The sequence below is a fragment of the Arachis hypogaea genome, chromosome 20 (assembly GCF_003086295.3).
Source record: "Arachis hypogaea cultivar Tifrunner chromosome 20, arahy.Tifrunner.gnm2.J5K5, whole genome shotgun sequence".
Taxonomy (NCBI): Eukaryota; Viridiplantae; Streptophyta; class Magnoliopsida; order Fabales; family Fabaceae; genus Arachis; species Arachis hypogaea.
Window position 1 is genome coordinate 24494510 of NC_092055.1, and position 65729 is coordinate 24560238.

Sequence of the window (65729 nt, forward strand, 5' to 3'; positions counted from 1 at the left end):
AGTTAGTGTGTATCAGTTGGCAACTTGAGTGACGTTGAAGTTTGTCCTTGTGGCATTTATATTTTTTAATCAGTTGATGATTGCCTTACAACTATTAAATAATTAATTAAGCAGGGGATTAGTGCTGGTAAATAAGTTCACAAATAGTTGTTTGGTCCCCGAAAATGGTGAATAAGTTGATGATTCGGTTTGTTTCATGTTGCATCATAAGTTGCTGGCTTTTTGGTTATGGCTTATTCTGCCAGTTAGAGATTAAAGAATTATGGTAATGTAATCTGAAAACTTGAATATTGTTGGAGCTACCAGCTGGGGATGGAGTAGAAGTAAAATGGAGGTAGTGAGAAGATTTTAGCGTTTGTTTGAATGAAGGTTGTTACGGAGTTGTATACTGACCGGAGTTAAAGCAAGATTATTTTGTTGTTTTTGAGTACAACGGGGAATTTAAATTTAAATTCCCGGTGATTCATTTGAGTGACTCCGATATTGATGATTCAAGTTTCATAAGTTTTCATGAAGATGACCGCCGTATGAGAAATAATTTTCCTATTCATATGATGGTGATCAGTATGGAAACCTTTGAAACTCGAGTAATCAATTTCGGAAGCAGTCGAACGAATTTCCGCGGTTTTAACTTTGGATTCTCCTTTGTACTTAAATGCCACCAGAAACTCTTTCTTTAGTTCCGATAACTATACAACTCTGTCTCAGGCTTCGTTTATTCAAACACTATCATTTTTTTTCTTGCTCCATTTTACTTCTATTTCATCCCGGCTGGTAGGCCTAACAATATTTGTTCCCGCAGTCTATTCGAAAATTTATGTTTTAAGAAATTCGATTGGTACCTCGTGATGTTGGCAACACTGTCTATAATGATTGTTGTTAGCACGATATCCAATAGGAATGCAGGAAATCGAAACTGATATGATTTATAACCTCTTTTTTCGTCGAATAATTACGCAATAGAAATAAAAAATGCAGTAGTTTTTTGTTAATGTGCACGTCTTTGTTGCTGACTTCCTGAGGACAAGGCCCACAAGGGGGGATAAGAAAAGGATGCGAGCGCACATTGGAACAGACGCGGAAGAACACAAAGGTTATGCCGACATGTACCTTGGTCTTTGGCTAGAAATCATGTTTTCGTCGGGAGGGAGGGACACGTGAAGCAACCTAAAGTGACCAAATTTGACAAACGGGAGACACATTCTGCGCAACATGAAAAGGGTATTTTGTTGGAGAGGTACATATATGTTGTTGACATCTTGTTTCAGTTTTGCTAGCTTATGAATTTAAAAGCATGACATGCCGTACACGTGATTGTGTTTTGTGATTTTAACGTTACTCTTCATTTCTTTAGATTGTGTATCTTGTTGTGGCGCAATTTTTTGTTCTGTTCTTCTATGTTATTTGCAGTGAAAGCTTTATTAGCATAAGACTAATGTTGCATCTTTCTGCATTGTTTTGGCTGGGTTCTTCAGTTTTAGTATGTAACATAGGTTCGGTGGTTTCTGTTCTTTTACATTGTTGGTAGGTGCAGGTTCGGTTCTTTCCGTTTTGCTATGTAAAACAACACATGTGTTTTGTGCTTTGTTTAGTGGAACGAAAAGACACGGTTTGCTCTCTTGGCTGGAACCCATGTTTGTCTGCTAAGCTTACCCGGTTCAGTTATGCTTCTGTTTTGTTCTTGTTTTTGTTTGTTGTTTTTCCCATTGTTCTGACACTGTTTCTTCTTCCATTGTATTGAAATTTGAAATATTTTTTTTAATCGTTTAAAGAGGCTCGCTTGACTTTTTATTGTCCCTTTAAATATTTTTGTTCTCATTTGATGAAGAAAATAGAAAAGACGATGAACCACTTTAGATGTTTTGTACTTTGTTTTTGCCAACTTTATGTTATGTATTGTTCTGTTGGGTTGATATTTTTTTAGATTTCCAAACTTGACTTAATTTTTAACACTTCCAACTCAAATTTGTCACTTGCATGACAGGTGGTGGCTGAAAGTAGTTCTCCAATTCATCACAGAATGTTGAATACATAAAAGAAGCCGCTGTTTCCTATAAATGTAACAACCGGGTTGTAAAGAATTTATATGTATTTAGAATTTGCTTCAAGGAAGAAATACAGTCTCAATCGGATGCATGAATGTCAATAATCTAACCATCATTGAAGTGCACTAGTATTCTAAGTTGGACAAATCTTGTCATGCGTTTACTTTTCCTCATGTCCATTTCATCAAGTCTCGTTTTGTACTTCCTAGTAGGGCTGAAAGATGAATTAAACTTCTTAATGTACTCTGTGCTATACATTTTCATGTCTGGTTTAGCAAGTGAATCAATTATGTTTGCCACGTTAGTTGTTTATCGTTTTGCTGTGTTCATTTTATTATGCAGATAATAATCTCTGCTTATTATTTGTAGGGCTTAGAGAGTCGGTACAGAATTTAGTAGTTTTTTTGGCTTACTTGCATCGCTGCATTGTACAATTGCATTATTTTGTATGCATTTTGCATTTCCTATATCAGTTTTCAGTTTATAATGAATTTTTGTAGCTGTATGTGTTTCGTCAAATTATTATCGTTAATTAAATGTGTGTCATTCTCAATCCCCAAAGGAAGTAGATCTTAAGATCGTTGTGGTTTTTGCTTGTGACTTACATTGGGGTAGTTATTTTGTTTAGGGTAAAAACAAATGTTTTTTTTTTACAAAACGTGTATGACGTTTTGTCCCTTTATAATAAAAAAAATTAATTATTCAAATACGTCTTGTCTTTTTATATTATAAAAAATTACCTCAGTAACGTGATGAAGTATCATAACAGGAATGTAAAATATCAAAATGAACAAAAATTATTGCATTTCGCATTAAAATTGTCTTTATCCAAATATCTTATCCTGTATGTACCGTATGTGTTAAGATGTCGTAAACAGAGGAGGAGGGTAAATGGATTCACGGATTAAAGTGCTAAAATCACGTATGAATAATTATACTTCGCTGAGTTAATAACAGTTATGCTGGAATAATAAGCTGATGTTATTCGTGAAGTGAACATTAGACTAATTAATATCTAATACAATAGAATATACGTTAAAAAGTAAAACACGGAAGACAGTGAAAAGTTAGACTGCTACAAAGCAGGTAACACATGGTGGTAGGTGCTGTTATAAGTAAGGTTAAGAGGAGCCTACTTCCTAACCAGAGTTAAGTATAGGACGAAGATGGTAACGAAGATAAACAGGATACACGGGTAGGGATTTTGTTGCCGGCGCCCTTGGTTGGATCGGTTGGTTTGACGGACAGTTGAGTGGCTGTCCCCTCGTTCAATTTGACGTTGCTCCTGTATTCCTTCGTCGAAAGGGATTAGTTGGTCAGGATTCGGTGATGGGTTGAGTTGAATGGATGTTGCATGAATTTGATGCACTCGAGGACCATTGTTGGTGAGCTGAGTCTGTAATCTTCTGGCAGATATGAATTGTTCGAAGGCCATACGAGCTTCATCGAAGGTTTCGTAAGACTTATGGAGGTTGCCGCTAAATTTGTTAACTTGGCTATGACAGGCCGGCCAGGAACTATAGATACCAGGGACCCTCCCTATGAAAACAACATAGTATTTCTTCTTGGCACGGACCATGTTGAGATTCCAAGGGAGACTTGTGTTCAGTATGTTTACGATGGGATGTTGGTTTTGGTGGTTTTTAAAGGTAGCGAGGATGGCTCCTGTGATTTGAGCATCAAATTGAAATTCTGCAACTGTTACTATGTTTACAACGGTTGGAAATTTAACGGCTGTGGGGCTAACATGTGTCGTCTTGCAAGGAGCATAAAGTGGCCTAACTTTTGGTTTGGCGAAGGACAGGGTTCCGGTTAAAATAAAAAATTATTAAATTAGAAATAAAATTCAAAATTTAATTATAAGAAATGAAATATAAAAGAAGTATGTAATTCAATTGTGTCGACTCATTCATTTAACGTTTAATAAACAGGTTGTAATTAAATTGTATTAATCATGGAAGGTTGACGAAGGCTTGCAGGTCGTAGTCTGCGCAACATTGGATGCAGGGGATATGAGCGGCCCCTCCGAAAGCATGGACGGAGTTTCGCTCTGCTGCACGTCTGCGATAGTCATAGAGAAGAGGCATGTGGCCCCTGGTGGAGCACCTAGGTGAGGAACATAGGGTGTGTTGTTCTTCTATACGGGGCATTTGGACCTCACCCGACCACGACATTGTCAGAATTGAAAAGCACTTTGCCTTACCCTCAGCGAGTGAACCAGTTGCATCAAGCTTGCGATACAGTTCCAGCCCTTTTTGTTTTTCGTCGTTGTCGTCCGTTCGAAGCAGCAAGGTCATGGTCAGTGCGTATTTGGCTGCTGCATGGCCTGTACTTGCTGCACTATTCAGCATCTGGAGGCCAATGTTTTCGTTACGTCTGATGAAGAGTTCCCGAAGTGCCTCCCGAAACAGAAGCTCTGGATGGCCAGCTACGATGCATCGATCAAAGAATCTCTTGGCCTCCGGGCTGAGGCACCACCACCACGGCGTGGCATGCGGTGGTGGGATGGAAACACTCCGGTGAACAATATCGGCCTCTCCTGCATCGCGTGCAGCCTTACAGGTCATTCTGAGACTGCACAGGTCGCGAATGGAGGCTGACGCAACCTTACTGGTAATTGCTACCCAGATGTCGTTGGGAATGAAAGCGATTTTTGAGGAACAGTCGATTGTCATTTTTAGTTTGTTCCTGTTGGTTCCTATTTCGATGGGGATGGGGATACGTGTTTAGAGTATGGGGTTTGGAGTGAGGCATAGGAGTGTAGCCTCCATATTTATAAGTCCACCGACCCTGTTGGAAACCTTAACTTGAGTGTAGCAGATATGCTCTCAATAATGCATGCGTATCCAAACAGGAGAGTTAACGTAACTATATTATGGTGAACAATGAAAAACTGTATGGGGAATGGTATTAATTATTGGAAAAGAATAGATGACTAAGAAGAGTTTTCAACAATGTTCCCCTAGCACTCTCCTAATTAAATTTACTCTATTAATGTTATTATAATACATTGTTCAGACGTTGTGACACAAAATATTGTAACTTAGGTATATTTTTCTAGACCTCTAGTAGTATACATTATTCCACGTGGAGTCAGGAGAATGTGAATGGTTCTGGGAGATACTTAGCCGTTTTAAGTATATGAATAGTTAAAATAATCATTTTTTATGTAATCTGCATAGTTTAGGGTCTTTTAATATCATGGATGTGAAGTTTGTGTTTTTGAATTTTGTTTAGTATGTCCCATAGAGAGAAGATTATGTGACGCGTAAAATGTGAAAATGAAAAAGCATTGAACATACGATGGAGGGTGGAAAAAACGGATAGGTTAGGTGAATGCATTTAGTATCGAATTTAAAGCCCTGGGGAAGCGGTGTGACTGTCCAGTGAGATAAGTGCGCATACATAATTGGATTGGAGAATGTGATAAGGCATGTCATATATAAATATAAATAACTTTGATGTTTGAGATTACTTCGCTGAGGATTTTGTTAATAAGTTTGAAGGTTGTTACATCCATTTGTGACCGATTCGCTGTTCATTGGGTTGGAACAATGTCGAGCCTACGCGTTGGCGATGGAAGTGGTTCTTCCAGAGGAGGTCGCCCTGGCTCCCCTCTCCGCGACGACGGTAGGCGGTTTCACACTTTCTTTTTTCCCGGTTATCCTTTACGTTTACTCATTGTTTTTGTTTTTCCTGGGTTTGAAAGTCTAGAGGTTGTCCCCACGGTGAATCCTGACCGGTTTCTCATCATGGAGGACCTTGAACAGATGCTGCGCAAGGCATGTGACGCCCTTAAGACAGAGCCTCCAGTGTTTGAGCCCCGCGAATGCGTATACGTCCAGGGCGACCGCTACTATGGGTTTGTGGTGCATGTGGGGGGCCGACCGGACGGAGTCAACTTTGTTGCCTACGGCAGGTTCTCAGCCGACGAACGCCTGGCCAGGCAAGATGCTGCTTTATCATCCCTGCATGCTGTTGTTGGAGAGTCTGGAAAGGAGATCCTCGACTACAATTTCTACGTGGCTCAGAGTTGCAGGAAACGTCTTCTGGAGTTTGAGCGGATATCTGGTCTGTCCGTTGACTCTCGTGTCGCTAAACTTGAGGCCGAGAACGCTCGGCTTAGGGCGCGGCTGGCATCTTGGGACACGTTGCACGGCCGTGGATAATGTTTCCTCTTAGGTCTTGGGCGGACGGTTTGCTGTTTCTGGGGTTTTCGGGTTTGTTGGTTAGGGTTCATGGTTGACGGTTTCAGGGTTTGTGGTGTAGGGTTTATTAGGCATCTTTTTGGCTCGTCATGCTAACGTTTATCTTCTTATTACTTTATTATGCAATACTTACAGTCTATTTCTGTATGCGTGGTTTACAAGGCTTGGCACAAACAAATTTTTGCAAAATATCGTTACACGCAGCTTCGAATATGAGATGTGATTTTCATTGCATAAATAGTCATAAAGCTTGGCGTTAATTTGTTCCAAATCACAGTGCATTGCATGCAATTGAAGTTAAATTTAGTGTCTTTCCATGTGTGGTTGCAACCTTTTTTTGAAGACATAAGTGTAACATTTAATACGGAGTAAATCGAGGAGCACAGAAGTTTCTATCGTTAATGTGGTAGCCGAAAGGGTAGAAAATGGAGAAGGTGCGGACATGGTCGATGTGTCATTCTTCATGCGGTTTGGTGTTTGGTGTTTGGCGTTTATGTTGTCAAAGGACAGTAATTTTTCTGTTTGTCCTTTTCTAGAGTTATTATTAGGGTTGATAATAAGAAGAAAATCGGTTTAAAAATTTCCTCCACCAGACAGTATTGTCAACAGTTCAAATGGAACATAAATTTTTTAACATTCTTGGTTAGGGATCACGGCTACGCAGTGTGTAAAGAGAGGGCTACAGCTGCTGCAGAAAATTTCATCACAGGTTAAGATAATGTGCCTGTTTGATATTTAATAATCTAGAATGTGTTAGCATAATGAACATGATTAGGTTTTTGTGCTTTCTTGATATATGATTTATAATTAATACTAGAAAAAACAAGGATAGCATCGTTTGTTGATATTTAGCATACATGAAACAAACAAACAAATAATTAATATTTTTTTTTAACGTCTTCGCAGCTATAGTTATAATAATAACAATAACAATTGTATTTGTAATATTAATCATAATAATCATAACAATGATAAATTTAATTATCATAACAGGTTATTCAAAGCATGTTAATCTAGGACCAAGTTTTTCCGAAAATCTAAAATTTATCCTCTTTTTAATAATAGAGTAATATTATTGTAACAAGAATAAAATATAACTACGATTTCAATTTTGGAAAACTAGCAATTGAAATAGATACTTTTAAATTAAATGTTTAAATTAGGTAAACAACCTTCAAAATTAAATATCGAACATAGTTACAAAGTGTTTTTTAAATTTTAAAAAGTAACGGTTTATTTAGATCACTCATAATTTAAAATATACCATCTTAACAAAATAACTAAAAATTTAAAATTAAGAAGCTAAAAAAAATGTTGATAATTTATTATATTAACTTGCAAATAAATAAAAATTAACAAAATTACAACCTGCGGAACTAACGCAAACTAATATTAACATTTTGTGTCCCATAAGTATGAAAAAAAAAATACGATATAACAAAATTTATGACTGAAGTTATTTTCTCTAAATAGTAAAAACAATAAACATACAAGCCAAATAGGTGTAAACCAAACCCACGAGTATTGTGAGTGTCAGAGCTCAAGAAGTTAAATCTATTCTGTCGGACACGTAATGATTCCGAATATATGAGCATATTGGTACGAAGAGTTAAATCTATAGTAGTAATTTCCCGAATTTTATTTCTTAGATAAGTATGATTTATTTGTCTTTTCTTCAAATAAAAGGTTATTTATTATATAATGAGAGTTAAATGTTGTTATAATTTAAAAATTAAAAAATTACCAACATAATCAAATAACTTATAAATACGTTTTTTAATTATTTCACTAATGCAACAATATTAAATTCCTTATCTATCGCAATACATAAAGCCAATACATATAGTTGACCATGACTAAATCTGCATCATTTTTTTTTTGTATATTAACCCAACGATAACCTATTAAGTAAAGCAAACTATATGGACAAAACATAGATAAAATTTGTTTTAAAAAATCAAATAAATTCCCACTTAAATGAAAACAGTGTTGTTAATTCTATTAACTTTCCACTAAAATGCAAAACCGCTTTGTAACTTCTATAACCATAATAACACATCTTCCATTATCTCCATACACAGCAGTTTCGAATTTACTTTTCTATGTTTTTCTTGCTGTTCTGTTCTTCTCGTATCTTCAATTCTCTCGCATGCCTCCTCTTCCATTGGAATCATCCATTGCATTTGCAAATTTCTAATAGTAACTAATTTTACGCATATCATTCAAGTATATCTCTTCTTCTCTTTACTTTACTTGTCTAAAATAAAAGGAAATTAATTAGAAGCTAACATATGTTTAACTGGTGATGATAAATAATTTTCCTAATAGATCTTATTAGGATATGATGTATTCATTTACTATATACTTTGTTTAATTTTAGTTTTGGTCTCTGTTTGTATGTTGTTGTTTTGCGTATGTCTGTTAATACTGTACTTAGGTGGTCTGTCAAGCAGCCTAGCCTTATTTTAATCATTCATTTTAACAAATTTCATTGTGTTTAACTGCAGTTGCTACATCCACGTATATATGAAACCTACGCTTTTTCCTCTTTAATTAACTTACCCAATTAATAGTTTCATCATTATTTTTAGCTTTTTAATTTTTTCCCCACTATTTCACGTAGAAAGATAATGTTCTATATTTTTCTCTTACCAAGGATGACCTTATTTTCTAATCTCGAATGTATTATTTATTTTCTTAAATATCTAAGTACCTATCAACTAGTAATTTATTAAAAATGTTCGATATAAGATTAAAAAAAATCATTTTATATTTATTAGCATTGTGTATCTTCCAAAAGGGGGTTTTGAATATGAAAATAAATTTATAAATTTATTCCAAATTAAAAATTATTGCAAATATAAGTACACTTATTATATAAATAACTAATTTAATAATAAATATTAGTACGTCTTTATCTTGATTGTGTTACACATAATAACGACGTAATTATTTAATTTTTTTATGTTAATTTCTTTATTTCATATTTTTTACATATATTCAATCACCTAAAATTTTGTTTTTTTTTATAACCTATTCCTTAATTATTAATATTAAATTTAGACTTTAAAAAATATAAATTTATAAGTATTATTTAAACCGCATTTCAAAATTCAGAAAAAATTGTTACCATATGCAAATAATAATTTGAAATTGATCAATTACACTTAAAAAATCTGACTTGCAACACCTGGATAAAGATTTGTGGCCCATGAGGCACGAAACCGATTGGCTTCTAATAGAAGACTTCAATGAAGGCTGAAGGCACATTCTTCCAGGCACTGCATCTCGTAGTACGTTACCTCACTTAATGAATTAGATAAGATTCACAGAAGACATCCGCCGGTTTCGCACGCTATCCACTCTGTACGGGTTCTTGTTCCTCAGAATATCCCCTTCTTCGTCTGTGTTGGTGCCCTGACGAACAAATAGCCGAAGCTTCCGCCAAAGGTGATTGCCTTAGGGTTATCAAAGTGGCAGGAGAGCCGTCGCGGCCCATGGTAGGTTAACGATTCCGATTCTTTTATTGCGATTATTTGTCACTCTACTCTCCCCATCTTGTTTTAACTCTTACGCCGGCGGCTCCTGTGCCCTTATTTGCAGCGTTTGCCATTACCCAATGGGCTCCTCCCCAAAGATAGCAACCATCTGTATGTCACGGTCGCCGATGGGTCAAACCATACTTACAAGATTGCATGCAGCCCCAGGGGGTGGAAAGAGATCACTCTCGGTAGGGGATGGCAAAGGTTCTACCATGAAAACAAGCTACAACCATCTAACATTCTTCTGTTCAAGCACAAGGGTAGAGACGACTTCAGCGTTCGGATATTTCAGTCACCCGGTGTGGAAAGGACGTATGATATGTCCTGTGATGACTCCGGCGCCGTCACACCCCCCAGAGTGCCAAGGAAACGTAAACCCGCTACTCAAGCGCCCCGGCGTCGATCCGGCTGTATCAATGTCCCTAGGAGCGCAGCTGCAGCTGAGGTGGAGCAGACATTTCAGTCCGACCACCCCTTATTCATCATGCACATCACAAAAAGGCTCTTGGGCATCCACTTCCTGGTAATGGCTTTCCCCCTCCATGATATATACACCTGTTTCATTGTCGAGCCTTTGGGACCACATTATCTGTTTTGTTCCCCTGCTGTTCCCTCAATTGAAAGTGAATTGGCGGCCAACCAGGTCCGCATCAAATGTGTCTCTTTCGTGAGTACTTACTTTGTTTGCCAATGTCGCTTTTTACGTGGGCCATAGGTTGTGTCTTGTGCTGTGTGTTTGTTGTCAATGGTTGGCTATCTGCTGGGGCAGTTTTTGTCTTCAAATTCATTACTAAAATATGCTAATAAATGTCTGTTTTTGTCAAATAGTTATATTCATTACAGAAATTTGTGGGTAATGTATGTTGTTGTTAAAATCGTAAATTGCATTGTTTAGGGATATAGGCAGCGCAATGCATACTAATTGTTCATAATGCCATCTTCAGTAGTTGTGTTTGAATTGTGTTTGACATCATGCACATTGCAACAAATTGTGACACATCCCCTTAACCCCGTATCATTCTCCATTTTGGTTTGCGCAGCCGAATGTGCCGCACTTTGGAGACGACGTCAACGACGATGTCATGGTCACTCTGAGATTGGGGGAGATATCTGTCTGGGCCGTCTACGGAAGATACGTTGGCCAAAGAAGGCGCAATTGTGGCAGCATTAGCCAAGGGTGGGCGGAATTTTTGAGAAAGTGCAACATAACTGTGCCCAAGCTGGCCGTGTTTGAGATCTCCAGTACCCAGCCAGACGTGGAGCTGTTAGTCCAATTTGTTGATTTTGAATGAATCCCGCTGGGTCGAATGACATGCTTCATTTGTTACTTTGGATTGGCTATTTCGATTTGTCAAAAACTTTATGTCCTGTGTTGTGAATGCTGATCTGTTGCTACAGCTACACTTAACCCATTTTGTTCATGATCCAATGTTCTGTCCGTTAAGTAGGTAGTTTTGACACAGTCTATGTTCCGTAGATTAGTTTACAATTTCAATTCGCAAAGCACCACTGTTTAATCTCTACAGTTATTTGCCTTTTCAATTCACATAGCACCATGCATGGTCTCCAGACTCATTGAATTTAACGTCGCTGTCCTTTTCACTAGATTGTGTAGATTGTTGTTGCCCTTTTTATTTTTTAATCTTTTTCTGTTTTGTTAATTTGCACTGCAACCTTTAGTTGCGTTCCAGGAATGTTGTATCTGTCTGCATTGTTTTTTGTTTGGTCCTTCGCTTTGCGTATGTCAACTACGTCAAAGAGGAAAGTTTTAACTTTTTTACACTGGGACCTTGTCCTTTATCGTTACTCGAAGGTGCAAATTCGGATATTTCGTGTGATTCTGTCACCACTTTTTCACTAGAGAACAGAACATGTGTTTTGCGAGTTGTTTACTAGAAGAGAAACAGATGGTTTGCTAGGTTGGCTGGAAGCAATGCTTCTCTTCAAGTATTTGTTGTTAATCGTTTTTTTTTTATTTCATTTTATTATGCAGAAAATCATCTCTGCTTGTTAGTTGTATGGTTTCAAATAGTAGGTTCCCCTATCGAGTTGTTGAGAAACCATAGATGCATCGCTGCATTTAGTTGTTTATTGGTTGATTATCATACATCGCCACAACTTGCTTCCTCTATCAACGTAAAACTGCACTGTGCTATAAATTAATTAGATTTTCTGCGAAAGAAAGAAACTTACCTGTAAATAAGGTTTCAAAGAATGATCGTCTCGCCATTGCATCACACGATATCATTATCGAATTAACCATCTCTTTTGGCTGTTTCCCACGTATATTTGATCAGGGCATAGATGATATATACGTTTAGGTGTGGGTAGTTGTCATGATCTTTACTTCAAACCATGGGGGACTGCAATCAATCAAGCCTAATGTCGCAAATGGATTCAAGCATGTGTAACTTCGAGTCCAGCCTAGTTATCTCTTCCAGAAGATGCGCGCTTTTCCATCTGCAAAGCCTTAGCACGAAGGAAACAAGGGGTGGGTATTTAGGTGGGTATTTGGACGCTCCAACTTAGGTCGCATTAATTGAACGATTTCCTTTCTTTGGTGTGTAATGAGGTGTAGTTTTGTTCGAATTTCCCAGTAAGTGGTTTTGATTTCATTGTTTTTGAATTTTTTCATTTCTTGTGCTTTTGTTATTTTACGTTGTTTCGAATATCTGATAATTTGTGATTATCAGTGACATGTCCATGTTTCAGGTTGCAGCGGATAAAACGTTCGGAGTGGCCAAGTTTGTGTCTGGGCCAAGTTGTGGGTTATTTCAAGTTTGGGCCAGACTGGTGTTATTGGATTATGCCAATGCTCAGTCTCCCTTTTTTTAGGATATGGTCTTATTGCTTTATGAGGCAATGTGAAGCTCAACACATGAAATCCACTGGGAGGTTGTGGTTCGTGTTCACAGTGGTGTGATTGGGTGGCTAGGGTTGTGATTCAGGATAAGATTGCGTTATCTTATCCGAAGACAGAAAGATCCTAATGGGTGAATGTAGAAGGTTCCAAGCCACGATCAGGAATAATAAATAGCCTAACCCCAATTCAAGACAATTCAGAATCAATGGCGTCCTCTGCATCTGTTGTATCATCCGTTGGGGTTTGCTACCTAAGTCGTGGGGCCTATCTTCTGTCTACAATCAGGTGTGTGATATTTATGTTTGTTGCTGTCAAACTTCGTTTAAATTTGGTTATTCCGAAATCTTTTTGATAGAGGCTGAGACAGATGCAGTCCGACACCTTAAAAGAAAGATAGTTACTTTGTCAGACCTGGTTCTTGAAGATGATTGTAACTTGTTGTGAATGTCTTAGAGAAAGCTAGCAACACAATTTGAGAACCTCAAGTGAAGTATAGGATATATGTAAGTATTCATTTTTTTGACATCAAAGTGAGGAACCTGATTATATTTAGGCGCATTTGGATTGGTCGATGCAAAACCAAATAAAAAAAAATCTAATTCTTTTACCAACTTTTAATCAAGGCATGCATTTTAATTGTGTTCCTGTACTGTGTATGTCTGTTAGGTTGTTAAAAAAACAAAAAAACAAAAGTCGTTTCTATACAGCTATGTCATGTTGACTGTTGTTTTTGACATTCATACATCAATATAATCACTTATACATTCATTACATCATCAGGCACTTTCTGCTGCATGCCTTACCAGTTCAAAGCCTTATTTGAAGGGAAGGATAAATTAGTAGCTTGGTGGGAGTAAATAGAGCTTTATCTATAAGCAGGTGATGTTACACTTTGTATTCTACCTACTACATTGGTTATAATATGTTGGCATGGGTTTTGTTCCTGTCGCGGTCTCCTTTCTGAGAGTTTAAGTCGAAGCAAACAATTCAAACTTGTTGCATCTGGGATTTGTAAACTTGAATATTATTGGACCTACCATCCGGGGATAAAATAGAAGTAAAATGGAGGAAGAGAAAAGATTTTAGCGTTTGTTTGAATGAAGGACGATACGGAGCTGTATTGTTATCGGAGTGAAAGCAAGACTATTTCGTTGTTTTTGAGTACAACGGGGAATTTAAATTTAAATTCACGGTGATTCATTTGATTGACTCCGAACTTGATTATCCAAGTTTGATAAGTTTCCATGAAGATCACCACCGTGTGGGATATAATTTTCCAATTCATATGATGGTGATCATAATGGAAACCTTTGAAACTCGAGTAATCAATTTCGGAAGCAGTCGAACGGATCTCAGCGGCTTTAAATTTGGATTCTCCTGTGTACTTAAAAACCACGAGAAACTCTTGCTTTGGTTCCGATAACTCTACAGCTTTGTCTCAGGTCTCGTTCATTCAAACACTATAATTTTCGTTCTTGCTCCATTTTACTTCTATTTTATCCCAGTTGGTAGCTCCAATAATATTCGTTTCCGCATGCTTTTCGTAAGTCTCTGTTTATAAACTTTCGATGCAACCTCGTGATGTGGCCAACACGGTCTAACACGATTGTTGTTTGCACGATATCCAAGTCGACTGCATGAAATTAGAAGTTATATGATTTATAACCTTTTATCCCGTCGACCGGTTACGCCATAGATATTAACAACGCAGTAACTCTTTTTAACGTGAACGTCTTTGTTACTGCCTTTATGAGGAGGAGGCATATAGGTGGGTCCAACAAACCGCTGCGTGCGCACCAAACGTATATGGAACGGACCAGGAAGAATATGAATGTCATGCCTCCATGTCGGTTGGTATTTGGGTTGGAATCTTGTTTTCGTCAGGCATGAACGACACGTTTTGCAATTTGATGTGGCCAAATTTCACATTCTGGAGAAACATTCTGCGCAACATGAAAAAGAGGATTTTGTTGTAGAGGTACATATTTTCGCTGACCACAGGAGGCTACCCATATACAGCTTTTTTCCTCTAGTCTGTTGTGTTATTTGCACCTCTTTGCACAGTGGTCTTCCGTTTATACAATTTTTATCTCAAATGTGTGACTTGCATGACAGGTTGCCGTTGAACGAATTTCTCCATTCATCAGAGAATGGTGGATCTATAGAGGAAATGTGGGTCTGCTACATATGTAACAACCCTGTTGAACTGAATTTATCTCATCCCCAGTGTTCGCTCCAAGGAAGAAATACATTCTCCATCGGATGCATGAATGTTGGCAATCTATCCAGCAATCAACTATGCTTGGAATTTTACTTGTACATTTCGTGTCAAGTTGTCAACCATGCCATTCCTTTTCATCATCACGATTTCATCTAGTCTCGTTTTCGAGTTCCTAGCAGGGCTGAGAGATGAATTCAACTACTTATTGTACTACGTCCTCCACATTTGCACGTCTCGTTTAGCATCTGAAGCAATTATGCCTCTCCTTGTAGTTGTTTATCATTTCCCTGTTTGCATTTAATTATGTAGAAAATCTTCTCTGCTTGTCGCTTGTAGTTCTCAACCAGAGGGAACCAAATTTAGTGATTGATTTGGCTGACGTGCTTCATTGCATTTTGAAGTTAAATCCTTGTTGATGCCTTTTGCATTTCATATATCCGTTTTGAGGTCATCGTGTATTTTTTAGGTGGCAGGGTATTTGTTGTCAAAATCTTCGTCATTTTTTGAAGTTTGGCTCATTCACAGTCCACGATTGCACCACATCTTAAGGTGCTGGTGGTTATCTTTTGTTAATTTCTATGACCTTCCCACATCATCTTAGGTAATGATATCACGATAAAGGCTACAGTGGAGTTCCCACACACTTACACATCTAATTATTGGATGCTTTTCGTTTCAACGATCAGTTAGTACGCATTACCCTGTTTACTTCAGGCTGAAGGTGAGTAAAAATCAAATACGTGGTAGCAGCTGAAATTTGGGAGCATTTCTCGCACATTTCTGTCATATTCTTAGGATATCAGACATCAGCAAAAATAGGTCTTTTTTGCTGCCCTGACAATTTAATTTTCGAGCTTTTAATAGATTATTAGGCCGAACTACAAAAGATGTCAGTTAATCATGCTTGACAACACAATCGTTTGATTATTAAAGCTCACGAGAGTATTTTCAAACCAACCACCCCTCTGAGCAGTTTCCCAGACTCATTTTATCAGGACAAGTTAAGATGTTGGCTGAGGGACAAAATACTTCAAACATAGCATTGACCTTCTTTACTAGGACCAAGACACACATACTACCAAGGGACAAAGAGTAGTGAACCTTACTAAGTTGCAACCACGAAACTCGTACGCCTGGGTAGTTGCCATGCTTTTACGTTCAATCTACGGGGTGATGCATTCAAGGCTATTGTCGCAGATAGATTCCAGCATGTGAATCTTAGACTCCAGCCTTGCTATCTCGTCGTGAAGATGCGCGTTTTCCCGCTGCAAGGACTTAGCAAGAAGGTAGTTGAAGTCTCTGATCTCATTATCACTATTTGCCAAAAGGACCCTCAACATGCTGAAAGCAGCGTCCTCCCGCGCGTCATTCTCCAGGAACGTGTACCGACCCTTCGCCTGGACGTCTGGCCCAAAGGGGTTTCCAGGGATTATAACATTGACTGCATAAATGGGTCCCAGCTGGCGGTGAAATTTTTCCTCACGGAAGAAAGAAGGGCTTGGGATTTTAGCGTCGTAGCAATACATCAATAGCCAGAGCTCCATGCTGTTGCTAAGGGCGAAGTGATGCGACGCACACTCATCTGCTGGAATCAATGGTGCTCCTGGTGATCAAAACAAAACACGAAGAAGCTAAGGTGGTGTTTGATCCCTCATAAATCTATGGGAACGTTGTTACGAAGCTGTTAAATGGTTATTATGTATACATTCATGGAAAGGTATATCAGAGACTTACCACCAACAACAGATGCAACGCGTCCGTCGGACGTTGGGATCGTTTGGGGTTGCAGCGGGGGCGATTCCGCTGTGCCTGTCTCCGCCATAATTTCCATAGTTACCTCATCGTCCGCCCGCAGCGCTTCCATCCTTGCTTCATAGGCGTGAAGTGCGAGGACGTAACTATTGAACCCGGTGTACTCCGGTTCGGGGTGGTTGACGATCTGCCTGTTGGCTTCTTCAAAGGAGACGTATACCCCCGTGTTGTGTCCCTTCGTTACAACGAAATATGTGAACTGCTGCATGCTCCGCTCCATTGGGGCCGGACAAGCGTTGCTCAGTTAGTCTTTCTGGTGTTTTGGGGGTAGGATGATGTAGGGAATGAAATTTTGAGCGTTTTTTCCTACTCTCCCACTCAGAACAAATAATGCCCTTGTATGGTTATCGAGACTTCCTGAGGAAGCTTTGAAAGTGCTATTTTCGATAACAACACCCAAAAAGGCAGGAAGACAGCGTAATGTCTCTTCAAACGCGTCACATCAAATTTTTGGGGATGAATGATACGTCTGCCGTTATTCGACAAGCTTGCCCTTTCCGGATCATCTAGGATTAGGCGAGGAAATACTTGTGTACCCACGCAGTTTGCTTGCAAAGACATGAGCATTGGTGGCCCACGGAGTCTAGCTAGGGGGAAAGGGGATGTGGGTTCAAGTCCCGTTAATGGAAAGACGTCAGGAACCACCTCATCGTTGGTAATATAAGGATGTGACATCAGGTGATCGCACTCGTGTGTTCACTTGAACACGAATACAGTAAAACCTTTGACCAACGATTTTCCTATAGTGCATAAAGAAAACCTGTGTGCAAGCATGTTGGTGTCGACCGATTTTTTTTGTAGGAGTTGTTTGTTATAGAGTTTTTTATAGCCTTTTATCTTATTACATAGAAGATTCATATTTATTTTGAGTGAGACTATTAGGAGGGTTAGGTGTAATTTAATTGAATCAGACTTTATATTAATTATTCGAATGTAAGCAAATTTAAAGTGTTACCACTTTAGGCTGAAATGTAAAATCTTAATCATATTTGAGCATTTAAAAAATAAATAAATAGTTGTCGTATCGAAATTAACATCATTTAAAGTAAATTGAGTGGATAATCTACAGGGCAATAGAGAAAATATTTTTTCTAGGGAAGAAAGTTAATATACCATGTTAACAACAACGACAAAAATGATTTTTTTAATATTAACATTTTTAATGTGCGCCTAACAATCTTAGTTAGCTTATGGCGGAAAGTAAAAGTAATCACGGACAATATAACTTCCCATCATTCACGCTGTTCTATAAAGATTACTTTTATGCAGCACTTGAAAGCACTTTATTTAACCACGCTATATGAACTCTATTATGTAATGGGAAATACTCCAAACTTAAAAAACTAATTTTTTTCCTTCTTTCTTCACTGTTGTATTTTTTGGCTTTTTTAGCGGAATTTGTTGAAGCGACACCGTTTGATCAGAACTACCGGAACAACATAATATCAACAACAATGAAGAATTTGCAGGAGTTATAGACGACATCGTTCATTCTTTAACGTGCCGTAGCAAAGACTATTATAATGGCCCCTTAATTATAAAATTCAACGGTATTTGAATTTTAATTTTTACTGCTTGATTTTCTTACGTCAGAGATATTGTTTATTTCTTATATCCAATTTTGTATTCAATTGTGACGACTTCTACGAGATAAAGCGGAAGGGGTGAAAGGACAACAATTTAAGTTTGACATTTGTAAAGTTATGAAGAGGATGCAAAAAGTTTGTTTTTTTTTTATTAGTGTTATATATATATAAATAATTTTTTTTGAATAAAAACATTTGATTATAACAATTTAGGACAAATTAGGCACTGGTTGTATGCGAAATACCGACCAAGTTAGCCAAGAAACTTGTGCGGTTAAATTACCCATAAAGGTTCAATTAATGAGCATACTCCGACATCGCTCACATGCCCGTCGAACTCCTTAGTCGGGAATCGTGTTTTATTTTAATTTGGCATTGCTACCGTTGTTCCCGTGACCATATCGGGTATCCAACCGGTCAGGTAACTGGGTTACTGGGTCCCTGATTCAACTAGTTGTGTTATGTAATATATACATTGATGAGCATATAGAATGACAGGTGAATACCCCCCAGCTTGGAGGCGATGCGTGTTCGAACCTCCCAACGAGAGCTGGGTTCCACAACCCCTGAATTCATTTGTTGGATTTTAGGAAGTACCACAGGATCCTGCCGGCTTTGTTCAGTTTGTATGCCAGGGATTGCGCGGGTTGAATGATTCTTCTATTAAAAGAGTTTGCCGAATTAGTCAGTCTTAAGGGTCGGCGTTTTATTTTTCCAAACTGGCATCGCCGGTTCGGTCATTACAACTACGGTTATAGTTAAGCCTTCTCCGTTATCCATGTAACTTTAGTTAACGGTAATTAGTGAAGCAATCCTATCTAGATTGCAGAATCTAAGCTGTTCTATTGAAATAAACAGTTAATTTTTAATCAGAAATATCTAGATGGAAAAACTTGAGCTGTTATACATGAAAGTATCGGAGGGTCATGCATAGAATTTGCAATATCCAATTAAGTTTACATAATTTAGAGGGCAGGTCCAACCGGTTTGCGCCATCTGTCTTCACGTCCCCGCCGTTAATGGATCGGTGAGGGAGGGCGGGCCCACTATGTCACTAAGTGTTAGAAGGCTACTTATTCTTCTACTGCCTCTTGTAAGCGAGATGGACGGAAATCGTGGGAAGAGCCTAAGAATAAGAAACTAAGTCAATATGTTTTTAACAAACGTTTATCTTTCTCCAAAAATGCATTATTTAAGATGTAGAATATAGTTTTCATGTGTTCAACTCACTTTATTGCAACTCCAATGTTCCATGGCAGATTAAGTTGCATTTCGAATTTTTTTTATAGTTATTCAGCAAAAAACGAAAATAGCCCTTCAATCATAATAAGATTTGGAATAATACTAGTTATAACTGCTTTTTGTGATGTTATGACACTACTAGAAATAGGGTTTTTTTGGACAAAAATTTCAAACGAAATTTATTCCGTCTAAATGACTTTTTAATTTCGGACAAATTTAAGACAAATGTTGAACAATTTTTAGTGGAGGTTTTGGAATAATATATTCTGTCCTAAATTTGTCTAAATTTTGTCCCAAATTTTGGCGCCAATTTTTTTTTGATGGCGCCAAAATTTTCATACAGATTAACAACACATTTTGGACAAAAACTATATTTTGTCCATATTTCATCTGAATATGCTTGATAATTTCATACGGATTTGGGACGCATTTTAAAAAATGTTAATTTTATCCCAAATTTGTCTATAATTAGTTTTAAATTCTTTTACTATAACTAATCCTTCGAAGTAGCTAAAATTTTTTCCTATAAATTTAGGACAAAAATAACATTTTGTAAATTGTATTTGAAATTGCATCAATTTTCAAACGAATTTCAAATGTTTACTAAAAAATTTTAACATTTAATATAAAAATATTGTTTATATTTTAAGTTTGTCTATAATTTATTCCAAATATTTTTATTATATTAATTTTTTTTAATAATTTTAATTATATATATCTTATAAAAAAGTATAATTTTTTGTTTTAGCAGTCAATTCCAATTTTCTTTTTTACTTTGAGCCAAAATTCTAAACTTCATTCAAAACCGCCCTTTTTTTTCAGTGATCCTGCTCCCGCCTCCTATCACAGCTAGGTTAGAGCCAAAAACCCAACCTTTATTCAGAAGTCAGAATTGCCTTTTGGTTTCAGGGGTTCTTGATCTCCTTCATCCCCTCCTACTGCGTACTCTACCTCCTGCCTGTGGCCGCCGCTGATCTTCCGAGTTGAACTCTAACGCCTTCGACCTCACACCTCAGGCAACCTCCACGCTCGTGCTTCGCGCTCAAACCTACAACCCTCACTCGCTCACACTGCTCTGCCTGGCCACCTTCGAACCTCCGGTCTCAGACCTCGACTACTCCAACCTCCAATCTCGTACCTCAGATGACCTCTACCATCGTGATTCACACTCCAAGGCAACAACTCTCACTGGCTCACACTGCTCTGCCTCTTGCATGTGCACCGTCTCCTCTGGTTTCAGAATTCGCACCCCCGCCAGCCCCAGACACCGCACCTGAGGCGACCTCCACCCTTGTGCTTCGCTAGATTTTCCTTGCCTCCTTCTCTTTGTGCGTCCTCTGTCAGGTTCTAATTTTTATGAGTAGTGATTGTTTATCAGCTTTGTTCATTGTTAATTTGTTTGTTAATGATGGTTCTCTTTCTAAGGATAAGATTAGGGGCTTATTAAAAAGTTAGGGTTTGTTATTAACTCTTTAGATGGTAGATCTACTGTCTTTTGTTTTTTATATACGATAAAGCAAGAGAATTATATAAAAAAGACAACTTCTAAAAAAATTCTAGTAACTTCAATTCTTTAAATAAGAACTGAGACTGACCCTTTAATGAAAATTGCATCAATAAGAATTGATTGGTTTGCTCTAATGAAAATTCCTTGCATCACTAATTAATCAAACACCCTTTACTTTGCACTTTGCTGATTGCTCATTAGTGTTAATATAGCTATATATGTATATATGGGACAAGTGTACCTTTTTAATGTTTCTAACTTTGGATAGAATGAATTTGTAGCAACCTTCATTGTTAGGTGAAGTGGTGGTTAACGTGGGGAGTCTACAAAATTAGCCACATTCAGTGTATTGTGCACGTTTTTATCCAATTCCGAAGCAAAATGATGTTCAAGGCTAAGGCCAAATTCCCCATTTTCTGAATCAATTATTATTACTTCTTATCACTACTTATGAGTTTTTACTTACATAGCCGATTTCCAAGAATAGTGTTTGGTTTTGGAGAAATTCTGTCCGGTGAGTTCGAAATTATGTCTCCTTCTTCTGATCATTTGTAGAATATTCAAATATGATTGATTCTAATTATATTATTCTCTCTTTTCTGGATAAATCATGTTTTGTATGTTGAACATTTATGTTGATGATGATAATTCTATATTTGTCATCCAAAGTTTTTTGCTAACATAATAACATTAAGTAAATTCAATAGGTCAAAAGGGGGGTTTCTTATCCATTTAATGAATAAGTTAATTGTGAAAATTATAAGTTGAAGCTTAAACTTGCACGACTGTCAATCTTGGAAATTTCTTTTGATACAATATGTCAAACATTGCTTATATCAGGCAAATATTCTCTCAAACATACAAAATAGATTCAATTGGTGGATACTGGATTTTATAATCTGTTTATAAAATAAGTTCAACAATCTGTGATTAGTTTTTGTGACTGGTTATTTTGTTCTGAGTAATGATGCAATAGACCAGGGTTCATAATGAATTGTACACATGGCATGAGATCATCTATTGCTTTTTATAGCATTTACATATTTATAATTATAAGCGTTTCCAGTTGATAATAGAATGCTGTGTGTAGGGTTTATCGTGAACATAGGTCTATAGTGTCATTATTCATTTGATTTTAATTTCCTAGAGGAATTTTACAAGTTTAGTGAAATACTGTGTGACTTGTTCCCCCGGCAATAGTCCTGGCAAAACAAGTTATTGGATGAAAGTTCAGTCTTAGCTGTTGTATAAAAGCTGCATCAGTCTCATTCTATCCTCACTTGGCTATTCATTAATATTATATGAGCTTCTTTTATGGCCTAAAATGGTAATCTCTGGCCTGCCCACAAAATATAGGATGGCATTTGAAAATTTTTTTCCCCATTTTATGAAATGAAACAGTTTGCTTCATGTTTATGACAGAGCCAATCATATGAACAATAAGGCCTTAATTAATTAGTTGAAAAACAACATAATTCAATTTTTGTTTGAAGCTAATTAATTAACCAACAAAGGTGGTTGCTGATTGGTGATCTACTATGGACATTGCTGATTGGTCATCTACTATGTAATAGCCTTAACTTGCGAGAACTGTATGGTGAAGTCTAGATATTTGTATGCTTTTTTACCTTAATTTAGTTTTCAGGACATATTGAAGAAAGCTCAGCTTCTTTCCCCTCGTGCTATGGTTGTTGATTCAATACAAACTCTTGATTCTATTAACACTGTTAGTAGTTTTCCTTCAACTCTATTAACACTTTTCTTTTTCTATCATTTGCCAATGTCTTTGAATTTAATATTTTGTTTTGATTTATGTATTCTCCAGTGGTCAGAGCAAAAGGTTAAGTTGAATGATGGCGAGCACAAGTTAAAAGATCAAGGATGTCAACTAAAGGTTCAACAGAAAAGAATTGGTTCTACTAAAAAGACAATTCATGTTTTGTATAAAAAGTTGAATCTCCCACTTCCTTCAACCTTGTCTGATCCTGCAGAAGATGAGCTTGAGACAGGCTCTAGTGATGATGAGGATGATAACATAAGTGATTGAAGTCAGGAGTATATGTTTTTTCTGATTTAGATTAAGGAATTTTTAGGTGAATTAGTTAGTACATTTTATTTTATTCATGATATTTGACCTTTTTAAAGGCTTTCTTTGTTTTAGTTTAAGTATTTTTTTTATTTTAGTTTGATTACATTTATGGATAAAAGTATTTTAATAATAAATATTCTTTTAACTCTTTTATGGTAATCAACTTTTTCATGACTTTATTATGTGTTTATAATTTCGATAATGTAATATGAAAAAATTGAATATGATGGTCTTAATATAGAAAGCAGATCAAATACAATTTATTTTCTAAAATATTTATATATTAAATAGCAAATTTTGTTTGAAAACTGTTTGAAATATTATATTAAATTTGTAAAAAATTTGTGCGAAAATAATTTTGTTTTGTATGAAATTTGTTTCAAATACGTCAATTCTTTTAAATTAAATTTGTCCGAAATTTAATTGAAAAGAGATATTTGATTTGTCTAAATTTTGTTCGAAAAAAATTTGTTATATTTGACTAAATTCGTTAGAAATTTGTCTGGAATAAAATATATTTTTTGTTTGAAATTTGTCTGAAATACATTGTTTTTATGTTGGCTAATCTGTCTAAAATTCGTTTAAAATACATCATAATAGTTAGAAATGTAGCAGATAAATGCCTATTCGAAATCTGTCACAAAATCGTCTGAAAAAAATTTCGGACGAAATTTCAGACAAAATGTAAATTAGCAACAAGGCTTTTTGGGACAAAAAAAATTCGTCCAAATTTTGTTTGAAAAATTTTTTTTGTCTCTAATTTGTTCGAAATTTATTTCAATTTCGTCTCAAAATTCGTCCGAAAAAACCCTATTTCTAGTAGTGTGAGTAATTTTTGCTATACTTGGTATACAAAAATACTTAGATGTATAGCATTATAAATTTTTTATTAGGTTATCCAATGTATTTAATATTAATATTATTTCTCTTTAATAAGTTGAACTAAAAAGACAATCATATTTGCTTGCATATAATGATTTTATTATTAATATAATATAGACACTTCGATTTAAATATATTTATATAATATATTATTGAAATTTGTCTTTTTTATATATTAATATAAATAAGGAATACAAAGATAAATAGAAAAAAAACAGGTGATAAATATTAAATAGATCTCTACAATGAAAAAATAAATTTTTTTTTCATTCCTTTAAAATTTTCTATTTCTTTGCTTTTGTTTAGCTACTTATTTATGATATATTGAAGGTGAAATTAAATATTGTTATCTTCAAAAACAAACACATAATATAAGTAAAAAATATTACACATACATCTTAATAATAATGTTGATAAATTTTTTCTTTTTAATAATTTTTGCGTCCATCTTTAATGTACTAATATTAAGATCTTTTCTCTTCGTAAACTTTTATTAACTATCAAAGCGTAAGAAAAAAAATATTAACAACAATACTAATTAAATTCTAAATTAAAAGATGATTATTCTAAATAGATTCTAAAAAATCACAACCAAAAACTTCTTGAGTGGTCATTTATTTTTTGAATCGAATTGTCAAGATTTTTTAAAATATTAGACTAAATTTTATCGTAGAATAAAATAGTATAAAAGACTCAAAGAAAAGAATATTAATTTAGGGTAATTATGATTCTAAAATTTTTCTTTTAATCAATTATAAGTAGCATAAGTAATGACCATTAACTTACAAGTGTAAGCAATTAGTTAATCAAACTTATCGAAGATAGATTTATGATTAATTTTAAAGTTATTTACTAAAATGATTTTTTATATACAAAAAATTTATTCATTATGACTTTACAAAATTTGTGATTTTATAAATTAAATTTTTTTTTATTTATATAGGGTTTGGTTTAGTATCGTTTTATTGAAGAGGTGTTTGTGCTGTTTAAAAGTACAAATTCTTCACTCTGTGTTTGAATTTGCCGTTTAAATATCTGTCTTTGATAGTTTTTTTAAATATTAAAAGCAATTTTGCGTAACATAAATATTTTTTTTTGTGTTTATTATAAATTATTTTTAATTTTATTTAACAAAGATAAATGATACACTTTTTAAGAAGTAGGACCGAACGGATCTACTGGCATCGACGTCGAGGAGCAGTTGCGAGGACCGAACGACGAGAAGCAGGTGAGATATAGCGACCGAACGCCAAAGAGCTGTGGCGTTGGCGAGGAACAGCGGCAGCAGATGCCCGTCCCCTTTTCTTTTTCATATTCCCTCTTACCTCTTATTCTATTAAAAACCCGCCTCCCGAGCATGATTAACTATCCCCCTGTTCCCTAACCTTGAAACTGTTTTTCTTTTTTTTATATTTTTTAAATAATGTTAATATAATAATAAAAATGAAAGTTTTCGTCAAAATGAAGATTTTACAATTAAGATAGACGTTTGAAACCATTTTATAGCGAAAAAATACCAAAGATAAAATAAATTTTCAGTTTCTGTGTTAGATGCGAAAATAGTAAACCCTTTTACCAAATTAAGCCTCCATATATCTTTCCCTTATAGATGTTAATTAATGACTTAAAATTTAATTGTTTTTAATAAAAATTTTTCACAAATACTATTAATAATGCACAAAATTTATTTTTTTTTTCAAAAAAAAACTTTATTATTTATCTAGTGTCAAATTCTAAGTAATTCTTGATAAGTCCCGCTCATGAAACTATCCTATATAGTAATTTAGTTAACAAGAATGATGAAATTAAATTATCTTTTTTCCTAAGATTTATCATTAATCCCGTTTTATTGAAAATTATTTGACTACATTTATTTCATTAATTATTAAATATCATAAAAAAATAATTTATTGTGAAATTCTATTTTATCCTTATAAATTTAGCACATTAAATTTAATACTTATATTTTGAAATGAGTATAGTTGATAGAAGTAAAATACCCGTAATATTATTTTTGTACAATTCTTTATTAATACTATTATAGTGGTGCTTATTTGAACAATTAAATTTAGCTAATGCTAGTCTTAAAATTGTCATATTTATTGTTCTAGTTATTTAAAAAATGTATATATTTTAAACTAATTTTACATTCAATTAATTAGATTAAAAATATATTTAGTGACAAGTCCAGTTAATATATCAATAGTCTGTTTTTAGCATGAATAGCTTCAAAATTAGGTATTTTTGTATAATTAACACACATATGAGTTTCGTTATTTAATTTACAGGGATGGTTATGCTAAATAATGGTAGAGGGAAAAAAAAAAGGAATTTTTATCTATCATCACGGAAAGTTGAGCAAATTATTGATGTGGTATATTAAATTTATCAAATTTAGTATTGTATCGGAAGGCTTTAATGTATTATCGTAACCAAACAGGAAGTGTTAATTTTGATCCACTTGTTTTTTTTATTAAACCGCATTGTAACGAATGCTTAAAACATTAAATTTGTTCCAAATTTCGTTCAAAGGGAAAAACTTTTGTATGGGACTTATTGTTGTCATAAATGATGAAAAACGATTTCATTATTCTGTTAAAAGTTTATGCGTATTTATAGTGAACCATTCTAATTGGAATTACATGAATATTATTGTATGCCTATAGGTTTATGTAGATTAAATTCCTTTCTTTAGTTTCAGCTCCATTATTTATTCAGTTTTCGCGAACCAAGGGAATCGCTTGGTTGCATCCATGGACCTCAGGAGGGGTTTTATGTGTGTCATCCACTCGTTGGAAATGCAAACATATGAAAGGCATAACTTTTGGTTTTCTTAACAATAGAAAGGGAAACAAGGAGTATAGAGTGACGAAACAGTAAGGAGTATTTCCACTAGGGCATTGGGTTTGGTAGCACAGAACTAGCTGGGTCAACCTGATAGAGTCACATCAATCATTTTGCCCTTCCCACGCTTCACCCCAGGGATCTCTATAAAATCAAATCTTTGTTGAGCCAAGTTGGAAACACAGAAGCTAAAAGACGCCTAACCCCGGTACAGTAACCAATTAGGAAAGACATACAATAGTCTCAAACAGCAGATGGCTGGCATGGACGACTATGAGAATCAGCTAGAAGACTCCAACGATCCTCACACCAATGATGCGTAAGTAGCGTCTTGCTTTCCTGTATATTGCTTCTTCGATGTTGGCATTCAGAAGCAACCATGTTCTTCGCCCCATTCGGGATGTCAAAATATAATCTTTCTTCCGTCCTAACTGGGTTGTGGCATTTACTAACAATCTACACCTTCTCTTCCAGTGTTGTTCCTGTGATAGATATGGGAACCGTCCAAAGCGTCGCGGTCGGAGATGGAAGCTCCACGCTTAATCTCGAGCTGACGATGAACATGGTACTAATGACGATTTCCTTTAGTGATGTCTCCTCTTAACTGTTGTTTAGAAACGCTAGGTGGTTAACCTTGTTTTGTAATCTCGCTTTTGGGTATAGAGCGCTATTGGTGGTCAGGGAGAAAACCAAACCGAAGAGCCGAAGTCCCAACACGATGGATTACTTCTCCTCGCAGTGAAGCTGCTCGAGGTACGTATGTCAAATAAAATTTCCAAGAATCTTTATCCACACTAGCTACGAGGAGATACTCATGAAATGTGCCTGGGTTTGGAACAAAGGGAGAACCTTTATCAATAACTATAGGGCGTGCCCTGTGTTGGTGAACATGTGGTGATCCCGTTTTCATGAACAAAATTTTGTTTCAAGTGATTGACCCAATGGACAATGTTTAGCCACGTCAACTTGTCTTATCAAACCCAAGTTTGACCCATAATATCATGAAGGATAGATTAATAACTAGGATTGGATTGTGATATTATATTTTTTTTTGTGTTTTGTGGTTTGTTGACTGAGTCCACAGAAGATCGATGCTCGGACAGTGGCTTTGGAGGAGCGCATGTCGGCACTGGAGCGACCCATGTGCCAAACGGGTAAGTCCGTCACTGAGATCCAGTCAATACTGGCGACCCATGGGGGGAGCCCTACTGCAGCGGCCACTTTTTCATCCACACCTGCCGTGTATACAGCCAGTGTTGATAACCTCCTGGCCGAAACCAACATACCAGCTCAAAGACAAAATAGAGCACCAGTGACTAACGACATTGGATCCTTAGCAGACACAAAGAAGATCTTGGAAAAAGGAAAGGGTTTGGGCCCGTCGAATGTTATGTCGTCGCTAGACATAATAATCCCAAACTCTCCTGGTTTCGACGACGACGTCATCATAGACGAGTCACTCTCAACTCCTCGCCCTACTAAGGGCAGGAACAATTCAGGCTTGCCTAAGCGAACCCTTGCGCAGTACTGGTGCTCTGGTGTGGCTAAGAGGACTACAACCTCTGGGGACACGACACATGACTCAGTTGACCGTGTTTGTGAAAAAGTAAGTTACATACTTCAGAGCTCCACTATCAGCCTTCTTTAATCATTTATATAAATTGCTAATGCATGAAACCTGTGCGGTTCAGATTTTCAGGGACCTACCCAGCATGTCTACGCTTGATAGTACAACAAAGGTGTGTGAGATGTTCTCGATGCAGGAAACATGCCGCATTCCACTGAAAATTCCGAAACTGGAAAAAATTGACTCTAACCATATGACCAGAGAGGAAGAGATGGACAGCTGGAAGAGCGCAACTAATGAGCATAATTGCAACGCGAATGTTAATGGCTCGTCTTTAGGGGATGGGAGTGCATTCAAACCTTATGGAAGGGTGAATGTAATGTAGTCTCCCGTGCTATTAATTCCTCTGGTAAGGATTCGAACCACTAAATGCTTAGTGTATAAACCATCACGCATTTGATTTCTTAGTACCATTTTTAAAGTGAAGAGATGACATTGACTGGGTTTTGGTTCAGGGATTCCAAATGGTTTTTAGGCCAACAGTCCACATGGACCTGACAGTTGAAGAATGCAAGATGGCAGCTTACATTTACGGAAAAAATGACCAATATTTGTAGGCACAAATACTGGTTATTCATAAATTTAGAATGTGTAGTATATTTTTTCGAACATAATCTTCGGTAATGATTCTGATTTTTTGTTTCACACATTCCAGGGAAATTATGTTCAAGTTCTCAACACTGGAAGTCCCAAGAGTAGGATTCCACTCCTTATCGCCGGTTTATATGCCCAATGTTGACGTGAGTTGCATCCAACGGTGCCTCCCAAATAAGAAAAATAAAACAGATGGGAATGCTAACACCTTTGTTTTGCCTGGTTCAACAGCTTATGAACATAATCCTTATGAGCGCGTCCATGAGAGCATGCCAGTATTTGCCTCCTCGTGTTTGGTACACACCTTCCGTGTTTGCTGAGGACGTCCTTGCTATGAGGCCATTCGATATCATTAGAAGAAAATACATGAACAGATGGATGCCGGCAACTAGTCGTCTAGAACATGTTGTTAACCATCTCATTCACTCCACATTTTAAATTTTTCACTCAAGTTATAACCTATGATTGATCCTTCTTTACTGACAGGTCTTGGTCCCAGTGTGCGAGCCAACATACACATGGTATCTGATGGTCGTGGACGTTAAGCATGGAAGGGTGTACTGTCTAGATGTGACGAGAGCTCCGGAGCACACGGAGCGGAGGGAACGCAACATGAAAACCATTGTGAGTGTTATCGAATTTGCCCAACATTTTGCCTCCATGAAAAATGCCACAAGTTTTACAGTTGTGAGTGCGACTAACATTCGGTTACGTGTGACCATTCTGACTTTCTTGGATGCAGCTGCTAATGCTCAGCCAGTTCTTCAAACTGGAATGTAACATGCTGAGCTTTTCCCATGTTAGTTCTGATCCAACCACTTGGGGACCAATTAAGTACCCCGATGGAGTCCCAAGTTACCCTGAATGGTAATAATTTTGTTTCTTAACGTGTCACCTCACAAGCCCCAGTGCAAATATGATTGAAATGTGATTGTCCGATTTTGCAGCAACGATTCATGTTTGTGGATTCTGAACTGGATTCAAACAGAGGGAAAATTCAAAGTTTCCAACCTTCCTTGGCAGGTATGTTCTGCCTTATGTTACCATGTGCCTCTTTTAAGGATTAGATGAATTTTTACCGTCTCCCTTTGTTACAAGCAGATGGACCGGCTCAAATTAAGGATGAAGACCGCAACCAAGATTGTGCTTTTGGATTGTAACGAGACCAGGGCAACAGTGGTCTCGAAGGCAGACGCAGCGTGGAAGAAGCTAGTTTGCATAAAGGAGTGAAACAATTTCCACATGACGCCAAACAATGCAAATCTGGAGCTTTTTGTTAAAGATAACCCTTTCATTACGCAGCCTGGAAACTGAATTTCGTAGTAGTAAACTTTTTTACTGGTGTCGTTAAAGTATTTTGATTTAGTGTAGTATATCTACGTCCGCTTCTATATGTGTAGGATGGCCACTTTTGTGTGTGGATGCTAGTGGTCCTGTCGACAGACTAGAGCACAATATCCACACCCCCCAAGTTACGGCAACTGTTATTGAAAGGGGGTTTATGGCCAAAACGAGTTTGTACTCAGCTTGTGCCATTTTGCTTTGCCTTCATGGCATACATGTTTGGCTTATTTTGCTTCAAAACTATGTTGACCATAACTAATTATATTAAGTAATGAAGTTATTGCTAGTTTAAGATTAATAGCAGTACTTATCCCCACTCTCCATATGTTACCCCGTGAATGAACAAGAAAATGGATAAAAACTGTCAGCTGACTTTGGTCATGTTAGTTAGGAAAAGCTATAAGACTGATATCCAATTGTTGGGAAAGAACATGTGCAGCATGACCATGGTATGAAATGAAAATCATCATAACACTCTGGGCATACAAGTAAGTTGTAGTTGTAACTTTTAAATAACTTGGTTGGCACAAATCAGGATTTGTTTATTGTAATGGAACCCTAAAACCTGTTTGAACAAATTTCAAAAATAGTTATGCGTTCGTTTTTAGAACACAGAATAATTACCAATTATAAGTATAACAACGAAACTGAGGAAACAAGCAAGATTAGTTGACTTCTTAATAACGCTAGCTAATTTTGTTTAGTCTTTATTGTTTATTACTAAACTAACAATATAATCAAAATATATTCATTAACATTAATTGTTTATTACTAAACTAATAATATACACTGAATAGAACGAATATTTATTTAGGTTTGCGTCATTAAATTATTCTTTAAATTCAAGATCTCTAAGATTAAAGATTTTTTGTGCTCATGAAGAGATTCCAAATTGTTAAATTTTGATTAAAAGCGTTTGAGGGGGCTTGATTATTTCTGAATCTTACATTTATAAATGTTGCAAAGCAATCAAACTAAAACTCAGGACTATTTGTGATTTACGGAAAGACAAACTTTTTCTTATAGGAAAAGTTCCATTTAAATGAATTGCTATAATACACATGTACAAAAAACTCTAAGGGTTTACATTAGCAAAATCAGAAGTTTCATGCATTGACACTGACCGCAGAGGGACAAAATCATTGTGAAAGTGTAGTGAAAATCCCACTCAGCAGAAAAATCCCGTTGGATAATGGAATTTATAATTCGAATCCACAAGGCAGCATTGGTTATTACCAATAAAAGGGAGTGAGGCCAGAGTGTAACATTGTAGCCATTAAATAACATATAAATTAGAGTTTGCAGTTTATGATTAACAATATCCACATATGCATACATAAGTTCTCAGAATAAAATGCAGTTTCAGCATAACATGTTCTTGGTTACAGCATAGTTGGAACAACAGCTCACAAGTCAGTCGACCGTTGTCACACTTCTCCATTCGAAAAATGTTCCCAAATGTAGCCAACGGGTTGACATGGATTTTCAGGCTGCGTTTTTTCTCCGACAACGACGGGTGCCTGTTGCATTGACAAGAACGTCAAACCACAGAACTGTTAACACCAACATAATGAAGTGATAACGGTTGGTAATGAAGCATGAACAATGCAATGGCTAAATAATGAGTGTGCACTCGGTAATAAGCAAGAACAAATTGGTAAGAAAGCAATTTAAGAAAAGCCCAGAAGGCAATTTAGACTTTAATTTTATTACGACGATGACTGCTCCTTCCCCATCATCGTTACCATATCATATGCCTGCAAAACTGGTTACTTGTTAACCCACAACTCAATGGTAAACCAAAAAATAACACATCAACAATCCCCTGCGTGCATTAATTAGTATGTTGATTTTATTTACCAACAGACTTATTTTTCTGAATATTGGAGATAAAAAACATTGAGACACAAATTAATGAAATAACTACTGCTGCTCCTGATACAGTATTAATTTAGTTACAGGAAATAAATTGCATTGGTATTGAAACTTTTTATGGAGTTAGTGTTATTGGTAACGTGTCATAGTAAATAGTCCATGCACGAAATAAGTAAGGCGGTAACCTTTGATCGCTTGCGTTTATTTATCCCAGCAGGTGATTTATCATTCCTTGGTGAAGGTTGCGCGCCTCCGTTGGGGCATCTAGTCCTCCGGTGCCCTAGCTTCCCGCATGTGCTGCACTTTCTTTTGGTTTTCGGTGCAGACCCACATGCTTGACTCATCCGACCCGTGCCTTTTGTTCTAACACGAATCGGGTCCTTCACCCCGCAATCTTGTGCTGCTGTGAGATCATCCGTTGAAGGTCTTAGGCCGTTCTTTATTTCAAGGAAGAGAGCATCACTCAGAAGCTTCTTTGAGTAAAGCTTGAAGTCTTCATCACTCATGCACGCAACACGCCCTAAACGCTTACAAAGCTGGGAGAAAGCACCCACTCGTGTCCTATAGGTCACACTTCGGTCAGCAGTGTGTTGCTCACCACATTGGTTATGGACCTCCATTTTGGCTGCCTTAGACCACCTGCGCAGCACAAGGCTTTCAGGGATTTCCACTAAGTCAAGCCTAACACACACGGAAAGGATATGCACACAAGGAATACCAAACGACTCCATACGCATGCAGGTGCAAGTAAATATGTTCGCGACAGGGTCCCTATAAACCTTCCAATTCATCTCAGGCCTTCGATACTTCTGGAGAGTGTATGCATGAGGGTTCTCAGTTTCATTAAATTCACAAATTCTAACACGAACACACCGTTTCAGGCTATCCCGGAATCTGAGAAACATTTCGCGGGTGAACATCGTCCACCCGGACTTTTCCAGCTCAACAAACTCTGTTTGTAGCACAGGTGTTCCGTACCATGAATGAAAGTCTAGCTCGTCCTCGGTGTCACGCAGAAAATCCACACACCTTTGAAAATTTCTGACAAATTCTAACACCCCGTACCTGCTCTCGACAAACCTCCCTAGTTTGGCATGTAGTGACTCGCACCTAGAGGTAGTCCGGACTCCAGCAAAAAATCTACCGCGGATGTATGCGGTGGCCCAAGCGTGCTTTTTGGTGTACAAGTCCTTAACCCACTCAACCTCCCTAACACCGCACTCGTTGAGCATTGCCTCCCAATGCGCTTCGAACTCATCGATTTCCATATCTGCCAACATGCAGTGTCTAAACATTTGTGTGAATCTCGGGTCGCTTACGTTAGCAGTCGCGTTCCTCAGCAGATGCCAGGCACACAACCGATGATGTGCATCAGGAAATACAGACTGGATTGCTATCCGCATGGCCGGGTCGCCATCCGTGATGACCGATTGCGGTGCCTTACCTTGCATGCATTCCAGAAACTGGCGAAGAACCCAAATATATGACTCCTGCGATTCGCATGAGACCATTGCTGTTCCAAATACGCATGTCTGGTTGTGGTGGTTTACTCCGGAAAATACTACAACGGGTAGGTTGTACTTGTTGCGGCCATACGTAGCGTCGAATGCTAGCACATCGCCGAAAATCCCATAATCTTCCTGGCAACGACCGTCGCTCCAAAACAAGTTGCATAGGTGTTGCCCTGCCCCTAACTTGTAACGCCAAAACATTTTCGCATCCATGCGTGCCAGACCTTCCAAGTACCTAATAGCCGCACTTACATCTCCGCCTTGCAGACCTCTCTGTTTCCGTATCTCATTATACATATCTTGCTTTGTGAATGTTACCAGATTAAAGCCCCCCAGTTGTGCTGCGAAAGACTCATAAATCTTAGGTATGCTAATCCCAATCTCCCTCATGCTTGTTAGCTGAGCAACTTCTACCTCAGATATCTTCCTGTGTGACCGCAGATAATCAACAAGCTTCCCATATGCAAGTTCGTGGTTATGCTCCTCGACAAAACGCGAAACATACCACCTCCCACTACCGTCTTTCCTCTTTATCCTCATCTCCGCCATGCATCCGCATCGGGTAACGACCTTATGCTCCCTTTTGCGATCAACCTTTTCCAACCATTTCTTCTCTCGAAATCCTTGCCTATTACAAACAAAAGTGTACCGCACGATCTCTCCGGCAGTGTTTCTAACCGTCTTGCCTCGCCGTGATGCAAAGCCCTTTAGTCGGCTGTAATTGTTATAGAAGCCGCCTGCCTCCTGAGGTGAAGAGAACTCCATTTCAAGAACATCTTCTGCTCGCAACCCATCCAAACCCAAAAATCCGGGCAACATTGAAGCCCCCCTTCCTTCCCAATCGGATAACTCAGCATCTTCCTCCACTCTCGTATCAAACATTGTGTCCTGAAGAATAAAGACAAACATTTCGCAATCAACTTCATTATGTGGAATGAATTATGTTTAAATATTGCACATCCATGCATATTAAAGCTCTTGCCCATCAAAGCCTTTCATTTTAAATTTATTTCAAATTTAATTTTGCAAATGGAATGTTCATAGGCACTAACATGGTTATTAATTCAGCCCTGAAAACTTGACCTGAAAAACTCCTTTCAGGATTATAATATTACTATAATTATAACATTGTCATGTTATAATTTAACATACAGTTTACCCAGCCATCATAGTGGTTGGCCACAACAAGATCTTCATGCCAAACTATTTAATAAAGGATTTGCTTGTCGACTTTCATTGTCACAGATGCAAGTAGTGCATATTTCTTTAAAATGTGAAAGTTCAATTTTGCAAACTTAACAAATACTACAGCCACGGCTAACTTAACAAAAAAACACCAATCTAGCATTTCTTCTACGCATCAGAATCATCACATCATAGTCACCACATAGAATATTAGTTCTCACAACATAACCCTCACACCTGCTAAGAGTACAACCAACTGCATGAACCATACCACCGATATGGTGTATCAGACATTCCCATCCAATTAGATCCCACTAACACACTATAAAAACAAAATGGCACGTATACCCATCGTACCTGTGCATTTGACACACCACCATTGCCCTCCATCCAGAAATCCGCAAGAGGCTCATTCCACATACACGCATCCTTCCAAAACTTGCTACTTGATGCCATTATTACCTAAAGGACAAACATGTCAAACTGTAACAAACAATAAACAAGGGATTGCACAAACTTCTTTGGCACTTACGTAGATAAAAAAACCCTTACTTTACAACCTCATCTACTATCCAACATGATTCCAACATCCTCACAGCATCCACTTGCCAACTACAAACAAAGACTTCGAATAACACCACATGCATTACAACTACGACACAGAGAAGCAAACACATTCACCACTACCTCCTAACATTGCTACCAATACAGCTACAAACCAAGTTGTCACAAAATAAATACCGAAGGATTTTACACAAACAAAATGAATTGTATAAAGCATTCTTTGCAGCAGCAAATTCAGGGGTTTGTCACGGGATTAAGAAACAAACTCTGTTACCTCAATGTTTTTCAAAACACAATTAATGCTCAAACACCTAATGAGGTCGAAAATGCAGTTAACCCAACATTAACACATCGCAGAAGTTTTCAACAAGATCGTAAAATATTTATCTCGATGGAGAAATTAAATCGAAAACGAAATGAAAATTGCCAGAGTGAGTCTCAAAGGTGGACGGACTTACACAGGACGATTGGAACACTACGAATACTCATATGCTTACATAGAACTTCAACTCAAACCAACAAATTAAGGCCACTATCATTTTGGCCAACACATTTAATTAAAATAACTTTCAACCGCAAAAACATCATCCTTTTCAGCTAACACATAACATTACTTCAACAACGATAAAAACATTTGGCAACAGATTCAATTTAGGTTAATGAAATCGAAAAATAGTTAAACATAAATTAACATCGCTAACGGACGCTTACTTGCCCAGATGACTACCAACGGCGATGGTAGCTGAGAACTTAACTGATCAGATAAGCAAAGTGACAACAACGACCACCACACCACGGACCGGTTGCTGGTTTTGTATGCTGGAGCTTCCGGGAAAGCAACAGCAGGCAGACAGCGACTGACCTTCAGAGCCTCACGCCCTGCCGCGACGAGCTCCACCAACCACCGGTGACGAACGACCTCCACTCCAAATAACTTTCTCCCCACTTTAGACCTACCCAATCCTTAGCCGCCGACACTATTTCCTCTAGGGATTTGCTCTTCTTAGGCCCACTACTGCCCCGCCAAAAGCGTCAACAAAAAAGGACTAATCCACCAACATTGTACATCGGCTGGCTCAGCTATAAATTGGCTTCATTTTTTCTTTCGGCTGATGCCAGTCACCTGTCCCTATGGTGACTTTTAAATTTGTTCTAGGGATATCATGGATATTTCACAATGTGCTACAAGACAAAATGTTAACCTTTAACCTGACCGTACATGGATCTTCAGAGTTCCAATAAAGATGCCTGGACCATTTGAAAAGTTTCCTAAAGTATTAATTTTATTAATAAAATATCATTTTTTTGAAAAAAAAGGAGTCCCTCTGAACAAAGCTTCTATGGCTTTGAACGTCGTGAAGGAACTTACTTTTGATTTGCTTCAATGATAGGTCCTCACTTTTTTTTGATTTGCTTTAATGGTAGGTCCTCACCTTTTTGTCTGCGCATGCAACACAACCAACGACACGCGTCAGCTTTTTTTATCATCCATCTCAATTCAGCATCCGCTGAAATAATACTGCCTCAGCAGTCAGCACCCTAACATTCTCTTATTTTATTTTATTTCATTCCGTATATATCTCTCATAATATAATTTTTAAATAGAAACAAGATCAAAAAGATGAGCAGCTTCACTATAAAAGGATGCCAACAATTAGCTGATAAAAACAAACCAACATCATTCATCTTAAAATTGCTTCTGTAACAAATTAAAGCTTTTAATACGGTTGGCATCATCAACATTTTTTTTTATACAAATGTTGTGTTTTACTTTTATACTTTTGTTGTTATATAAAGACATCTTTATCTAAGTAGTTATATTATATTAACTATATTATTGCTTTATGATAATTATGATGGTTTGGTAACTTGATTAAAACTGATTTACCCTTGACTTTTTGGATGTAATGCAATAATGGCATTCAAACTTGGATTGGTCACCTTTCATTCCCAAATTAAATAGGATAATGCTGCAAATCCGAATTCACTATCAGAGTAGTGTAGATTGATGGTGAGAAATGAAATGAATGAGTTAATGACACAACAAATACAATTGTTTCCTTAGTGGTCAAGGCAAGTAAACGAAGAGTTTTAAGTGTATTAGAAATATCGGTGTTCTAATTATTTTAACGATTGATCTGAATTATAAAAAATATATATAATATATATTAATTAAATCAACAGTTAAAACAACTGAAATACCGGTATTTCCGGTACATTTGACATTTTTCCAAATGTATTAATATATTATTACATTGCCACCTACTAGGCTACTACTTGCTTAAAATACTGCAAAGGTAATGTCACATGGAGGTTTCGCACTTTAAGATAATCATTTAATTAACAAATAAATTGCAAATGTTTCCATGTTATCCTAATCTATTCCATAATAGTTAAAGTATGAAATGAGCACATCATAATCGAACCTTTTACTACTATAATCCCCTTTAGCAAAGCTCTCAAGATGCAATCCTTATTAGGTACCAATACGAGGTTCCATTAATGAAAGAATATGCATAACAAGCAAAACTTAATGAATAAAATTGGCTAATTCTATTATCATACATGACTACTCTCACATTGACAATTGACAAAATTCCCAATCAACCCTATAATAGAGCAACAAACGTAACTGGTCTTGATTCAAGGCACAAAAAAATGGTCTTTATCCTCATTCATTTTCTGCTATGAAGTTTGGTTCTTCACCTTGGCAAAGGTACTCATCGCACAACGATGCTGATCCCCAATCCTTTCTCAGCCGCAGGATATCTTCAGTGAAAGTGGAATCAGGGGCTCCAATGAACACTGTAGACATCGCACATATCGTTTTGTCTAACATAGCTTCAACCTTCAGTGTGGAAACATTCAAAACTCATATCAACAAAACAGTTTTAAAGGAAGAGTTATCACCGCATATAAAAGCTTCTCACTGATGTATTTTCAATTGCATAATAATCCAACCAAAAAAAAATGTTTGAAGTGAGAAACGAGTATATAGCAATACACTGCCAAGTGCCATCGCAGATGTCTCTCTTTTTTTGTGATTGCGATACATAAACTTATGGCTCCATCGGGTACCCTTAAACTTCTATTCTCAATCCAACTCAATTCTAAGTTGAAAAGTAAAAACTTGCAGGAGCACCTAAAAGTTCTCGATCTTTCATTTCCTAATTTTCAAAACCAAAGAAAAGGAATATATAGTTATTTCACCTGTGAGTCTGCCTCAATGCCACTCCTATATAACAAAGCATCCCATTTCTCTGCTGAGTTACGAGCAGGGCGCTTTACAAGCAGAACAGGCTTGCCATCCAGCACAACCATTGACTGAAGCAGACCAGTCTCGCTTTCTGCAGCATCCGTAGAAAGATAAATGACAGGTGCATCGGCCGTTTCAACCACCCTCAATATGCAATCTGCAGCTTGAGGAATCGGGTAAAAGCAACTTGGTTTCTTAAGATTACTGTAAACATGCAAAGTAATCAATCATTAGTAGTACCGTTTTTTTTTTAAGGAAAAAAAAATTCAGCAATCGAAAAGAGCATGCAGATGCAGGGAGAGTTTACCACTATCATACTCAAACTTCATATAGACCGATATCACAAAACACCAACGATGAGAACAATAATGACTCAAGCTTTATTCCATTGATATCATAATGGCTCACCAGAATTTTAAGAAGCCATGTCTTCGAAAATGCAAGGCGATGAACTTCTTTCCCAGGAAGGTCTGAACAAATCGCTGAGCAGTGAGCACAATGAGGCGGCTAGGTTCAATCAGAGTCTTGCACTTGTGAGCAATAGGGCCACCTGGCTGCATTACCCACTGATTCTCCAAATCAGCAAAGAAAACATCCCCAATAGCCATAACATCATCATCATGACCGAACTTATCCAGAACATCCTTAATCGTCTTTGGTGTCGGCTTCCGAGTATCTTCCTGCCAAACAGGCTCAGGCTTGCTCATTAACAAACCCAAAGACCCCAACTTCTTCAAATGATCATCGTCAAGATAACAAGGCTGTGGCAGAGAGAAATAACACAGGAAACTATTAATGTGCAAATGATCCTTCTTAGCACTTGCAAATTCCTCAAAGGAAATCACAACTTTTTTCCCCAAACACTTGTTAATGTGATCAATGTCAATTACCCTGTCATACTGATAATCAATTTTGGAACTTGGAATCACCAGAGTCCTACTAAGAATTGCAGCAAAGAACATATGTTTTTCCAAACAAATCAAGTGGTTTGACATTTGGCCAGAAACGCATACAGCAAGCAAAAATTTACCATCTTTAGGGTTCCAATCAATGGTTTTTCTCTGTGAGAGGTTCTGATCCATTGTTCTACACCTATTGTAACTAACTCCACCGAACAAAATAGGATTTCTAAAATCGAATTCAGGCTCATTTGTGTTACCTGTTCGATGCGGATTCAGCAGAACCTGCTGAATCTCTCTGTTAAGAGAGATCTGTTTGAACAGCGCCGATTTCAGATCCTCCAATTGATTCGGATCGGAATGTGACGCATTGTGCTGAAAAGTTCGATTCCAAGCGGTTAAGAGCCCTAGTTGCTGCTCCCGCAAGAGGTTAATGGCGCGCAATTCGGATTCCTTCATTTGACCGGAGAGATGATCGGAGGAGAAGCTCGCGATAAGGCCATGGCGAATTTCAGTAACAGAGAAGAAGAGAACGACGGCGATGACGGCGAGGATCAAGAAAATGTACCTCTTCCGGAGCTGGAATCGCCGGGAGCTCGAGCTGATATCTTCGACGTGGAAAGTGGCGGCGCCGGCAGTGGTGGAGGTGGAGGGAAGAGTGAGAGGCTTTCCAACATTTTGGTCGACGAGGTTGTGGTGGTCGTCTTCGTCGTCGGAAGACGAATCCATGTGGTTTAGTTTGTTAGCCACGGCGGCCAGAGTGTGATGAAGAAGCCAGCGAAGGAGTCAGTGAGTGAGTGAGCCAAACCCAACCCAAACCGAAACCCAATTCCAGTATATCAACCACCCTTTTCTCACACTTGATAACTCCATTTGCATTTCTTTCACAATTCTACCAACAATTCTGTAACACAAGACAATTATATATCAACATTCCAACAGCTAAATCCACATATACGTACGTATTCAATATTCTCTATCCACAAACTATAAAGAGTGTAATGTCGAAATTCTAAAATCTGATCCGTTATTGAACATGAAAAACCGTTCTATATATGTATGTACACACAGTCACATTTGATCCGGGATAATTTACAGCAAAAATCGTAGGAAGTAGCAACAACAAACACAAATTTTCAATGACACGGAAAGAGACATGTAAGGAGATATTACTAAGACTAAGTGTTTGTTTGAGTATCATTATTTTGTTTAAAAAAATAAATTTTTTTTTAAATGTGTTTGAATTTAGGGTTTAGAATTTAGGATTTAAAAAATATTTTTTTTAAAAAATTATTATTTATATTTTTTTAAAATATTTTTTTATATAATAAATATACAAAAAATATTTTTATATTATTATACTCAAACATAATTGATAAATAAAAAAATTTGTTTACATGAGATATTTAAATATAAAATTACTTTTACTTTTACATAAAATTTTTTAAAAAAATAGATCAAAAAAAGATTTTTTTTTTTTTAAAAACTCACTCAAATAACCCTAACCATAGAGTTTGGCGAAGGAGATCTCACACAGCAGATCATTAGAAGCTAAGTAAGAATCAAATCCAAAGCGAAATCACAGCGAAGAACCATTGCAACTTTTAAAACGGATTTTTGGGTTTCCGTTTTGGGGGGTTAGTTGATGTCTTTTCGCACCTTGTACTTCACGCTCCGCCAACACTATTGCAATACTTCAATACATCTCATCATCGTATGAGCTTCTATCTTTTGTAATTGGTCAGGTGAATGCATCTTTACTCGAAAGGTAATTTAGTTAAATGAATTAAATAATTAATCATTTTTAGTTGTTGTTTTTATATATATGAAGATCCAGCAATGTGGGTGAGCTAGAGTTTGTGTATATATTTTTTTTAAGAAATAAAACTAAATGTCTATATATAATTTTTTAATTATATAGTTGCCTATTATCCGATGTTTAATATATATTTTATATTTTATAAATATTTAAAGTTTTTTTGACAAATAATTATCTAACTTAAGAAATTAACAATGTCTTAAGATTTCTTTTAATTTAATATTAATTTGATTTAGTTTAAGATTAATAATATTGTTAAGAATGTGATGTAATCATTGTGACGTTATTTAATGTCAATAAATTTTGACACAGCAAATAAAAAAATTAACAACAAAATTAATATGACTAACTTAAGATTTTAAAAAGATAAATTTTATTTAAAAAAATTAAAATTTAATTAAAAAATATATAATATTTCAAAAATAAATTTGATCATTTATAATGCTTTACTCTTATTTTAAATAAATATAATAATCTTTTAAATATGAAATGTACTAGCCTTTTGTGAAGAGATCAATAATCTCTGTATTTGTGTATAGAAAAAAGCATAGTAATTATGAAGTTGATAGTTCAAAAGTAATACTAATAAAGATAAAAAAAACATACAAAAAATTAATATTTTTAAAAAAATTTTAATCAAATGGTTAAGATTAAGGCCAATGCTATAGTGTTGAAAGACTTTTTTTTTTTTTTTTCGCGAGTGCTGAAATATGTTGTTGATATGTAGAAAGAGACGTGTTTGTATTGCTGGCACACGCACAGACAAAAACTGGAGAAAGCAGAAAATGGTTAGAGTAAAGTGATGATTTACAAACCAAGTTGGGTTGGTCTAGTGGTTAGCTCACTAGTCCGCTTAAGCAAGTGTTGGGGGTTCGAATCCCGCCTTGTGCATGCAGCAACCCATTGGCCAGCGGCAAACCCTTAAATGGAGCTCAGTACTGCGACGGATTAGTCCTTGACCTGCCGGGTTGGGGGATACCGTGGGAAACCAAAAAAAAAAAAAAAAAAGTGATGATTTACAGAGATTGTAGAGAAAAGTTAACTAATTTTTGTGATAATTAAATAGTGTTAAGCTTTAATGATGATTATGAATTTAGTAAAAATTTATTTTTTTGTCATTAATTTTGTTTACCAAAATACCTTTTAATAAATTTTTTTTATTGATTAAATTGTATTTTTACCAAAATATTTTTAAAAAAATTTAATAATTAAATTATTTTTTCTAAGATGCCTTTCAATAATTTTTTAATTATTAAATTATAATTTTACTAAAATTTTTGTTAAATTTTTTTTATATTTTACTATTAATTTTTTGATATTAATATATATTATTTTAATATTAAAAAAATCTTAGTAAGATTATTTTTCAATATCAATATATATTAATTGTTATACATATTAACAGTGGTAAGATTTTTTTATTTAATTTTAAAATAATATACATTGATATAAATAATTAACAGTAAAATATAAAAATTTATTAACCAAAATTTTGATAAAATTATAATTTAATAATTAAAAAATTATTGAAGGGTATCTTAAGAAAAAATAATTTAATTATTAAATTTTTTAAAAATATTTTGGTAAAAATATAATTTAATAAATAAAAAATAATTTATTGAATGGTATTTTAGTAAGCAAAATTTAATGATAAAAAAATATTTGTTAAAGGGTATTTTTGTAAAAAATATTTTTTTTTGAAAAATAGATAAAATTAACATTAATTAACAAAAAAATTTAAAATAGATTAAAGAGGAGTTTTTTAAAAGTTATAAGGGAGGGGAATGTACATTTTATAAATAGAAGGGAGGGGAGCGTCATTTTAGCATCTCGCAGGAGATGGGAGTGAAATTTTCTCAATTATTTATTAAAAATATTCTTATATTATGTGTGCACAAAAAATTACGTACTAAATCAACCATCCATATAGAATATATATTAAAATATAAAACAAACATTAAAATAAGTTAAGTAATATATTTTTATGCACAAATATATTATGATTGATTTTTTATATGCATTAATGCATATAGTATTTTTGTAAAAATATCAATGTTATGTAGAATTTGTTTGAATGTGTTTTTTAAAAAAAATTATTTTCCTAGATGATTTTTTTTTAAAATTAAGAGATAAAATTTGATTTATATTTAAATGTAAACTTTTTTTTATTGGTCAAGTAATTAACTCATTCGTCTACTTAAGCACATATTAAAAGTTTAAATAATCATATCTTATACATACAACAATTCATTAACTAGTAATAAATTTTTAAACAGAACTCAAATTCCTAATTCAAATATACTGCAGTCTTATCCAATAGATTTTGTCTGGATTCAAGACATATTTTGGATTGGCCGAATTTGATCCATGTATTGCTCTAGAAAAAATTTTCTTTTGCGTTAGGATTTATATGGGAGGGCTACAAGCTAAGAAGCACCGATACGACACGCGATACGAACACGACACGGCACGGATATACCGACACGTTTTTTTTTATAAAAAATTGGATACGACATGTTTAGGATACGTTATGAATTAAAATTTAAATAATATATTAAATTAATAAAATATCATATTGTAAATATAGGAGTAAATATAGTTACATAAAAAAGTCTTAAAATTATGCAATTATTAAAAAAAATAAAAAAAACTTTAATCTACTCTTGCCATCTCGCTAACAGAAAATGTATCAATTTTTTCTCCTCCAAGTCCATCATCCGCAAACACCACAGCTTCAAGTCCATCATCCTCTGTATCTTCTATTCTTCTTCTTCAATATAACGCAGAGAACCAAGAACAGTTAAGCTAGTGAGTAAATAAGCCACCAAAGACAAACGGTAAGTAGATTTAGGTTTTGATTTATTAATTATTTTATTTTTAAATTTAAATTTTGATTTGTTTTTATTTTAAAATATTTTAAATTTAAAAAGAAAAAATCAGTTAATCGGGCCATAAAATCACAAAATCAATTGCAGATTTTGCTTCACCAAAAAGATACACCGTTGATACGCTCGTTTAATATATCCACCACGTGTCGGCATCGAATTCGCGTCCGACACGGATACGCTGGCACCATGAGCAAATCCGTGCTTCATAGGCTACAAGTCGAACAAAAGAAAAAAAATAATAAAATAACAAAAAATATTTAAAAATATTTTTTTATATTTAAATTAACGTTAATTAATTTTTTTTATTAAAAATAATGACCCTAATATTTGTCAAAATAAAAATCGAGAAGCACCCAACACCAATAGTGTTTCTTGTTCCTCATATCCATGACACAATAGTTCTGAGGTAAAAATTACGATTGCTTCTTCTATTAAGGTATGTTGCACTACAATTCCTTCTTTTAATTGGCACATTATTCTTTTGATCATGATTTTCTTTTCTTTTAATCATTTTGATGCCTGTAACTGTTAGAGATTTCAGCTACATTTTAAATTCTGATATTCTGTGATTTAGAATTTCATATCTTTTGCATATCTCAAATTTATAATTTTTGTATTTTTTTCTTTTTTTTTTCAATCTTTTTGATAAAAAAAATTATAAAAAGATATGAAAAAAGTGGATTCAAATGGAATTACTATATGAAAAAATATAAATATTTTTATTTGAAGATTTTATTAAGTATATACTAAGATTACTTAAGATTTTAAATTTTTTTAATAAATAAAACACATAATATATTAAAAAGTTTGGATATTTTCAATTTTTATATTATCCTTCTGTGTTTAATACTTCAATAATTATTCTAAAACTATTTTTTAGCAAAATTCTTTATTTTAAATCTTTTAATAAGGACTTTAATTAAAAAATTCTTTAGCTAAATTCAAATTAACATTGAATATTATTATTAAAAATTAAAAGATATACTTTGAAAACAAAATAGCGTTATTAATCATAAATTAACAATTATTTACCTATTTACTTTATAATATAGTAGTATATTCAAATTAAGAATCAATCATGATACATACTTGGGAAGATAATGAAAATATTTTAAGACAAAAGGATAGAATGAAAATTTCATATTTTTAGAGAGCTCTATCACTAGAACAAGTACAAAGAAACTCAATGAGAGTTTTAAAAATTTGGCAACACTTATACATGAGGAGTTACATCAAGTTCTAACCAAGGAAGAAAGGACAAGGTCTAATAATACTTTTTAAATTTAATAAAAGGCATAATTTATTAATTTTTGAATTTTTAGGTCTTTATTTTAGTTTGTTTTGTTGTTAAGATTTGTTAGAAGATTTGATTAGTAGTATTTTTAGAAATTTTAAATTTAAATCAAATATAATTTAATCCAATAAGATCAATTCTGATTTAAATTAGTTATCTTATCTTTAGAAAATTTAAATTAAGTTATTTTATTTTATCTTTGAGTTAGTTTGTTAAGAGTCTATTTAAATATTTTTGGTGAAACAATTTACACCACTTTTGATGAATAAAATTTTCAGTAATTTTATGCACGTTTCTATTGTGTGATTGTTGTTAAGGTTTATTATACGAAGAAGATTGAAAGATCTAACCTAAGGTGAATCTGCATAGTAATTTTTTTCCGTTTTCGAAGATAGATTCTTTGAAGATTTAGTAGGGAATTTTTTTTGTCATTTTTTTTATATCTTTCCTCCAACCCTTTCATTGGGACTTTAATGCTTCTTCGTCTTTATTAAACTCCTTAAATTTTCAATAATCTCTTATTAAATCATTATATATTAATGTATTTTATAAGTAATTTTTTCTGTTAAAATAATAATTTTTAACTTTTTAAAATCTAGAAGTAGTTCTCTATGAATTAAATCAGTAACAGCAAAGTCACAAAAAAAAATCAGTAACAACAACTTTTCTTTTTCGGAAAAACAATCTTTCCTTTTAACAAAGTAAACTAAATTCAAATAATATACATTTATCACATAAGATAATTAAAATGCTGTTTTAACCCCAAAAGATAAAATAAAAATCTGTTTTAATTAAGATATCAATTATTTTCGATATTTAAATTTAAAGTCAATTTCGATTCCATTCAAATCTCTTCTCAAAATATATATAAGATTCTTCAAGAACTCTCATATCACTATTGCTCTCTTCTAAGTGAATTCACACTATACCATGAAGCCAGAATCGAAAAGAAACACGGATGACAAATCTTCATGCTTTGATAATTTTAGTGAAATGTCAAAGGCTCTGTTAAATTTTGATGTCACAGTAAAGAATGAGAGTTCTTCCAATATTCTTGGTTCCGCAATTCTTCAAGATCCTAAAGCAATTCAATCTCTCTCAAAAGGTTAGTATTTCATTGTTTTAGAATTTAATTTTATTGTGTCGTAAAATGTTTCAAAAAATAATTTTAGGACAATTTATGTATTTAAAATTTGTTAGAAAAAACGTTATCAGATTACAACTTTTCAAAGATCTAAATATAAATGCAACTTCTATAATTATATGTGTTAGACAAAATATAATTTTTATAAGAAAATTATAAAAAGAAATAATTAGTTATTTGGTAATGTTCCTATATATAATATTTATATCTATTTTAAATTAAATTAGATCATTTGATAGTTGGTTATTTATTTAAAATTTGAAATTAACAGCAAGCAAGAAGTGCGGGAACAGCTACAAGAAATTCAAATATTCCTGCAAGTGATGTACAAAGAGTAACTGTCCATTGAGATTAGGCTAGTCTATAAATAGAGCTTTAGGAACACGTTGTAATCAGTTCAGTTCTTCTTGGAAAACACTTAGAGACCCAAAACGCTCTCAGCCCCTTGGCATCACAGAGTAAAATTGGGAATCTTAAGTAATTCCTCTGAACTCAAACACTTGTACTTTGCTTTCTTTCAGTTTTTATTAATAAAATTTCTTTACTTTTACGACTTTTTCTCTTTTACGTTCATGTTTCTTCTTTCATCTTCTTTTTAATTTCCTGTTTGTTTTAAATTATAAAAAGAAATAATTAGTTATTTGGTAATGTTCCTATATATAATATTTATATCTATTTTAAATTAAATTAGATCATTTGATAGTTGGTTATTTATTTAAAATTTGAAATTAACAGCAAGCAAGAAGTGCGGGAACAGCTACAAGAAATTCAAATATTCCTGCAAGTGATGTACAAAGAGTAACTGTCCATTGAGATTAGGCTAGTCTATAAATAGAGCTTTAGGAACACGTTGTAATCAGTTCAGTTCTTCCTGGAAAACACTTAGAGACCCAAAACGCTCTCAGCCCCTTGGCATCACAGAGTAAAATTGGGAATCTTAAGTAATTCCTCTGAACTCAAACACTTGTACTTTGCTTTCTTTCAGTTTTTATTAATAAAATTTCTTTACTTTTACGACTTTTTCTCTTTTACGTTCATGTTTCTTCTTTCATCTTCTTTTTAATTTCCTGTTTGTTTTAATTTCTGCATTTTACTTTGCCTCCGGCACCTTGTATGTTTTCCTTTTTATCTTTAATTTTACTTTCGAAACTACAATTGAGACTTTGAGACACCTACAAAAGGAGTCGTTTCCTCTCCTTGAATTAAGATTGTGAAACAAAACTCGAAAATTGTTGATTTATTTGTTGTTAACAATGGAACAAAAATTTGAGTAAAACAAATTGGCACGCCCGGTGGGACATTGTCAATAGATTGTAGTTTGTCAAAAGAAAAATCAAGAGTTTTTTAATTTGCATGTGGTTGCGTAGTGGTAAGTTCGTGCGTCCAAAGCCAAGGAAATCAGCGTCAGTTGACATGTCAAATACTTCTGCAGCATTTTCTTCTACTTCTAGTGATGAGATTAGAGGAAATGAATCCAGAAATTCTCCTGTGATTTCAAACGCAGAGCCTACCTTGATGTCAGTGAGGCATGATGGCGTTGGCCATGCCCATACAGGGTTAAATGCAACTGACATAAATACCGTGGGATGGCCGCCATATGGCTTGCCATCGGGGTATGTCCCCTCCATGGTGACACAAGGATTGCCTGTGCCTCTCTACTCAACTTTTCAAAATCCTCTTTATCAAAATCCATATGGCATGTCAAATGTACCTGTTTCTGGGGTGTCAGGTTTACACGTATCACAACAAAATTTTTCACATGCTATTAATACAGAAAATAACAGTGCATCTAATTCTACTACGTCCACTGTCACTAGGGTAGAAAATTCCAGACCTGTATTTCCTGACATGTCAAGAGCAATGCCTGTTAATCAACCTAGTCAAACTGTGGGATCTTTAGCAAATATTAGGCAACAGATGGATGAAAGCCACCATGATCTAGTAAACATGTTAACTCATCAAATGGTGACAGTTTTAAATCCTCTTCTAGAAAACACAAACACTAGAATTGAACAATTAAATAGGCAAGTCAATAAGATTGCTACTGTGATAAATTTAGAAGAAAATGATAACTTGGGTTTAAGATTTGATAATGTCAATCAGAACGGTGGAGCAATTCCTAATTATGATGTTCATATGCCTAGACATGGTCAAAATGCTGATGATATGTTAGAAAGACTTAGACAAAATAACTTAGGGGTTGAACAAGTTTTAAACCGTTTGGGATTTAATGTTGGTTGCTTGAATAGGCCATATTTTGTGTCTGTTTTTTCTGAGTGTGTCCAACAAGCAGAGCTCCCAAGGGGTTGGAAAATTCCAAAATCCCTTACAAAATTTTCTGGAGAAGAAAATGAATCTACAGTAGAGCATATTGCTCAATATACTGTTGAAATTGGGGAAGCAGCTTCTAATGAATATCTCAAGATGAGATACTTTCCTTCTTCTTTAACAAAAAATGCATTTACATGGTTCTCTAACTTGAGACCAAATTCTATTCATTCTTGGGCGCAGTTAGAAAAAAATTTTCATGATCAGTTTTTCCGAGGTGAATTGAAAGTTAGTCTTACGGATTTATTCTCTGTCAAATGTGCAGAAGGAGAATCCATTGATACTTATTTGGCACGATTTAGAAACATGAGAAATAAGTATTTTACTCTGATTCCGGAAACTGAAGTTGTCAAAATGGCTACTAATGGGTTAGAATTTGGAGTTAGGGAGAAACTTATCAATCAACATACTTTAGATTTTTCCCAGTTAGCTGAAAGAGTAAGACAGATAGAACAAATTAAGAAAAAAAAAAGAAAATTTTAAAAGGGGTTCAAAAAAGGTTGCATATGTTGATTGTTTTTCCGATAGTAGTGATTCAGATGAAAAAGAGATTTATATTGCCGAATTACGTGGGGGTCCTCCTTATGTATGCAAATCTTTGAAGCCTGTTAAAGGAAAAGAAAAAGTTTCTTCTTATTCTAAAGTTGAAAATAAGACTTATTCTTTTGATATTTCTAAGGCAGATCAAATATTTGAAGTTTTATTAAAAGATAAGCAGCTTATTTTACCTGAAGAAAAAAAGATGCCTACAACTGATGAAATAAAGAATAAGAAATTTTATAAGTTTCATCAAGTATTTTCGCATACCACTAACAATTGCGTCCGTTTCAGGGATTTGATACAAAAAGCAATTGAGGAGGGAAGACTGAAGTTTGAGGATAAAACTACTATGAAGGTGGACACTGAACCATTTGCTGCTGACTCAAATTATGTTGAGCCATTCGATTTGTCAATCAACATGGTAGAAGTTGATGCCACGATGGTTAGTGCTAAAACTGAAAATAAAGACCTGAGAGTCTTTGAACAAGATAAGAAGCCAGTTTATCCTCGTCCTGGTGAGGATTTGTTAGATTTTTGTTGAGAATTAAAGAATCTGACAGCACCATTACCATGTGCCCAAAGTGCAATGCTGTTTTTGACAAGGAAGCTGCAAAAGAGTTTGAAAAGTACAAAGTTGAAGAGAAAGAAAAGGCTGAGTTGAGAAAGAAGATTGCTGAAAAAGAAAATGAAACTAACGAGCTAAAGCGGAAGATAGCCGAGGGAAAACAAAAGTTGGGCGGTCAAACTCCTTTGAACAAGTGCGTCAACAACACTGGAGTACAACCCGTCAACCAGAAGATGAAGACTGTGGTCATGATTGATGGAAGACCTGATGGATTTTCTCAAAAGACAAGAGTTCCTCCCACCAAAATTTTAAACAATAAATGGGTCCAGAATGTGAGAAATGTGCAAAATCAACCTACTGCCTTTGCAAGAGGAAAAAACAAATGGGTGAAGCCTAGACCTTTTAAACCCAGGTACTATGAGTCTCAGTTATGGAACATGAATCATGCACAAGACGGAGGTAGTATATATATTCCAAAAAATGTGCCTGTTCCCTCAAAGCCAATTTATTCTTGTTATAATCCTAACATGCAGCAGGTTCCTAATTATTCTCCTTGGTCAAATTGTCAAAATATTCCAAAATATTCTCCTTTTATAACTTTTGAGCAGAAAGAGAATATACCTGAGTATGTTCCTTTGGATCCATACAAGGGACACGGAGTAGATTTTCCTCCTTTACCAACCATGGCCAAGTCTGTAGAAACAGGCAATTCTTCTAATCACCCTAAGTGCAATAAAAATGTCAAGAAGAATCTTGCTGAGAAGAGGGTAATGGTTGAAAACAAGGGAGAAAAGGATGAAGATTTAATTACTGATAATTTTGACACTGGTTTTGATGACAACTTAGAAGCAATATTTGGCGTTAAGCAACCTATAGCTGTGGTGTCAATACTGCCTGAGGAATATAGTCAAGTCCAGGAAGTAGAGTCATTAGAAGATGATTGTTATGATGTCTTCCCTGGAAGCGAATGCTTATTGCTAGATGACAATATGTGTGGTGGAGGATTATTTGAGAAGCCTACTGAAAATGATAAGGAACACTTGCGTCCACTGCATATCAAGGCTCGTGTTGACGGAAGGATAGTCAATAAGATTTTGGTTGACGGGGGAGCTGCTGTTAATCTCATGCCTGAAAGAATGATGGGAAGGCTTGGAAAGACTGAAAAAGATCTGATTAAAAGTAGCATTGGGGTGACAGATTTTAATGGAAAGACTTCTTCTGTTAGAGGTGTGGTTCTACTGTCAATTGAGGTTGGTTCTGTCAATAGGCCAACTCTATTTGTTGTTGTTCCTTCTAAAGCTGGTTTTAACTTACTTTTGGGACGTGACTGGATTCATGGAATGGGTGCTATTCCATCCACTCTACATCAAAGTTGATTTTCTGGAACGAAGATGGAGAAGTGGAAGAAGTTCTTGCTAATAATAGTACATGTTACTATGATGAGATGCATATGGAGTTCAGGATGTATAATCTTGGAGTCAAGCCACTGACAGTTGACACCAAGGCATTTAATCCTGAAAGTATTGAGATGTGTAAAATAGATATGAATGGTTTTATTTAAAAAAAAAATGCATCAAGTTTAAGATCTTAGACAAAAATAATCTCTCATTGATATTTAGGTATGTACTTCATAAATACAAAAGCCTAATTGACTTAGAAATTCTGTTGAGTCTCTTAGCGCTTGGAGGCAAAACTATTAGAATGTTAGTGTGGAGATTTTATAGGATTAGAAATTTTATCAAATTTAATTGACACCTGGAATTTAACATATGAAATAAACGACCTCACGAAGTTAAGATTTTGTTACTTCTGAAGTTAGGAAAATTGTGTCAATTAAAACAATGAAAGTGTGTGTCAAAAAAAAAACTCTTAATTGAAATATTAAAGGTCAAAACAAAGGTCAATTGATACACATTTAATGTGGCGAAATTAGAACAGATATCATTTGACACACTTAAAAATTTCATACAAAAGAATAGACCACATTGACAGTTCAACTATTGATGTAAAAAATTTTATAGACTTAGAAATTTTGTTAAGTCTATTACTAGTAGGCATTTAATCTGTCAAGCGGATGTGTCTAAAATGTCAATTGACTCACAATATCAAAAATAAAAAAAAATGTCAATAAACAACTAAGTTTTCTCACTTTCAATCATTGCATATCTTCAAGTGAGAAATCTTGGGGGCATCTTGTTAGACAAAATATAATTTTTATAAAAAAATTATAAAAAGAAATAATTAGTTATTTGGTAATGTTCCTATATATAATATTTATATTTATTTTAAATTAAATTAGATCATTTGATAGTTGGTTATTTATTTAAAATTTGAAATTAACAGCAAGCAAGAAGTGCGGGAACAGCTACAAGAAATTCAAATTTCCTGCAAGTGGTGTACTGCCCATTGAGATTAGGCTAGTCTATAAATAGAGCTTTAGGAACACGTTGTAATCAGTTCAGTTCTTCTTGGAAAACACTTAGAGACCCAAAACGCTCTCAGCCCCTTGGCATCACAGAGTAAAATTGGGAATCTTAAGTAATTCCTCTGAACTCAAACACTTGTACTTTGCTTTCTTTCAGTTTTTATTAATAAAATTTCTTTACTTTTACGTCTTTTTCTCTTTTACGTTCATGTTTCTTCTTTCATCTTATTTTTAATTTCCTGTTTGTTTTAATTTCTGCATTTTACTTTGCCTCTGACACCTTGTATGTTTTCCTTTTTATCTTTAATTTTACTTTCGAAACTACAATTGAGACTTTGAGACACCTACAAAAGGAGTCGTTTTCGCTCCTTGAATTAAGATTGTGAAACAAAACTTGTTGATTTATTTGTTGTTAACAATAGAACAAAAATTTGAGTAAAACAATATGTAAACTTTTACATTTGAGCACGGTTTACGTTGAAAAGCGTAAACACAGAATTCGCTAGCGGAAGGAATGACATGGATGAAGAAACTGCGATATCCTATGACGATTTCTTTACAATCTGGCTACTTGAAAAATGCCTATATTTGCGCTTAGCAAATGTCTTGGAGAAAAGAGAAGTGATTCCACCTCTAAACGCACAAACTAAAATTTGTTGCTTTTGCGTTCATGTCCATGGTCGCTGGTTACTATTGGAAAATTAGATGAAAAATTTTCTTCGTTTAAAATTATTTTTTTATCAAAATCTTCTAAATTTGTTTCAATCATTTGGTTTTTTTTATTATTTTTAGTACTCTCTTTTATATTTTAATTTTTATATTTTTTTTCATATGATATATGTGGTTGGTTTTATAAAATTTTTATTCTTTCTTATCTATATAAATTTTTTTTCTATTCTTTGATGTACTCTATTTTTATTTTATATAAAAAAATATTTTTTATTTGAGTTTATAAAATTTATAATTGTAATTATTATTATATAATACGTTTATTATCAAAATTTTGCATAATATGAATTATGATCCTATCAAAAAGTATAAAATAAATAAAAAACTAATTATAAATAACAAGAGAATTACAAATAATAAAAATTTATAGTTTAAAATAATCTTAAATTACAGAGTACTGATAATACTAAAAAAATTATAAAATATTTTTTTGTTTGACATTATAAAATTTATAATACTCTCTTTCATATTTTTATTTTTTATTGTATTTATTTTATTTATATCATAAATAATTTTTATATTATTTCACTTCTGATTTTTTATGTATATTATTATTTTTTGCAATATTTATTTTTTCTTTGTTCATATTAATTTTTTTTATCATCTATTGTTCTTTATGTCTAATATTTTTTTATTATTTTTTATCATTTTTGTATAATACTTTTTTTATTATATAATAATTATAATTATAAATTTTATAAAATCAAATAAAAAATAAATTTTTTTTTATATAAAACAACAATAGAGGATATCAAAGAATAAAAAAAACTCATTCAGATAAGAAAAAATAAAAATTTCATAAAACCAACAACATATATTACATAAAAAAAACATAAAAATTAAGATATGAAAGAGAGTACTAAAAGATTTTGATGAAAAAAATTTGGAACGGATAACTATATTTTTCGTCTAATTTTCCAACACTAACTAATCACCATGGACATGAACGCATACACAGTAAATTTTAGCTTCACATGAACGCTTTTAGAAATAGAATTACTTCTCTTTTCTCCAACGATGTTTGCCAAATATATACATAGACATTTTCTAAGTAACTAGGTAACGGTTTAGGTTCAACTCTAATTCGTGTCCCCTATCGGCGGTTTGCATATAATTACAGCACTTGCGTCTAAATAAAATTGTTTTACGTCTAAATAAAATTGTTTTAAAATTTTAAATTTATAATTTTAAATAAAATAATCTTATGACTGAATTTAATTTTAATGGTTTACTAGTTAATTTTTTTTTTTGAAAATTATGATTTTTTTATTTTATTTTATTTTTTCTGTAACAGATTGCTATGATTTTAGTAGCTTATTGAAGACATTAAATTGCATAGAGAAAAAGAACGTGAAACATTTGATCTGAATTGGGAGAATTCAGAAAATAAAAAGAAAGGAGGAGAAGAAGAAAATTTTAATAAAATTCATGTTTGTGAAGCCAAATAAGCCTTTTGAAAAAAATGTAAGAGTAATAAATAGAACGAAAAAAGAGCAAATTTCAGACAATGAATTTGGCTTGGAAGAGTTTTTAGATACTGCAAGAGATGGAAGCTTTCGTCTTAGAACAAGGCTTTATATTAAAAGTAATAAGAATCCTCATTAGAAAGAACCAAATGTATATAAATTCGACTTAGAGATTATAATATTATGTATTGTTTTAGAACAACAGATTTTTTTTTCCTAATTCAAATATTAGTGTCTTGAAATCAGAATGTTCATCTAAATTAGAGTAAAGTCCTTAGAAATTTTCTCGAATAAATTAGTTTTTAAACAAAAATTTTCTAACAAGTTAGTTTAAATTAAGCTTTTACTCTAATCATATGGACTAATTAAAAGGTAGTGTATTTTTTTCAAAGTCAGATAATTCTATTCATGAAAAGAAAGAAATATACATGTGTCTATATATGGAACAAATAAAAGAAATTGGAGACTCCCAATGCTCTATTATAGAGATAACTAGTGTATAAACCCGTGCTCAACACAGGAAAATTTATAAAAGTAAGAAAAAAATTTATATGTTTCGATACTTAAAACAAAAATACAAAATAATTATTATTTTAAGATATTTATAAAATTATTATCAAAATCAAAGTTTAACTTAAAAAAGGAAGTAATAATTATTTTATATATTTTAAAGTAAAATAATTATACACTGATACAGAATTTAAAATAAAATTAAAATATTTACATTAGAATACTATTTTTTCAAAGACTTCTCCATAAACAACATTGATAGTTGAATTTGCAGACATTCCTACGTGATTCATAAGTAAAACTTTTAAACCTCTCTTCCTCTTAACTCTTGAAAGTGCCACTTATAGTTGGCCATGTGTAAAAACTGGTCTGGGCAAGTACAATCCAATATGAGATAAAGTTTGTCCCTGAGACTTATTAATTGTCATGGCAAACGATACTATTATGGGAAACTGTCGTCGTTGGAATCTAACTGAGACGGTTTCATTTGTTGGTACCATATTCATTCTTGGAATCAAAGCAATATGACCAACATTGTTACCCGTTAAGACTTCACATTCTATGACATGATTTCCAAGCTTCCTAACTTGTAGCCTTGTACCATTACAAAGACCACTGGATTGGTCAATATTCCTCAGTAACATCACCAGAACACCAACATTGAGTATTAATTTATGTGGAGGCAAACCAGAGCAATTTATGCTATTCAGTAATTCAGGACCATAGAGATTTAGTTGACTCTCCATATTCCCTTCATCCATACATATGGAATCCGAACTAAGATATAATTTTTCTCCTCCAGGAATGATAGCCATCAGATGGTTGTTGACCTCTTCAACGATGTCTAGTGTGGGAGCCAGTATAGTTCTTGCTTTGAAAAAATCCTTTGAGGACATGTTTTCCAGAATATTTGGATAAGAAAAATGAACTAACTCATCAAATGCCTGGTCCGAAGAAGGAATAACAATATCTCCTGGAAGACATATCTCAGATTCACCATCCATATTGTCACCTATTAGACCATCACCAACTTTCAATAACCACTCACCAAATTGCTCTGTCTGATCTTGATCTGAAGCAGTCATCCCTACAGAGAGTCTCATGTTTTTTGTTAGTTTGAGCACCTGGCAAAACTTCCAAAGGTAAGACGAATTCACGGTTGAATGAACGATATCTTGTCTCGATCCTCGTGGAATGACAGGAAGAATTTGTCTAAAGTCTCCACCTAGTACAACCACTTTTCCTCCAAAGGGCAAATCTTTGCTATATGTTGGAGAACACCTCATGATGTCACCCAAGCATTTGTCAAGCGCTTCATAGCAGTACCTACTAACCATTGGGGCCTCATCCCAAATTATAAGTTTGGCTTTCAACAGTAACATTGCTTGAGGAGAACCAGGTTTGATGTTACATACAGAATCCTCAGTTATATTTAGCAGTATTTTGAACCTTGAGTGTGCCGTTCTTCCATTGGGAAGAAGTAAAGATGCAATACCACTCGAAGCAACGTTTAACACTATATCACCCCTTGAGCGAATCTCAGCAGACATAAGGTTCCAGAGAAATGTTTTTCCAGTACCTCCATGACCATACACAAAGAAAAAACCCCTTCATCACAATACACAGCTGTAACAATTTTATCGAATGCATATCTCTGCTCAGGTGTTGCGATGGCTAACATATCTGAGGCACTTTTCTTTAAATCATCCCTGTTAAAGTTTAGCTCTTCCCTTATAACCCTTTCGGTTAACAAAGAATTATCAACTTCAGTTGCTAAAGGCATAGGAGGATAGTCTTTCAAGATCTTACCATAGGAATGTAAGATCTTGACTATATCCATTAAGCACAACTGCTTAATCTCATCATCTGACATTGTTAACTCTGCATATTATACGATACCATAAAAATTCAATCAAACTAAAAATGATCAATAAGGAAGAACTTTTATCATTGTAATTAATAGAAACTCACCGCTCATGTTCATCATGGCTCTCTGTCGATACAAAATATCATCTGAGAGTTCATGCCAACATCTATCCCAAACATGTTCTGGTCTTGAGATATTGTTGGATGTTAATAGAATTACAAATAACCTCCTAACATATGATCCTGAGGCCCATGAGCTTGCTTCCTTAATTGCATCAATAAATTCTTTGTCATCTTGCAAGAGTCCAAGGGCGAAGCATGCATCTCTATACGTAGCATAAATTGTTCCTCCAACTGTTCTTATATCTCGAAAACCCGTACATCCTCTTTGAGTATTCAAGAGAAGTCGTTGGTAATATTCTTCGGTATTTGCTGCAAAAAACTTAGTTAAAATCCCACTTTTAAGTTGTTAAATGGATTAAGCTACGCTATTTTAATTATTATGTAGCTTCACATCCGCTTAAGAATAATTTTTCTAAAAAATATTAAAAAATAAAAAATCGTATAATTTACAAATTATAACTGTTGAAAGTTATATGAACATTTATTTTCTAGTGTAGATAAATTGAATAAAATGGACATGGGGTACAGGCTGTTAAGATTTTAAATTTAAATCCTTAAATAAGTAAGATCAAAATTGAATGTAAACTCGTCATTACCTGCAGGTACATGAGTCAACCTTCCAATTGCGAAGCCTTTCTTTCGAGGAAACCACTTTGAAGAATCGTCCTTCCAAATAAACTTGGTTGGAAACTCAGCATAAGTCAGACTTCGAGCATAAGGATATGACATGTTCGCTGCCATCCATCCCAAAAACATGGACCTATGAGATATTGCTCTTTCGACGATATCATTCACATTAGAAGTTTCACCATAAACCACAGGTTGCTCATCCTCCAAATGGAATGGAAGTCTAATCACAAATGGTTCTTTCTCTTGGATTTCGTATCCAAATAGACGCCAGACTTTCTCACATGCCGAAATATACCTACAATTGTAGTAATTCCTAATTTTGTCAACAACTTGTGTGGCTTCTGACGGATCACCAACATTGTATAGAGTAGCTGTTACACGGTCATTACCCTTGTGTACATACTTAAACAGATACTTAATAGAACTTGTTTGGCATGTGTATTCCACATTTATGTGGCACCCAAACTTGAGCAACAATTCTAGATTATACGGAACAATGAACTTATTGTCTAGTACACATTCTCTTTTCTTCACAGTTCGACCGTTATCAGTACGCCTATATTTGGAAAATCCGGCCTCATCAATGAGTGTTCGCTGTCTAAACTCTTTAGGATAGAACTTTGAACAGGATCCATTCTTCATGCAAGGTGAATTCTTGTTGTATGGACCACATGGACCATGTACCATGTAATTTTGAATAGCTCTATGTAGATTTGGCCTTTCATTTTCATCAGGAATCTCAGCTGTTATATGTTTGTCTATGTCATCTGGTGTTTGTGGCTTGAACTCGTTACTCATGAATAAAAGGATATGTGCATGCGGAAGCCCTCTCTTTTGAAACTCTACAGTACAAACGTCTGAAAATTGAAAAAGACAAATGAGCAAAGCATTACAACATAGGATTTTAATAAAGCGTTGCATAAACACATACTTACATCCCAAAATTTTGCCAAAGATTTTTCCCTCTTTGAGGTCATCTATCAAACCATCAAGCTTGATCTTGAAAATTCGACACAATATATCAGGACGGTCTTCTGCCTTCAATCCAATGGAAGTCACTTCTCTTCTTATCTCATCCCATTCAGGGTTACAGGTCATGGTGATAAAATAGCTAGGATATCCTGCATATCTGCAAATTGCAAACGCATCTTTACAATTATTCATCATATACCTAGGTCCACCGGTAAATGTACTGGAAAGTATTATTCTTTTGCCAAGCCTTGCAGCATCTACATCCCCGTTTATAAGACTTTCATGCAGACATTTGTATTTATCAACCCTCAACTGTGGTTGTTTACACCTAAAGAATTTTAACCTCTCTGATTCCACCATTGTGTAGGCATCTACCAGAAACTGTTGGAATAATCTCTTTGATCTCAGAATTAACGGAGATTCACCCGTCCTTTTCTGTAATCGAAAAGCAAAGAATTATCGCAAAGTGATTGTTTTGTTTTGTTTTTTGTAGGTCTAGTGGAGATTGAATCTGATGTTGCAATACCCAAACGAAATCCATCCTCCCCATACGGAAACAACAATGGATATTGCAAGGCTAAATAAGACGGATGAAAAACATCAATCCGCTGGAACTTTCTAGATTGACTCTCTATAATAATATCTCTATCCTTGCTAAGTTGTTTGACATCGCCAACAATCAATGCAGCCACTTCAGATGCAGATGGCAAGTTGTATGTCCTGCCATCTGTAGTCCTTTTACTAATCAACTTAAACTTTATGTTTGTGCAATTTTCCTGTTGGTATCTATCTCTTGCATAGCGAAAACTCTTTGCCAAACTATTATATCTGTCTAGCATGTTTTTTAATATTGCCACAATTTCCCTATCCCGCTCATTTATAGCTTCATTGGAACTGCGAAAAAAAAAATCAAATTTATGTTATTTTCTCTCACAGATAAGAAATAACTAAAAAATTTGACTGGTTGCATGAAAATTACCGAAGTGTGCCTATTCGATTATCAATCTCATTTTCTGTGTCATAGATATATAGCTGGGCAAATGTTGGTCGCAAACTATCAGGAGGAAGTAAGCTACCAATGCTATGGTAGTTTTGACCCCCAAGCTTAAAAATTGGAGGAGCAGTCCCATTGTTCACCCCGCGGTCAATTTTTTCAGCCATTGATGTAAAACAAAACATTGAATTAAGTGTCCTTATATTTTTTAGGAAATGAATACTTCTTTGATCTCCTCCAGTATGAAGTTGAATGAGCCCATCAGGAGGCACAGAAAGTAGAGGAAGCTCGATCTTTCCTTCCATACAACATAATGAAAATTTTGGTTGGGGTGACTGTTTGGATTTAGCAAGTCTTTCTCCAGACCACATCCATGCTTTACAGTGTTGACATTGATAAATAGGATTTCCTATATCCCATACATCTGCCGAATGAACTCTCTTTAGCTACTCAGTTGTCATACCGATACAATTTAGTCCATGATGTACACAGATGCAAATAAGCATACAGATAAAAATTTTACATACCGTCTAAGATTTCTGAGGACGGTATAAAATTATCTTCCATATTCACATCCAACATTGAATCATCATAACCATTCAAAATTACAGTAAAAAAAATTATAAAAAATGCAAACATAATCATTTTGATGTATTACTAATAATTCATATATCTTGCAAACTACAAACTTAAATTCTTGATATAGTGAGAAATTACCTTCATCATCAACAAAAGGATCAACACGTTGGCCACTGTGTGTGTCAGCGCTTGGTAGATGTGTCTTAACAGTCGATAAATTTACATCTTCATAAAGTTGTGCCAAATTAATAGCCACCGAAGCAACAACAGAGGAAGATTGTCCTTTTTTCACCCCAATCATAGTAGAACTTCTTTACAAAAAATTTAAATTTCATTCAAATAAACCATAGAAACTATAGAAAAAAAAAGAATATAATAATAACAACTATCTTTTCTAAATTACCTTTCTGTTAGGCACGATCGGTGGAAACCGGAGTGTGATGGAAGCTGATTTTGTGAAACGACTTCAGTTAGATTATTGACGGGTCCTTGTACACTGAAGTATGCTAGAATTGTAATAAATCTATGTTATATAAATGATTTCCGATGAAGTATACTTTTTGTTAAATATTGGTGTATGAATCATTTGGCAATCATTCATTATACGTACTATTTGTTAACACGGACAGTGGAGTTCTTGTCAATGAAGGATCCGTCTGTAGAGTTAAAGATTTAGATCTTATCTCTGATGTAGAAGGTCTTACATAATTAGGAGGAGTATTTTCCTGTCCAAAAATTCCATGCGAGGCACAGTGTATACCATGCATAGATAGTTGCTTCCCTATGAATGAGTAATGAAAAATATATAGAAAATTTTCATCATTAAACCGATATAAATTAAATTTAGATAAATATGAGTCAATTATAGTGAAAAAAATGTCACATTTATCTTTACTGGATTATAAACTGAGAATATTAGATGAGGTACCAGTTTCTCGACACACTGTTCTTTGACTTGTAGTAATATGATGCACATTTTTATGTACGTCAAAATTTGTATTATTGTTGTTCTTCGACACTGTTAAGTCAAAAAAAATAAATGAAACACAAATAATAATTATTCAATTAACTAATCTCGTATTTGATTTTATATAATTTTAGTAGTATACTTTCGTAGTTAAAAATTTTTTTGTATTGGTTTAGCTTTATTGAATTATTTTTTAAATTATTAAACTAAATCAATGAGTATTCATATCATATTATTCAAAATATAACCAGTCATCAGTTAAAAATAAATACAATACAATTTAAATAACAAATAAAACTCTAAATTTAAATATAATTTTAAAATTTCAATTTATTTAAATCGAGTTAAATAGATATACACAAAAGCATCAAATTTTATATTTTCTCAATTAATATAGAGTTTTATGTATTATTTTAGGATAAATAGTATATTATTTTAAATTATGATAGAGTATATTTTAAATAATATTAAATAATTAATTAACCTAAATAGTATATGAAGATTTGAAGATTGCATAGTTTTTATGTAATTTATAGCTTATTAAATATGAGTTTAAAAAAAATTATAAAGATGAATAGTTATTTTTAGTTTTTAAATCACTAAACTAAAATATTTAAAAAATTATGTATAGTACAAACTACTTCGCTAATATTCTCGACAACAATAATAGTTTAAACTGTAATTCCCATAAAAAATTAAAATTAAAGAAGTTTTAGAAGAACACTTACCAGAAGCACCAAAGAAAGCAGACTCATTATCATCAAGTCTTTTTCGTTTTCTTGCCAAAATTATCTTTCGTCTTAACCTTGCAACCTTCGATTGTGTGATTGGAGTGTGATACATTATTGTTGTTAAGTCACTTATCTACAATGTACTTCTTCCGCAACAATGAGCTACAAATACAAATTTTCAAATTTTAATACTTATTTTGAAGTTAAATTTTAAATATCCATTAACTCACAATACTGATTATTTATTGATTAATTTATGAGGTATCAATTTTTACTTAAAAAAATAAAAAACTTAATTTTTAAATATGTAAAAATATATTAACAGTGACTTTTAATTCACAAATTAATAATCTAATTAAAATGGATATATATATATATATATATATATATATATATATATATATATATATATATATATATATATATATATAAAAGCCAAACCAATTTAAATATAGCTATCTTAAGCAAACTAATTTTTACATTATATATTATCAAATAATTGATTGAAAATATACATTCCTGCACGACAATTTATAAATTTGAATTTAGAAGTATTCAATAAATCACATTTTTTAATCAACGTATAACAAAAAAATTATTTAAAGACAAAATATTCAACACAGAATAATTTTAGTCATTTAAAATTTAAATATTAAAAATTAGATTACGTATTAAAAATTAAATACAACTTTGTGGTATGCTTCAATAATAATAATAATAATAATAATAACAATAATAATAATAGTAATAATAATAATATACTTTTAAAAGGTGGTACTGCATGTTCTCCGTGATATGTAATTTTTAAATTTATTTTATAAATAATAAAATATGTAATTTTGGATAATTACATTGAGTGAATAATAAAAATTAGTATCCAAATTAACAAACTTTAACCTATTTGGCAAAAGAAAATGAAACTTACATAAAACATATAAAAATTACATAAAACATAGTGTATTGTATAGTAACAGTATTTTTAGAGAGTGTATAATAGTCTTATTTTTTTCAAATATTTAACAATTAAGCTATATTATATTAATTCTTTTCAATTACTAAACTAATAAGTTTATAACATGTGAACAGTAAAAAAAATAAAATTGTAAAAAAGTTGAACAAAATAAAATGAAAACACTAATCAATAGAAGACTAATCAACACTTAAAAAATTTATTTGAAAAGAAAAAAATAAATAAAACTTACATAAAGATGTGGTGCAATGTGCAACAGTAACACCTTCAAAAGAATATCTAATAATCAAATATTGAATATGAAAGATTATATGTAATTATAGAGTTCTTATATAGAGCTATTGTATTTTGGGTTGGGCTAAAATATTAATGTGTATACGTTATAATTTGTTGGAAAGAATCAAAGATATTTTATTTTAAATTAATAGTTTTCTTTTTTGAACGAAATAAAAAGTTTCTATTTACAAAGTCATAAATATAATATAACATACTTTAATGAGTCACAGCAGCATACAACACCAACACCCTAACAATCACTCTCATTCAGTAATTACTCTCATTTAATAATATGTTTTATTTGATAATTTTATGTTCAATAATTAACTAATAATAAATTAAAAGCACTTTTTATTAATGTTATTATTTTATTTCGGAAAAATCCATATACTAATTTTTATTTGCAGATTTTGAGTTTAGGTTGAAGAATTTAGAATATGATTAATATATATCGGTCCCATGTCATGATTGCTTAAAATTTGTGCCATCTTCTTCGTGAACCACTCCTATTTTTGAATATTTTTCTGATCTCTAAACAACTTCATGAATCAAAATTTTTCTCTAAATCTCGATCTTAAGGTTGGGAGGAGGGAGAGTGGAGGGTCACTGTTGTCAAAGTAGAGACAACGGCAGCAACTCTCCCACATCATCTAACTTTGTGTTACCAGGAGAAAGAAGAGAGTTTTTATCAACAGAGAGAAAAAAAAATTTAAGTAATAATATAATTGGAATAATTCCACAAAATTATATAATTTATTTAATTAATTTTATTAAAAATCAAGACAATTAAACATAAGTCACCTAATATAAAATTAATAGTTCAGTATTAGAATCTTAAAATAATGCTACATGAGAATATAATCGAATATTGAAATTTTATTATTCTTAAAATTGATAATGAAACCTTTTTATTTCATTATTTTATTTTTCATAAAAATTTTTTCATTAAGAATAAGTTGAAAATAGCATATAATAAATAAGTGACTCTATTAATTAGAAGTTGGTAAAATTGTTATCCTTCGAGTTAATACTAAATTATAAAATTGGAAGAAAAAAAAAGTGTTAAGTGTAGTGGTATTTTGGAATCTATGTTGAACATTTAAAAAAAAAAAAAACACCACCAAGAAGCTTAAATTATTGTATCTTCTTTAAAATACGATGATTGATCCCCACCCAAATAATAATAACTTGAGGAGTAAGGTCGCTGAACGCCAATGACTATTGTTTAATATACAGGTCAATTAGTCAATTACTTTCTTGTTCTTTTAGTCAATTACAGAAATAGCAGATATAATCATATAGTCAAAAAATCTGTATTATAAAAGTATTCAATAAATTTTAATAAAAAAAATAACATCTAAAATAATATATATATATTATACGCTAACAATACCCATAATTATCTAATTATATATTAGAGTCATGTTTGACTTGTATCAAAATAAAAAGAAAGTACTTTCAATGTCATTAGCATGTCCCAAAAAATATAGATAATTAAATAAAACAAAACAACAATTATTTAATTTAAAATATTTTAAAATTTGAATAGTATCTATTCTCTCAATAAACAATAGTCATAGCCAAGACTCCACCAAACCTTTAAAACATGCTCCTTTATCTCCATTACATGAAAAACCTCATGTTTCACAGCAGCTACTTTTTAATGGAAGGAGCACCAGACATGTTGAACTCATCCAACAGACGCTTCAAACAAAACAAAACAAGAAAGTATAATTAAGATTTTAACCAAAAAATAAATTCCAAAATATAAAAGAGGTCATATAAGTGAAGACTAAATGAATACCCTCACAACAGGTCTTTTAATAACAGACAAATTTTTCACAATTGGATCAGGTGACTCATCACAAACAGAACATCCATCTTCACCTCGAGGCTACATAAAAAACAATGAAAAAAATAAATAAACAGCATCTCATATTTGGCAAATTAAGCCTTAATATACATAGTCTAAAAATCAACAAAAAATAAAGAAAAAATCATACATGCATAGGGTTAATAGGACCAGCACGGGGTACACCAGATTTTACCGGGCCTTGAGTGTCCCTCCACCTCGGTAAATTGGTAGAATCAGAACGTATCACCGATACATCATAAGAATCGCACCATTCAGTAGTTTCTACTTCGACCTTGAATAGAAACTCCTTATCAAGGAAAAACTCATTAAAACCAGTAAGATCTTTGCTTGCTTTCCCTTTT

At 33.9% G+C, this 65729-nt stretch overlaps 3 protein-coding genes across 3 annotated transcripts; all 3 read right to left on the reverse strand.

The window, feature by feature from the left end:
• Nucleotides 1-31833: 31833 nt before the first annotated feature.
• Nucleotides 31834-35624, reverse strand: LOC140183002 (protein FAR1-RELATED SEQUENCE 5-like). Its single transcript, XM_072230993.1, has 4 exons — nt 35538-35624; nt 35335-35439; nt 32467-34680; nt 31834-31959 (listed from the first exon to the last, which is right to left on the reverse strand). Exons 1-4 carry the CDS (start codon nt 35622-35624, stop codon nt 31834-31836), a joined length of 2532 nt encoding a protein of 843 aa, XP_072087094.1.
• A 2231-nt stretch (nt 35625-37855) lies between these two features.
• On the reverse strand, nt 37856-40818 carry LOC112784158 (O-fucosyltransferase 36). Its single transcript, XM_025827277.3, has 3 exons — nt 39206-40818; nt 38752-39001; nt 37856-38389 (listed from the first exon to the last, which is right to left on the reverse strand). Exons 1-3 carry the CDS (start codon nt 40423-40425, stop codon nt 38213-38215), a joined length of 1647 nt encoding a protein of 548 aa, XP_025683062.1. The 5' UTR covers nt 40426-40818; the 3' UTR covers nt 37856-38212.
• A 14927-nt stretch (nt 40819-55745) lies between these two features.
• On the reverse strand, nt 55746-59355 carry LOC112785619 (uncharacterized). The gene is made up of 7 exons (XM_025829073.1): nt 59195-59355; nt 58959-59152; nt 57990-58880; nt 57376-57702; nt 57084-57285; nt 56370-57012; nt 55746-56288 (listed from the first exon to the last, which is right to left on the reverse strand). Exons 1-7 carry the CDS (start codon nt 59353-59355, stop codon nt 55746-55748), a joined length of 2961 nt encoding a protein of 986 aa, XP_025684858.1.
• Between the last annotated feature and the right edge of the window lie 6374 nt (nt 59356-65729).

Excerpts from the sequence above, each read along its gene's own strand:
- LOC112784158 (XM_025827277.3), bottom strand. The coding sequence starts at position 40,425 with ATGGATTCGTCTTCCGACGACGAAGACGACCACCACAACCTCGTCGAC. Across the intron at positions 39,002-39,205 it reads CATGGCTTCTTAAAATTCTG|TAATCTTAAGAAACCAAGTT; the intron begins GTGAGCCATTAT and ends GCATGTTTACAG. Across the intron at positions 38,390-38,751 it reads GCATTGAGGCAGACTCACAG|GTTGAAGCTATGTTAGACAA; the intron begins GTGAAATAACTA and ends TCCACACTGAAG.
- LOC112785619 (XM_025829073.1), bottom strand. The coding sequence starts at position 59,355 with ATGGTGGAATCAGAGAGGTTAAAATTCTTTAGGTGTAAACAACCACAG. Across the intron at positions 59,153-59,194 it reads ACATTTACCGGTGGACCTAG|ATATGCAGGATATCCTAGCT; the intron begins GTATATGATGAA and ends TGCAATTTGCAG. Across the intron at positions 57,013-57,083 it reads AAGAAAAGTGCCTCAGATAT|GGGTTTTTTCTTTGTGTATG; the intron begins GTTAGCCATCGC and ends ATTGTGATGAAG.
- LOC140183002 (XM_072230993.1), bottom strand. The coding sequence starts at position 35,624 with ATGCATGTGGTGTTATTCGAAGTCTTTGTTTGTAGTTGGCAAGTGGAT. Across the intron at positions 35,440-35,537 it reads CATGTTGGATAGTAGATGAG|GTAATAATGGCATCAAGTAG; the intron begins GTTGTAAAGTAA and ends TTTGTCCTTTAG. Across the intron at positions 34,681-35,334 it reads GTGGTGTGTCAAATGCACAG|GACACAATGTTTGATACGAG; the intron begins GTACGATGGGTA and ends TTTATTCTTCAG.